A 71284-nucleotide genomic window follows, 5' to 3' on the forward strand; every position below is an offset into this window, starting at 1 on the left:
GTTGAGTTGGCTCTCTGCCTGGCTGTTTGAGTGGGGACTTAGATCTTCCCCCGCCCTCAGGGTCCCTGGCTCCCTGGCCTTCAGACGCAGGCTGGAATCCGGCTCCCCTGGGCAGATCACGAGACTTTTCGGCCTCCGTAATAGCATGAGCCAATTCCTTATTATATTCCTTATTATATAACAATTCCTTATTGTTCTCAGGAGAACCGTAATACAGTCTTCTTGGGAGACACCTGCCCCGGGACACCGTTGTGACCCTAGGTCTCCCGCTTTGGCACCCGAAACATGACAGTCACCCTCAAGCGTTTCATGGGTAAATAAATATTTCCAGAAAGCCACCTTGACCCCCTGAAAGAGACCCCATCATTACATACCCCACCACCCACACTCTGTAAATTAACATGTCCCAAAGCCCCCTTTACTGTCATTGTCCCCTAATTTTTAAGGGTGAATGGGAATCAGAAACAGTTACAGCAAATTTCTGCACTATCAGAAGGGCTGAGTTAATATCCTCTAAAGATTAACTAGGACAGCGTTTTCTTCAAGTCTCTCCAATATTTCCCTCCCCCCCCCCCCAGTCTGTCTCTTTTTCCTTTTGCTTTTGATTCAGAGAGAAACACGGACTCACCAGGAGGCTGAGACACGATTCATACTGGATTCAGGTACTAGTTTCAAAGCATCAGACCCTCCAGGCTCCTTTTTGGTTCCTGACTCTGCAAGACAAGCCCAGAAGGCAGCGGAGGCCCCACTGCTAAGAAAGGTGACAGGTTCTGTTTTGAGCCCCCGGAATCCAGAGCCCCCCACCCCCACCCCTGCCCCAGGCAGGATCCCTGTCCAGGTATCACAACACTGGCAGGGCAGGCTGCGGGCTTGAGTGAGTCCAAATCCCAAGGGGAACTGGTTTCTACCCACTGAGCTGCCTTTTCCCCTGACCTCTGTCTCCCCGTGAAGGTAAAACAGATCCTAAAAACTGAGATGAGGGGGACGGGTGAGGTTTACAACTGCCCCGAAGAGATTTGTGTTTCACGAGAAGAAATCCAGATTTCTTCCGAGATTCACTGGGTCCAAGTCGGAAGCAAACACCACCTATGGCCAGTGGAACTGCCTCAGCAGGAGGCCAGGATGTCAAGGTTGGTAAGCGGGACAGGAGAGAGAGAGAGAGAGAGAGAGAGAGAGGCAGTGGTGAACCACAGGACACCGAGCCCCCCAGTCCCCATCCCAGGGGGTCCTCCACAGGCATACAGCCCAGCCAGCTCCGGCAGAGCTCTTGGATTTTCAGTAGGAGTTCGATCGCTGTATTGAAATTCAGATCTCCCAAGATGAGACCTAGTCACATTTTTTTAAAACTCTGCAGGTGCTGGGCATAGTGAGCCTCGGACTAGATTCTGCCCTCAGGCCAGATGTTAAACAGAGAGTTTGATCAATGAGACTTGGGCAAAAGGCCTTTGCCTGCGGGGTGGCTCCTATGGTGGCACCTTGGCTTCTCTCTGTCTCTCAGTAATTCCAGGGTGGCAAAGCAGAGCTCTCTTAGTTATTGAAAAATGTATTTGAGGGTCACCCAGGTGGCTCAGTCAGTTGAGCCTCTGTCTTCTCGCGGTTTGTGAGTTCAAGCCCCGCGTCCAGCTCTGTGCTGACAGCTCAGAGCCCAGAGTCTGCTTCGGATTCTGTGTCTCCCTCTCTCTCTGCCCCTCCCCTGCTTGTGCTCTGACTCTCTCTCTCTCTCTCAAAAATAAATAAACATTTAAAAAATTTAGAAAAATGTATTTGAACAAACATTAGAGGGACCCACTCATCCTGCTTTTTCTGGGACTGTCCATTTTAAAACTCAAAGTCCTGCATCCAAGGGGTCCCCCCCAATCCCAGGCCGGGGCCCAGGAAAACAGTTAATCACCCTAATAAAGAGATGCTTGGTGAGCCAGTTGGGTGCCCCGTTGGGAGCTCATTAAGTTGAAGAGGAAAAAACCCTTTGGGGGAATCACTGAGGTTAGCGATGGGGACCGTGCCATGAACGAGGTCAAATTTTGATTATGTGAAGCCACCACTGAGACGTAGGAGCTGTTTGCTGAGCATCTGGCCTTCTTGGACCGACAGTCTAGGAGACCCTTACTTTTTTTGGCCAGTAGCAGCTGGTATGTGAGTGACTGCCCTGCCCAAGTTAGACCCACTGAACTTCCTCCCCAAGGACTTTGGCTTCAGTACTCAGGAGCCCAAGTGGTCTCTACTGGCCGGTAAGTACAAGCAAGAGCCCTGGGGTAGCCAGATGTTCAGAGGACAGGAGGAAGCTGGTGCCAGGGGCTGAGTTCATATGTCACAAACTCATATGTCGACATTCTAACCCCTGGTACCTAAGAATGTAACTGTATTGGGAGACAGGGTGTTCACAGAGGTGATTAAGTGAAATTGAGGTCACCAGGGTGGACCCTAATCCAATATGGCTGCTGTCCTTATAAGAGGAGGAGATTAGGACACACAGAGGGAAGACCATGTGAAGACACAGGGAGAGGATGGCCGCGTGCAAGCCAAGGAGAGAAGCCTCGGAAGAAGTCAACCTTGCCGACACCTTGACCTTGAACTTCTGGCCTCCAGAGCTGGGAGACAATTAATTTCTCTTGTTCGTTCCCCCAGCCTGTGGTCCTTCGTTATGATAGCCTGAGCTGACTCTTAAAACTGGCCAGTGGGGGAGAGGGGCTTGAAGGTGAGGCAAAGTTGGGAGACATGTGTTCCAGAGAGGGAAGAAGTTTTCCAGCTCCTGGTTCTGAGACTTCATGGGGTCTGACTCTACTCCCTCGTCTCCAGACTTCACGAATAACAAACCCCCTCTTTTTCTTAAGCTACCCAACTGGGTTTCTGTTACTTGCAACCAGAAAAGCCTTAGCCACATAAGTTGGTCCCGTGATTCTGTTACCAGGGGACCTTATTCCTAAGAGAGTCCTTAGCCCAACAAAAAAAAGGAAATTGGATGCCGAGCACTTTTGTGTAGACAGAATAATCCCCTCCCAAAGAAGTCCACATCCTAGTCCACAAAACCTGTGGATATGCTATCTTCTATGGCAAAAGGGACTTTGAGATGTAAGTTAAGTGTTTTGAGACGGGCAGATTATTCGGAATTATTTTGATTATGTAGGTAAACCCACGGTGATCACAAAGGTCTCATGAAGGAAAGAGAGAAGCGGAAGAGGCAGAGATAGAAAGGTTAGAAGATGCTATGTTGGGGGCGCCTGGATGGCTTAGTCCGTTAAGCGTCCGACTTTGGCTCAGGTCATGATCTCTCGGTCTGTGAGTTCAAGCCCCGCATTGGGCTCCATGCTGACAGCTCAGAGCCTGGAGCCTGCTTCGGATTCCGTGTCTCCCTCTCTCTCCGCCCCTCCCCTGCTTGTGCTCGCTCGCTCTCTCTCTCAAAAACAAATAAAACATTTTTAAAATTTTTGAAAAAATAAATAAAATAAAAAGCACTTAATGGATCTCACAACCCTGTGAATCTTCAAAAGCAAATGCCCCCTCTTTTCTCCCACTGGCCCCTGCCCTCAAATGGTTTATTTTAGGAGCAAAACAGTAGGAGAAGAGCAGCGGTTCTGCCTTGATGCCCCACCTCGGCCACGGGCCATCCGGGACACACTCCCTCGGGAGCAGGACGCTTCAAAGGGGCTTCGATCCAAATGTGGGTAAGAGTATGAAAGACTAGACGGCTTCCCCAGTTACAGAAGCTCTGGCCTGGCTCTCACCCCCGTCCCCCAACAGGTGCCCCAGCCCCACCTTAAGTGACATCGTGGGCTCACAGAGTGGGCTGCAGCCAGGGACGCTGTTTCGCCCACGTGTGTGCTACGGGTGCAGCCACAAAGCCCTCAGACTGGAAAAAGCAGACAGCTGTGCCCGGCAGGCTCACATGTGCCAGCTCCATCTGCTAAATCATTACAACGGAGTCTTGGCAGCATCTGCAGAAAAACACATTTGTTTTCTCCATAAAGAGGAAGAGTCAACTTTCCTGTCGTCCTCGTAAGTTTTTGCAATCACTTTAATGTGCAGAGTGCCTTGTACAAAGGCAGGAATGGGCTACGGGCTACGGGGCCAAGATGCGGGCTTTCACTAAGTTATATTATATGTTAAATTATCCGCCAGCTAGTGTTGGTGGCTCAGCCATCATTTCACGGCAATGAGACACATTATGGCAAAGCTCATGACAACGTTCAGAGGCTCAGCACTTTGCCTCCCGTCCTAACACAGGCCTAGGGGGACATCCAGCAGGGTGGGCTCTGGGACAGCCGCTCGGAGAAAGCAGTCTTGGGGATGGTGAGTCACACACAGTGCTGGCGTCACCAGGGAAAAAAGAGAATGAGTCCCTGAAAACTGAAAAATGGGGGTGTCCGTGCCTCTGAATCCAGAGAAAAGCCCTTGTTCCCATCCTTGGAATGTGTGATAGAGAATCTGTCCCCGATTGCAGATTTCAGTCTCCTCCCAGCCCATCCCCACCGCTCCTGCAAAGCGAGCTCACTGGACCCAATTTACACTCTGTCACTTAGCGTGTGACTCAGTTTCAAGGTTCTCGTCTATTAAATGGGCGTATCAATTACAGCTCATCCTCAGGGCTGTGGAGAGAAGTGCGGAAGAGAATATGCACAAAGGACTTAGCACAACACCTCTCTCATAGTTGGCTGTTATCATCACCATGACCTCTGTGACGATTACATTCGATACCTTCGAAGCTTGCGTTACCCGTTCAAAAGCGGCCTCGGCCTTCGTTCTAAATGTGGGACCCTTGTCCATGGGACTAGAGCAAACCACAGCTTGTGGGCCAAACCCTGCTCCCCACCTGTTTTAGTGCACCCGTTGGGCTAAATAACATTTGTTAACGGACAAAGATCAAAAGAAGAATGTTATTTTGTGATATGTGGCAATTAAATGAAATTCAAATTTCAGTGTCTCCACAAATAGTTACAGAAACACTATGCCCATTTATTTATGTAGAGCCCACACTTTGTGGAATAATGGCAGAGCTGAGCAAAGGGCAACAGAGACATGTGACCTGTAGGTCAGAAAATATTTACTACATATCCCTTATAGGAAGCCTGCTGACATTCGTCCGAGGGAATAAAACCATTATCTTGGGGAGTCTTGCTCAGTTTCATAGCTGATGTTGGAAAACCCCAAGACCTGACCGACTAGCATGGATGCGGGAAGGAACTAGAAAGAGAGACATGCTCAGCAGTTCATTTGCGTCTCAACCAATGACAACATGAAAGGGGCTGGTGGTTTGGACTCCTGGGAAGGACCCTGGCATCAAAGTTGGGTTTGAAACCCAGCTTTGTCACCAGCAGGCCATGTGACTTTGAACTGGCGACCCAACCTCGCTACGTTCTCTGCTGGAAATTGAGGCATCAGTCCCTTTGGCACAGGATTGTCAGGACAAGGGAAGTAAGGTGCATCCCCTCTGCAAAGACCGGATGCTCTGCTGGCGGGTGAAATTTGTTGGCGCCCACCTCCCAAAGTTCCATCTTTGGGGTCTGTCAAAAAAGAAACCATACCAAAAGGGAAGGATGTGTTCTAGGACATGGAAAATGCCACAGGCTTCCCGTTCCAGCTCCAACATGTAAAGAGTCTGGAAGTCATTCCCTCCCCTGACTTAAAACAACAACAACAAATAGATAAAAAGAAGTTGACTGAACTGGAAAATCAATGACTTTTCCCAGACCCATCAGAGAACTGACCCTGAACTCTGGAAAGATGGATGAATCCAAAGTCACAAGTGAAGTGTGCTTACCTGAAGCAGAGACCCCGGAGCCTAACTAGTAGAACAGCCGAATGCTAATTCTCATAGGGATTGTGAAAGGCTAAGTATAAACTAGCAAGAGTGAGGAACTCCTGGGGGTTGCAGGCTTGGGGAGGGGCCCATGATTTTATGCACTTTAGCACCAGAAACTCCACCAGGTTCTTACTGTGAAGATCCCAGAAAGGTCCCTTCTTGGCTCTGGCAGGGGAAGGAATGACCAATTCCCATTAAATACACTCCAGAGCTTTCTCCACGAGGAAAGCCTACTCTACAGGGAAAGGGCTTTGCCAGAGCCTTATCCCAGTGGGGGAAGGGCATCCCTCACCCTTCGACCCCTTCCAGTCTTCCTGTCTCGCCCAAGGATGGGCATATGAGTGAGAAACACTTGGGAAGGTCACAGGTCAAACACACTGGCCCATGAAAAGCCAGATGTACCTGAGAATTATAGAACACCCCACCCCCCACCCCTTAGCACCACACCAACAGGGCTCCAGTAAGTAGAACAGCAGTGATCACAACCGAAAGCTCTAAGACCCAGGCTCTCTCTGGGGGAGGAGCAGTTAGGGAAGCTCAGAGTCAAGAGGGAAGGAGAAGACAAGGACACCAGAGGAATGTGACACCTCTGGCACCCACATCCATAGCAAACATGAAACACAGCGAACTCATAGCCACATTAAAATAAATCCTCACACTACAGGCCTATTTGCCTCAATATCCATTACTCGGTACAACATGTCTGGCTTGCAACACAAAATTACAAGACACACCAAAAGAGAAAAGAACAACCGCTTGAAGAGGTAAATCAAGCATCAGAACGAGACTCAGGTGTGATACAGATGTTGAAATCATCAGACAGGGCATTCTAAAAACTATGATTAGTATATTAAGAACCCTAACAGAAAAAACAGGCAATATGCAATACAAATGGATAATATAGCTAGAGAAACAAAAATTCTAGGAAATAATCAAAAGGAAGGGCTCAAGATCAAAACCACTCTAACCCAGGGGCACCTGAGCGGCTCAGTCGGTTAAGCATTCGCCTCTCGTTTTGGGCTCGGGTCATGATATCATGGTTCACGGGTTTGAGCCTCTTGTCGGGTTCTGTGCTGACAGTGTGCAGCCTGCTTGGGATTCTCCTCTGCCCCTCTCTCTGCCTCTTCCCTGCTCATGCACGCATGCACACACACATTCTCTCTCTCAAAATAAATAAACATTAAACACACATATATGCACTAATTGAAATGAAGAAAACCTCTTGATGGGTTCAGCAGGCTGGACATAGCTGAGGAAGGAGTTAGCGATTTTGAAGCTACGCCAATAGAAACTCCCAAAACTGAAACACAAAGAGAAAGAAGGATAAACATGGAACAGAATACACCTGAAGAGTGTGGGAAATTTTCAAAAGATATATATACATATATAATTAGAATGCCAGAAAAAGAAGAAAGAATGATATGTGAAGAAGTTAAGGACAAATCCCAAAGTCCAGGTCCAAGAAGCTCAGAGAATGCCAAAAAGCTACAGACCTGAGTATATCATATTCAAACTGCAGAAAACCAAAGATAAAAAGACAATTTTGAATGAAGCCAGGAAAGGGCAGAAAAACCTCACCTCTGAAGGAACAAAGATAAGAATTACATCAGAAACTGTGCAAGCACAGAGTAGAGTAGAATATTTAAAATGTTGAATTTTTAAAAATCAACTTAGAATTTTATGTTCTTTTTTTTTTAATGCTTATTTATCTTTGAAGGAGAGAGAGACAGAGGGGCAGAGAGAGAGGGACACACAGAATCAGAAGCAGGCTCCAGGCTCTGAGCTGTCAGCACAGAGCCCGACGCGGGGCTCGAACTCACGAGCTGTGAGATCACGACCTGAGCCGAAGTCAGACACTTAACTGATGGAGCCACCCAGGCGCCCCAACTTAGAATTTTATATTCTGATAAATTATCCTTCAAAACTGAAAGAGAAATAATATCTCAAACAAACACGCACTAAAGGAATGTGTTACCGGTGGACATGCTCACCGAGAAAGGTTAAAGGATTTTCTTTAGGCAAAAAGAAAATGATAGAGATCAGAAACCTGGATCTATATTTAAAAAAAAAAAAAAAAAGAAAGAAAATAAAAAGAAAAGGCATCAGAGGAGGCAGAAATGAAAATAAAATCCTTTATTTTTCTTATTTGTGTTTCATCTGAAAGAGAACCGTGGAAAGTAGTAATAGTTTCCTAGTCAGCTCCAACAGCCATGACAAAATACCACAGACTATGGGTGGTGGGGGAGCTTCACTAATAAACATTTGCTTTCTCACAGTTCTGGAAGCTGGAAAGTTCAAGATCAAGGCTTCAACTGATTTGTTCTCAGGTAAGGGTCCTCTTCCTTGCTCTCAGATGGTCATTTTGTTTTCACGTGGCCTGGCCTTTCCTTGGTGCATTCCCCGGGAGACAGAGTATGAGCAAGTTCTTCGAAGTCTCTTCTTACCACAACACTAATCCTGTGGGATCAGGGCCCCACCCTTATGACCTCATGTAACTCAAACACCTCCTTCTGAGCCCTGTCTTCAAATACAATCCTATAGGCTGTTAGGCCTTCAACATGTGGATTGCAGGGGAGAGGGAGCCATAATTCCATACAGAGAAAATAGTAACACTGTATTGGGTGATTAGAGCATATGGGTAAGTGAAATAAATGACAATGGTGCCATACAGACTAAGAGAGGGGAATTGAGACTACGGTGTTATGAAATATCTGTGCTACACAGGAAGCTTTGCAGAAGTATTTGAAGATGGACTTGTATTAGTTAAAAGTGTATCCTGTAAGGGGTGCCTGCATGGCTCAGTCAGTTGAGCATCTGACTCTTGATTTCAGCTCAGGTCATGGTCCTAGGGTCATGGGATGGACCCTGGCATCAGGCTCTCTGCACTGAGTGTGGAGCCTGCTTAAGATTCTCTCTCTCTCTCTCTCTCTCTCTCTCTCTCTCTCCCCCCCATCTCTGCCCCTCCCCTGCTCTCACTCTCTCATTCTCTCTCAAAATAAATAAATAAACATTTAAAAAAAGATTCCAGTGAACTAAAAGTGAAGGGGTAGTAGAAGGCATCCTGGGAAGCTGGTGGAACAGGAAGCACCAGGAATCTTCTCCCCACCTAGACAACAATTGCTCTGCCTGAATGTGTCTAATATAACTATTTTGAAACTCTGGGATGTCTTGAAAGCTTGCAACTTCCAAAGGAAGACTTGGACAGTAAATTTTGGTTAATTTCAGTCAATTTCAGCTCTTATCATAACAGCAGGTATTCATCTGCACCCAACAAATGGTGCTGGGAAACTGGATATCCACATGCAGGAGGATGAATTCGAACCCTTAACTAGCCCCCTATACAAAAATTAACTCAAAATGGATCGAAGACCTAAATGTAAGACCCAATACAATTTTGTCTCTTAGAGGAAAACAACAAAAGCATCATGACGTTAGATTTGGCCATGATTTCTTGGATATGATGCCCAGGACAAAAATAATAAAAGAAAAATAGACAAGTTAGACTTCACGAAAAAACAACATGGCCTCTCAGGATGTTTGTCTCCTGCAGCTTTCCCACACTGGATGTGCAAGTGCGCATTGTGTGTTCACACAGAGAGACACAGACCTGCCCAAAGACATGCAGAGTGGACTCAATGCACACGTGCTGATCGGGCACACATTCAGACACAAAGCACACAAACGCAGAGAGATTGCAGACACCCATTCTGCACGCCTATACGAATACGCTGCTCTTGTAATGATAGCCAAGATCTACACACTTACTCTATATCTTAGTTTCTTTCCCCCAAAAAACAGAGCCTAAGAGAAGGATCTGTGTACAAATAATTCATTTGGGAGGCAATCCCAGCGAGGAGGAGTGCAGGAACAGGAAACAAGAGAAGGAGGAAATGCCACCATGGGGACACATTGTCAAGGTCTCCCAGAGGGTAATTGGGTTCAGTCCTGCCCCAAGCCTTCCAAGGAACATATAAAATGCCTCTTAAGCTTCTGTTTCTGACCATGACAGATGAACCAGTATTGTGCTGGCCTTCCCACCATAAACAATATATACTTGGACAAGATATGTGAAGCAACATTTTCCAGGCAATGGACAACAGGCAGTACAAGATTACAGCTCCTAATAAAAGAAACCCATGAAGTGAGCCCAACCAATATCAGTGTATAACTTGTGACAATTCTTAGCCATGGTGCTAGAGGAACCCGTGTAGGATTTGATAGGCCTACTGAATCGAGGAGGCACAAAGCAGAGTTCAAGGCAACTAAAACAGCTGCAATCTATGGGTTGGGGCATCAGAAATATAGATGCTTGTGCAAAGGGCCCCAGGGTTCCATGTGGGGACCCCCTCCTCAACTAAGGAGAGACTCAAGACCATCTGAGCGCTACCAGGTAGTGGGTGTTATTGATTGAGAGTATAGGCATATTAGAGGTTGAACAGTACTAGAGATGTTGTGGCTCTGGCCCTCACCAGAGTGGAGAGAGCTTGTTAATAGCCCGCTAACATGCCTGACATCCAGCTGAGACACCACATTATTTTTAGGAGTAAGAACTACATCAGAGAGTAGAGCCTACTTGAGAACTTCTCTAACAAAGTCTAATCAAGTTCTCATATGATCTACAGAGGACCGCAGTGCTTAGGGGTTAAGTCTCACTAGGTAAGAGAGCTTGGGAAGTGCCCTATGCTTTGCACAGACTCACAAGAGGAAAGCATAAAACCAAAATTACAAAAAAATTTCAAGAAAAACAGCCAGCAATTGAATAGCCTGATAAAACAAAGAGGAACAGTCTTCAGAGGAAGATAACAGAATCCAAAGGCTCTACAACATAGTTTCCATATTTCTGAGATTCAATTTAAAAAAAAAGAACATAGGGGCACCCGGGTGGCTCAGTTGGTTGAGCATCTGACCGGCTCAATTCATGATCTCATGGCTTGTGAGTTCGAGCCCAACGTCAGGCTCTGTGCTGACAGCTCAGAGCCTGGAGCCTGCTTGGAATTCTGGGTCTCCCTCTCTCTTTGCGCCTCCCCTACTAATGCTGTCTCTCTCTGTCTCTCAAAAATAAATAAATATTTTTAAAAATTTTAAAAAAGAGCATAGACCTACAAAGAAAGAGGAAAATGTAATTCAAAACAAAAACAAAAACAAAACACTGCGCTTAGCAAAGCGGATTTTGTAAATATGTTAAAATAATTCAAGGAAAGTATGGTCTTAATGATTGCTCAAGTAAGGAATTTCAACAGTAAAATGCAAATTATAAAAAAGAATTAAGGCCATATACAAAAGACCCACAGCTAATATAATCCTAATGGGGAACAACTGAGAGCTTTTCCTCTACAGTCAGGAACAAAACAGGGATGTCCACTCTCACTCCTGTTATTTAACATAGTACTGGAAATCCTAGTCTCTGCAATCAGACAACAAAAAGAAATAAAAGGCATCCAAACCAAGAAAGAAGTCAAACTTTCACTATTCACAGAAGACATGATACTCTATGTAGAAAACCCAAAAGACTACACCAAAAAAATTGCTAGCACTGATACATGAATTCAGTAAAGTCACAGGATACAAAATCAATGTACAGAAATCTGTTGCATTTCTATACACCAATAATGAAGCAGCAGAAAGCGAAATTAAGGAATCGATCCCATTTATAATTATACCAAAACTCGTAAGATACCTAGGAATAAACCTAACCAAAGAGGTAAAAGATCTGTACTCTGAAAACTAAATAACATGTACGAAAGAAATTGAAGAGGGGCACCTGGGTGGCTCAGTCAGTTAAGCATCCAATTTCGGCTCAAGTCATGATCTCACAGTTTATGAGTTCAAACCCCACATCAGGCTCTGTGCTGATACCTCAGAGCCTGGAGTCTGCTTTGGATTCTGTGTCTCCCTCTCTGCCCCCCACTCTCAAAAATAAATAAATATTTTTTAAAAAAATAGCATACTATTTTAAAGAAAGAAAGAAGGAAGGAAGGAAGGAAGGAAGGAAGGAAGGAAGGAAGGAAGGAATTGAAGAGAACACAAGGAGATAAAAAACATTCCATGCTCATGAATTAGAAGAACAAATATTGTTAAAATGTCTATACTACCCAAAGCAATCTACACATTCAATGCAATCCTTATCAAAATACCACCAGAATTTTTCACAGAGCTAGAAGAAGCAATCCTAAAATTTGTATGGAACCACAAAAGACCCCCAAATAACCAAAGCAATCTTGAAAAAGAAAAGCAAAGCTGGAGGCATCACAATTCCAGACTTCAACCTATATTACAAAAGTGTAGTCATCAAGACAGTATGGTACTGGCACAAAAACAGATACATAGATCAATGGAACAGAATAGAAATCCCAGAAATGGAGCCATAACTATGCAGTCAACTAATCCTCAACAAAGTAGGAAAGAATTTCCAATGGAAAAAAGACAGTCTCTTCAATAAATGGTGTTGGGAAAACTGGACAGCAACATGCAGAAGAATGAAACTGGGTCACTCTCTGACAGCATCCACAAAAGCAAATTCAAAATGGATGAAAGACCTAAATATGAGACAGGAAACTATCAAAATCCTAGAGGAGAACACAGGCAGCTACCTTTTTGACATCAGTTGTAGCAACTTGTTACTAGACACGTCTCTGAAGGCAAGAGAAACAAAAGCAAAAATGAACTATTGGGACTTCATTAAGATAAAAATCTTCTGGGCAGCAAAGGAAACAATCAACAAAACTAAAAGGCAACCAACAGAATGAGAAAAGATATTTGCAAATGACATATCTGATAAAGGGTTAGTATTCAAAATCTATAAAGAACTTACCAAACTCAACACCCAAAAATCAAATAATCCAGTTGAGATATGGGGAGAAGACCTGAATAGACATTTTTCTAAAGAGGACCTACAGATGGCTAACAGGCACATGAAAAGATGCTCGACATCACTCATCATCAGGGAAATGCAAATCAAAACCATGATGAGATACCACCTTACACCTGTCAGAATGGCTAACGGTAACTCAGGCAACAACAGATGTTTGTGAGGATGTGGAGAAAGAGGATCTCTTTTGCATTGTTGGTGGGAATGCAAACTGGTGCAGCCACTCTGGAAAACAGTATGGAGGTTCCTCAAAAAGTTAAAACTAGAACTGCCCTACAACCCAGCAACTTCACTAACAGGTATTTATCCAAAGGATACAAAAATACTGGTTTGAATGTGATGTTTATAGCAGCATTATCTATAATAGCTAAATTATGGAAAGTGCCCAAATGTCTATCGACTGATGAATGGATAAAGAAGATGTGATATATATATATGTATATACACATATATACATATATATAATGGAATATTACTCAGCCATAAAAAAGAATGAAATCTTGCCATTTGCAACATCATGGAGGAGCTAGAGGGCATTATGCTAAGCACTATGGTAAGTGAAATAAGTCTGTCAGAGGAAGACAAATCCCATAGATTTCACTCCTATGCAGAATTTAAGAAACAAAACAGATGAATATAGGTGAAGGGGAAGAGAGAGAGAGAGAGAAATTAACAAACCATAAGAGACTCTTAACTATAGAGAATAAGCTGAGGGTTGCTGGAGGGAAGGTGCGAGGGGGGATGGGCTAAATGGGGGATGGGCATTAAGGAGGGCACGCATTGTGATGAGCACTGGGTATTGTAGGTAAATCACTAAATTCTACTCCTGAAAATGATATTACACTACAGGTTAACTAACTAGAATTTAAATAAAAACTGGAAACGTAAAAAAAGAACCAAATAAAAATTCTAAAACTGAAAATTGCAACAACTGAAATTTAAATTTTTCTAGGGTACTTAACACTACAACATGGCAAAAGAATTGGTGAACTTGAAGACAGATGAATAGAAATTATCTAACCTGAAGAACAGAGACAAATGGGATTGAAGAATATGATTGGCAGCTTGGGAATCTGTGGCACAATGTCACATGTCTAATGTATGCAAATTGAGTGTCCCTAAAGAAGAAGGAAATGAGAATGGAGCAGAAAATGTATTTGAATAAATAATAGCTAAAAATTCCCCAAATTTGATGGAACACATAGACTTACGTATCCAAGAAGCTCTGAAAAGCCCAAACAAGATAAATTCAAAGAAAAATCCACTTCGGCGCGTCATAGTTAAACTGCTGAAAACCAAGGACAAAGAAAAAAATTCTGAAAGCAACTAAAGGGGAAAAAAATGCTTTATACGTAGGGGCATGAGGATAAGAATTATGATGACGTTTCATCTTAAAACAATGGCAGCTGGAAGACGATGGAATCACATCTTGAAAGTGCTGACATCCTTTCTCAGGATTGTCTACACAGGGATTTACCTAAAGAATTATTTAATCAGAAGCTCCCCTTCCCCATTGCTTGACGGTTTCCCCTGGGGTGTTAACTTCTCTGCACTTTCAGGCTGAATGAGTGTGATGGATGGGCAGGTACCCAGCACTGGGTGTATCATCAAGGAATCTTCAGGGCAAGGGCATGAATTACAGGGGCACACCTGGAGGCTGGCTGCCCCAGTGGTCCAAAGCTCTCATGGAACCCACAGCAGACACAGCTGAAATTACAGGGGAAACAAGAGGTTGTAAGTCAGCTGACTAAGCACCTGACATAACCTGACAGCAACTCAGGGGAGCTGGTGCTAGCCATTCTTTAAAGAGGTGGAAACAAAGGCAAACAGGAGTTTGGTCATATGCCAAGATCCCAGAGCTGGTAAGTGTTAGAGTCGAGCCTGAACCCAGGTCTGCAAGCTTTCAGCCACTACCCCACATTACTTCTCGAGATGCACTGCACACAGTCACTGAGGCACAGCTACGTATCCCATGCTCAGACCTCCGCACACATATCCAAAGACGTAGTGTTCCTACACACAGACACGTAACTCTACGTGTGCTGCCGCACCGCCCCACACATGCATGTGCACACACACATACACACAGACACGGAATCAAGGACATGTGCATGCACACACTCAAGCCATAGGTGCATGCAGCAGAAATATACTCATTAGGGAACCGTTCCAGCTATTTCCTGGCCCTGAAGACAAGAAGGGCTACTCTGCACCCAGGCAGAAGACCTCCCCGCTCCTCTTCCTCCCCACTCATTGTGGTTAGCTGGTCACTTCCAAGGATGCTATTCATTTCCCCCAAAAGACACCTGCTCGCACAGACCTCTCCTTTGTCTCACCCACGCCTGGCAATCTGCCCACTTCCGCCCTCAGCCCTCACATGTGCTTTCCTGAAATTTCTACGTCTGTGCTGTCACCAGCAGTCAGAATGGAGCTCGTTATTCTAAGCCCTAGAGTCTCAGCCTCGCACTGACAGCTGGGTGGGCAGGTAAGGAAATGCTTCACCGCTGGCTCTGTTGTTTCACAGAAGTTGATCGCAGCCTCAAAGGTGTGTCCTCCCACTTCCTGTTGCAGCCAACAGGGGGAGGCCTCTCCTGTCCAGGGAGCTGGCCACCTAACTATCCCCAGGATTCTAAAGCCCGCCTTGACCAATTCTTCGTAAGCCATAGCACGTGGGTGTGCAGATGCTTTCCGAGCATGACATCATTTGTTTTATCGTGCGTGTATTCAACAAACATTACATGAGCAACTACTGTAAACCAAGCCCTGGGGTTCCAGTAGGAACCCTTTCTTTTGTTTTACTCCCAGTGCCAAGGCCAGGGTCCGGAATATGGCAGGTGTTCCATTCATGTCTGCTGGATGAATGGGTGAATGGACAGATGGACAGATTGACAGATGAGGACGGATAGGTGGGTGGATGGGTAGGTGTGCCCAGGGATGGATGAATGAGTAGGTGAATAGACGAGTGGAGCAGGCCCTACACAGAGGGGTGCAGGCTGATAAATAAGACACAGCTGCCACCTCAAAGGGATTCACTCCAATAAGACTTTGCTTAGGTCGCTCTGTTACACGTGTGCAGGGGGGCGGGGGGAAGAAGGCATGTAGGAAGCGAGGGAGTGAGGCACAGAGGGGTTACACACAGCTGGGGTATTTTAGGCAGAGCATTTGGCCAAAGCCCTCTCAGCTACCTCAAGCCCAGGAAGAGGAGCTGTGCCCATGCCCTGCACCCACAGAAATGGTCAACCAGAAGCATCCTTTGCGGGGGGGGGGGGGCGAGTTGACCACGGAGCCACTGGAGTGGAAACTGGCATCAGTGGATTTACCCGAGGTGCAGCCAGACCTGGGTCCTTCACAGGGTCCCCTGCTTCAGGGTGTTTGCAGGAAGTGGACCCACTCTGGACATCTAGCTCATCCTGGTCACTCCTCTTGGCTGTGCACGCACGCCTTCTGCCTCCGCACACCGCATCGCAGCACCTTCACCCTCTCACGTGTGCATCCTCTCTTTCAGCGAGCCCCCCCCCCCACACACACACACCTACCCACCTCCTGGGCCAACACATGTCCCTCCAGGTGTGGTCAGGGGTTAGAAATGCCCAAACCAGACTCCATTCCAGGCCACCCGGAAGGGTAACAGTAACCTCTAGAAAAGCCAGGCCAGACCAGCTGAAGTGACATCCATTCTTGTTTTTAAAAACTGAGACACCAAAGCAAGCGCACAAACCCACCCCGCCCCCAATGCCACTCTGTCACCGCAGAATGATGTGGGGCACGCACGGGAAGCTGAGGATCCGAACCTGCTCAGCATTTAATTGGCAAAAAGTCCTGGATCCCAAACAAACGTGCTGCTCTCCCGACCTCCACCTTCACTGTTGTCCATGCCCTTGAGGGACAGGCGGGCTTGTAGCCCCACATATCAGGTCAGAATTACCCCCAACTGCCTCCATATTCCAAGCGTCCAGGGAAATTCAGGGCGGGCTAGGAGTGTATTTTAAAATCCAGCTCTGGGGTGCCTGGGTGGCTGGGTTGGTTGAGTGCCCGACTTCAGCTCAGGTCATGATCTCGGGGTTCACAAGTTCAAGCCCCGCATCGGGCTCTGTGCTGATGGCTCGGAGCCTGGAGCCTGCTTCGGATTCTGTGTCTCCCCCTCTCTGCCCCTCCCCTGTTCGTTTTCTCTCTCTCTCTCTCTCAAAAATAAATAAAACAATTTAAAAATAAAAATTTTTAAAAATGCAGCTTTTCCCTACAGCCCCTCTCAAACTCCAGTTTTGACTTTGAGCTGTTAATAAAGATCTCATGGAGCCAACGGTTCCTTAAGCTTGTCTGCCACGCTCGCAGGGCTTGGTGCGCCCACTGAGATGGTTGCCATGGAACTTCTCAGCCAATCAAGCGCAGCGGAGAGACCGCAACCCACGCAGAGACGCCCCACCCCTCCCCTCGCCCTCCCCCAGCCCTGCCCCTCTCTCCCTTCCCCCCACTGCTGCCGCCAGCTGGGGGTTGGGGGTGGTGCCTCTTGTGGGTTTACGCCAGCATGTACCACCTGGCCGCATCCTCAGAATGGCTCGTGTGTGTGGGTCCCTCACCTGGCTCCCCTGTGGCCTCCGTGACCTCACCCTTCCTGTCCCTGAGTCCACAGAGGGCTGCGGGAAAACACGGCCCAGCCTCAGAGCTGAGGCTCTCCTCGTGCCCATTTTACAGCCGAGCACACCGAGGCCCAGAATAATGGGACGGCGCACCCAGGATCGTGCCGCTGCTAAGTTACAGGCGAAACGGAGTTGGAGCTGGGGTCTGTGGGAAGCCCACCGGAAGCAGGAAGGATGTGGGACACAGGTAGAGACCACAAAGTACCACAGTTTATGAGAATAAAAAATGATTTTAAAAATTCAGGCTTAGGGAAGTCTCTGAGCGTCTTGGAAGGCTTTCCAAACGTTCTCCCTCTGCGGCTTCGTTGGGCTTGTCAAATAGAGAGTGAGGAGGGGACCCTAGAGTCTGCCGGTTCCCTCCCTTTCTTTCTTCCCCCCTCACCCCCAGGGCCCCACCAGCCTGTCTAGCGGATGCTGAGCGATCATTTTGCTGATGACTTTGAACTTGGCCTCTGGGAGGGGCCTGGCTCAGATGGATTTGCGGTATTGTTTCTCTGCTGAATTCTTTTCATCCTCTCCGGTTCCTTGGCCGCAAACTGCAAGCGTCTTATTTCTCCCCCCCTTCTTTGCCTCGGTTGAATTAACTCAATGAGGGCACTCGCTTTCGACAATGCTGGGAGATTTTTAGATCCCGAACACTCCTCAGGAGACCAGCACAAAGTCTGACGCTCTCTGCCTGCGATTACAGAGCTAATCACTCAGAACACGCTCACTCGCTTGTATCTGTTTATACCTTGGGACACAAACCACATTTCCATGTGTATCAGGCAGCGAGCTAGTTACCAGGGGCACGAGATGAGCCCGTTTATTATGGAGCCGCTGGGAACACAGACATTAACAAATAGTAACACGTCATCACCGGGTGGCAGAAGCCGCCAAGAAACAACGCTGTGCTCTCTGGAGTTCTTGAGAACACGGGGAACTGGGACACACACCTTCGAAACCAAAAGCGACGCGTTTTGAAATAGTCCGTTGGCAATCAGACCCGTTTCCCACCCCACAGTTGATGGCGGGCTCGACGTGTCCTTTCGTTCGCAGCCGGACCCTGTGTTTCCCGACGTCCAGCCCTGAGCTGGTCAGGGGACACTCTCGGAGGCGGCTTATGTCAGCGGGATGGCTGCTAAAATTCACACTGGAACGACAGGACCTGAGCTCCGTGTGATTAGACCTATTTTCGTGTTTCTGCCTGAGTCGCGGATGTGCTGTGCTCGACCTCAACTTGTCAAAAAAGACAAACCTTTCAGTGTCAGGGGAACAAAAAAAGTACCGAGAGGGGAAAAAGAAGACAAAAAGTAATCACAAGATCAGAGTCCTCATTGTTTCGCAACTTGCGAGAAACAGTATCTCTCCCAGCAGTGACTGGCAAGTGCCCTGAAAACTTCACCAAATTATCACTTTTTCCTTTATTTAAAAAAAAAAAAAAGCAAGAGTATTTAGTTGTCATTAGTTACAACCAAAGTTCTCTAAATATCCCAGTGCTTCTCAAAAAACTATGTTGGCAAGTTCAAGTAAGTTTATTTTAAAAAAGGAGTTTTGAAAAATGTCGGGTTAAAGGGGGCACCTGGGGGGCTCAGTCGGTTAAGCATCTGACTTCAGCTCAGGTCACGATCCCCCAGTTCACGGGTTCGAGCCCCGCGTCGGGCTCTGTGCTGACAGCTCGGAGCCTGGAGCCTGCTTGGGATTCTGTGTCTCCTTCTCCCTCTGCCCCTCCCTTATTCGCGATCTGTCTCTCAAAAATAAATAAATAAATAAATAAATAAATAAATAAAACAAAACTTTAAAAAAAAGAAATGAATGCAGATCAACTGTGGGATTCGGAAAACTGAAGTCCTAATCGTACGCTGTGCTGGGTTTGAGGAACGCCGTCCTCTCCGTCCATCCAGGGCCATCACACCAGAGGCTCTTGGAGGGGGACGTGTCCCAACAGGGAGGTCCCCGCTGCCTCTGGAGGTGCCGGTGGCATCACAAGGCATGGAAACATGGCGACAAAGTCATTCCTCTACAATCCATGCCCCTGCCTCAGCCAAAGAGTGTCTCCACTGGAGGCTGGCCCGCTTTTCACAAACCCCTGAGGCTGCCAGCCCCGTGTTTAATAAAGACAGCAAGCGGCTACGACATCGAACTGGAATTTCACCACCTCTGCGCCCTCGACTTTTACGACCACCTTCTGCATACGGCAAATGGCGCTGGTTTTCCATTTATGGTAATGATTTAAAGTTTCCTTTTTAAAATCGGTGTATGCTTTTAAAAGTGTGTTAAGTGTAAAAGAAAAGATTAAGTAAATAATAGCAGAGATGTGGGGGGGGTGGGGAATGACAGGTTTGGGAAAGCGAACAACCAACAAAAATAAAACCCAAGTGGGTTCTCCCGCTTTCCCACTGCTGCAGCTCAAAAGAAAACTAAAATTAATTCCTTTTGCTGGATGAGGAAGAAGAAAGAGCCCCCGCCCCCAGGCCCCCAAAGGAAATTCACTAAACCGTTAAAAGCGATTCCCCCAGAGAAGGGGCTTGAGGGCAGGGAGAAAACATCCACGTTTTACTTTAAACCCATCTGGATTATTTGAATTTTTCTGTTGCAATAGAAATGAACCCTCTGACCGACGTATAAAAAGGAAAAGTTAGAAATACTTTTTCCAGCTTAGTCGTGTGTGTACTGCCTTTGTGATGCCTCTGGCATGGAAAACTTTTTTAATTTCACAGAGTCAAAAACAATCACTTTTTTCTTTACGGCTTTTGGGTTTGCAATCTCGATTAGGAAGTTCTCAGCCCCTAGATTGTACATGCAACACGGGCTGTCCGTATAGACACCTCCTGAGTGATACCGGCCCTTACTGCTTCACGCATCAAGGTGCCTGCTGGAACACCAATACACACGTGTTTACTGGGTCTTTGGAGCATATACTAATATCTGGAACAGTAAATCACCCCCACTGTCCCATTTCTCACATTTTCCCACCTATTCTGAGGTCCATTTATTCCGTGTGAACTCCAAGGTCATATTTTTATGCATCACTTTAATGTCTTCAAAATAAAATTTCTTTCATTATTAAAAAGGGGAAGGGGGTCTTTTCATGAATCTTTCTCATACACTGAGAATTAAGATATACCAGCATTTTAGGGGCGCCTGGGTGGCTCAGTCGGTTGAGCATCCGACTCTTGATTTCAGCTTAGGCCATGATCCCAGGGATGTGGGATAGAGCCCCGCATCAGCACTTCAGCACTCAGCACAAAGCTTGCTTAAGACTCTCTCTCTCTCTCTCTCTTTCTGTCCCTCCCGACCCTCTCAAATTAAAATAGCATTTTCTGTTTAAGAAAGCAGCTGCGAGTTTATCTCCCTGAACTTGCTGCACCGGGAAGGCAGGGGACAGGAGACTAGAGCCCCAGACTCTAGAAGCCCCACATCTGGTGCCCAGGCCCCTCCTGCAAAGGCCCCTTCAGATAAGCCAGCACGTTGAGGGGAGTGGGGGGTGTGAAACCAGAGCATCACACACACTGCCCTGGCTGGGAACTGGTGCCTTTGCTGGAAGGCTGTGAACATAGCACTGGCTTAAATAAAAATCTGCTCTGACTACAGAAAGCCCTGGATGGGGCCTGGAGAGCTCAGGAAGGCCCACGGTCAACAGCCTTGGGAGACAGCAAGGAAAACATGACTACGCAGATAAAATAGGGGCTCTCATTGTGGGCCACACACTTGACCCTACCACCACTCCCAGTTTCACAGAGAAGGCTCCAGAAAGCTCACCTCTCCTCGACATCCACAGGAATCAGGTGTGCTTGGGCAGAGGGCCACTCCACACCCAGCACTACTCTGGTACTCTGGGCAGGATCAAGGCCATGACAGCTGGCACTGACCTGGAAGAAAGCATTCACCTGTACCTATGCAGCTGCTTCACGATTTGGACATTTAGGAACAGATGTGATTAATGCCAGCCTGTATATACTCAATACCGGCTAAGCCTGGATCACCTCTGATAAGCCAAGGAGACAGAGACCCATTGATGCCAATATCAGGCACCTTAATGGGAAAAACAAGAAAAAGAGAGTCATACCTTCTAAAGATTTCCACATCAAACCCACTATCATTCCAACTGGACCTTAAAAGAGGCTCAACCCAAACCCTAACCATAACCCTAATCCCTAGCCCTGACCTTGACCGTAACCCTAAACCTAACCCCTAGCCCTGACCTTGCCCCTACCCAAACCTCTAACCCCGACCCTTACCCTGACCCTAACCTAAACCCTAACCCTAAGTCCTAACCCTGACCCTAACCCTTACCTTAAACCTCACCCTAACCCATAACCTTAACCTAAACCATAACCCTGGCCCTGACCCTAACTCCTAACCCTGACCCTAACCCTAACCTGTAACCATGACCTGGCCCTGGCCCTAACTGTACCACTGACCCTGACCCTGACCCTGACCCATCTGACGCACAGGGCGGTGAAGTTTCCATTATTTCCACTTCCACTTGTCGAAGCTCAGAGTCCCCGCGAGAGAAAGTGAACTGAGTGAAGGGTTCTGACAGCTCCTCTTTTCGGGACTTTTTAAAAGTTTGGTGTCCACGGGACTGACTCTACAAACCCAGACCCTAATGATCATATTTTTGCACAGAATTCTGGGATCAAAATACAATTTCAAAAATAATATATTTTCTGACATCCCCCAAGAAAAAAATGACTGGTTTCTTCCCTCTAAAAGGGTTTAGATGGAATAACATCTGTGTTGAGAATATTGTGAATATGTTAAACTGACAGGCAGTCTCTAAGGCACTCTGCTCATTAATGTGCTGTGCATAAAATTAAAACTTGAAATATATTTTTAAATCCATTTTGAATCATTTAAGCAATTCTCCCGCAAAGGAACTATTGTGCTAAAATAATATATTTGGAGCAAGGAATATGAAAGCTATTAAAATGTCTTAGACCCCCTGCCTTTCATGGGAAGAAGGGGGGGAAATGTTCCCTCGCTTTGATTTGAAACATGCTCTATATAAAATAGACCCAGCAAAAGAAAAAAAAAATAAAAAAAGAAAGTAGTTTGAAATTACACTAAGAGTTTGATTTAAACCCAGAGGAGCCAAAGAACTCAAAGTTGCATCTTTTTATTTCTGCCTTGATGTGCACGGCCCAGCCAGCAACGCTCAGCGGGTCTGGGAGGGCCCAGCGGGGGTGCGTGCATGGTCCCTAGGTCTGCAGCAGCCACCGCTGGGAGCGGGAAACCCCAAAGGAAGGAGGAAGACAGGGGTGGAAAGACAGTCTCGTCCTGCCCTTGCCTCGTCCGGAGTTCTGCAAACACCTGCACGGACGTCCAGCACACCAATCGGTCCGTTGGTCTCTGCAGCCCGTGGGCGTGAATGTGTGGTGAGAACAGCAGGCTGCCTCATCCACACCTTCACCAAGGGAATCCTGAGTGCCAACCAAGAGCCATCGTTGTTCTGGACTCTGAGAGGTCCCTGTTGGGCAAAACTCACTGGTGAAAATTCATTATGAAAACGTGCTGTGAGGCGGGGAGGGGGGCTGGGTGGCTCAGCGGGTTAAGCGCCTGACTCTTGATTTCGGCTCAGGTCATGATCTCACAGGTTGTGGGGATCCGGCCCTGCATCAGGGCCCAGGCTGACAGTACAGAGCCTGCTCGGGATTCTCTCTCTCCCTGTCTCTCTGCCCCTCCCCCACTTGCCTGTACTCTTTCTCTCAAAATAAATAAACTTTAAAAAAAAAAAAAACTTTCACTCTCTCTCTCAAAAATAAATAAGCATAAAAAATTTTTTTAGGGGCGCCTGGGTGGCGCAGTCGGTTAAGCGTCCGACTTCAACCAGGTCACGATCTCACGGTCCGTGAGTTCGAGCCCCGCGTCGGGCTCTGGGCTGATGGCTCAGAGCCTGGAGCCTGTTTCTGATTCTGTGTCTCCCTCTCTCTCTGCCCCTCGCCCGTTCATGCTCTGTCTCTCTCTGTCCCAAAAATAAATAAACGCTGGAAAAAAAAAATTTTTTTTAAAAACTTTAAAACCCTGCCTACAAATGCTACCAAAGTGTGGGGAGGGCATCTGGCCTGGTCTGGGAAGCGTTCAGGAGGAAGAAAAGCGACATGCATTCCAGGCATAGAGAAAGCCAGTGCAAAGGCCCAGAGGCAGGAATTGGCCTGAAGTGTCTCCTAGATGGAAACCAGGTGGGTGAGGCAGGAGCACAGCCTGTGAGAGGTTGGAGGTGAGGTCAAGGTGAATGCATCAGCCTAGGCAGGGCCTATGTCCACCAGGAGCAGTCTCCACCTGACCCTAAGAGCAAACACTTTCATTGTCTATAACTTGTGCTAGGCCGTGTGCAAATGCCTTTCATACATGGTGCTAATTCATTTCTTCCTCATGACAACTGTCGAGAGGGTTATTATTGTGATTTCCATTTTACAGATGAGGAAGGAATCTTCTCAAGTGAGCACAGCTGGTAAATAGGGAAGGATTCGAACCCGGGGAGGCCAGTTCCACAGCCCAGCTCGCACCGCACGACGTCATTCCTGAGAACACGGGAGGGCCGCTGGGGGGGCCTAACACAGGGAGGGTCCACGCTCCAGTTTGGGACCGCCGAGCCCCCCTGGCTGCCCACGGGAGCGATGAGGGGGCCTGGTGGGGGCTCATCGGGCGAGATGGGAGGGGGAGGAGGTCAGGGGCCACGGACACGCCCCCAAGAGTGTCCCCACTTCCCCCTGAATGCTCCCTTTCAAGGCTGTCCGACGATGGGGCAGACAGTGGCGGGCTGGGAGCCACTGCTCTCCTCGTTCACTAGCTTTAAAAGACGTGGCCCACACGCGGTCCCCCAGTAACCGCAGCCAGGTCTCTGAAACAACCCGCATTCCCACCTTAGCCTTTTGCATCTCGTAGAGGCCCCGAGCTTTCCTTTAAAATCCACTCGACTGAGGGTTGATGGGGGGTGGGTGAGGGGCATTGAGAAGGGCACCTTTTGGGATGAGCACTGGGTGTTGTATGGAAAGCGATCGGACAATAGATTTCATATATTGAAAAAAAAAATAAAAAATAAAATAGAATATCGTAAAAAAATAAAAATAAAAAAATAATAAAATCCACTAGAGACGAAGTTGTCTGAAAGCAAACAAGAGGCCTCATAGACGCGTCTCCCCCGACTCCGAGGTGAGGCCCCCGAGAGAGGTGACTCCACAGAAGCCCTTCGCCTCTCAGATCAAACATGCGGAGTCCCCGTGGGTCCTGTCCCCACGTCCATGACAGGCAGAGGGGACCACGTTTCTCAGCTACTCGAGATGCCGTTTCATGTCCCAGGTGAGGCCTCCCGCTCCGGAAGGGCCGGAACAGCCTTCGTTCCACCAGACAAGTGTCCCCAGAGGGCCCGCTGCGTGCCGGGCACTGACCCGTGGCTGGGCCTAGAGCGTGGGAGGACGCTTAGACCCCCGACCGCCCACGCCAGGAGCCCGGCCCGCAGCAGGTCCTTAAGAAATGCCCAACAGACGCCCACGGAGCCTGGAGGAGAAACGCTGTTCTCTCCTTCCTTTGCAGTCGTTTACGGTCACGTGGGACGGCCCAGATTGTCGCGGGAAAGGTACTGCGGACCACTGTCCATCCAGGAGGCCCCAGGACACCCCGGGTGAGCCCTCGCCTTGCCGTTTGCCACACTGATGCCTAAGCTCACCTGGATCTCGGCTTTCCGGCGATAACGCTGTGCGACCGTGGACCAGCGCCTGAACTTCTCTGATGCTGTGTCTGCCTCTGCAAAAGAAGAACGTTCATCACTCCCGCGTCACGGGGCTACCGTGAGGTCGCAAGGCAGAGGGGCTTCGCAGGTACTCAGCCCGGTTAAGTGCTAAGTAAGTTCCAGCTTATACGTGGTCGTCATCACTGTGGGGTAACAGCCAGGCGGTACACACGTCAGGACGCCCTACTGCCCGCGCAGCAGAGAAGGCGAACCTCTAAAAAGGAGCGGCCGCAAAGCGGCTCCGGGTCCTAACTGGAGCGGTGGGGAGACGTGAGGGTGGCCCCTGAGCCACCGCTCCCTCCCCGCGCAGCCCCCTGTGTGGCTTCCTCCTCTCTCTGGAAGGGGCTTCCTTTCCCAGCCACGAGGTGGGGGGGAGGGGGAGGGCTGGGGAATGTGCCTGACCCGCAGGGCGTCCCTAGGACCTAACACAGGCAGGGCCTGTGCACTAGGCAAACGGCAAACCCTTGCCACACCTGACCCAGCCCGGGAGCAGTGGGGCCACTGGGTGGGGGAGGGGGGGATTAAGCAAATTAAGACCAAGGACGTTTGACTAGATGGGGATCTTAGAACCTACTCAGTTAGCCGCACGATTTTCCCCGCGGGAGGGTTAGACGACTTTCCAGAGAGAAATGGTCTGAAATCCGTTTTGTTGCGACGCGTAAACCCCCATCACGACCAAAACTGGAGTGGGCTTTAACTGGTTCGAGTAACTGGGAAACCCAGGGGCAGAGCTGGCCTCAGGAACCTGCAGACATCCAAACCGCCACTAGATTTTTCTCTTGCGCCCTCACTTCGACCCTCCCCTCCCCCTCTCTGCACACTGGCCTCCTTGTTTCCTGGAGCATTCAGGCTTCTCCCCTACCGGCAGGGAAGCAGCACAGCACGCACAGGGGGCAGGAAGAGAGGGGTTTGGCCACAGACAGCTCTAAGCTTTCCATATCCCAGCCTAGGGACAAAAAGGGTCATCCCAGCTTGGTGTCTGTTCATAAAAACCCAGGGAAAGACTCTGATTGGCCCTGCTTCGGTCACATGGCCTCCTATCTGGCCAATCACTGCAGCCCGGTGAAATGTCACCTGGTGATCAACCAGGCCCCAGCCAGGCTGGAGGGAAGTATAGTTAGCTGCTATCCCAGAACCACTTGAAGCACGGAAGGGGATAGTCTGCAAAAGATCTCAGGAGCGCGATCTTCCTACTCTCTTTCATGAGGTCCCAGCCCTGAACCCATTGATGCCCTTGAACTCCAAAAAGCAGCAATGAGAACATGAGAGAACATCGTCTGGGGGCCGGGGGGGGGGGCCGGCGCCGGGGGGACACAGGGGGTCCTACGCTGTGCCCGAGGCCGCAAAGCCTGTGTGTTGGACTGGACAGCCCTACCCAGGTGCGCTAAGCACCTCCCACTGAACTTGGAATAAAAAGTCCAAATTCCCCAGGCCCACCTGGTGCCGAGGCCTGGTGGACCGCCCAGCCCCCATGGGTGTCCTCCTCTGTCTCCAGAGATGGCTTGCTTGCACTGCTCGTGTCCCTGCTCAAATGCCACCTCCCCTGGCATCCTACTGCCACAACTCCCTCACCCCACAACACCCCTTACCTGTTCTGTTTTGTTCTTTTTAACCCTTGTCCCCATCTGCAAGTCTCCTGGTTTATTGGTCTACTAAACTGGGAGCTTCCTGAGGTTGGAACCAGTCCTGCCTTGCCCCTGATGGGTCCCCAGTGCCTGGCACAAAGCCCAGCACGTAGAGGAGGTTCGGTACATCTGTCAGTTGAGTGAATGAGCGAATGAATGACCACTGAAAACCGTAGCCTGCCTTAAGCCTCAGCGGAAGGGGAAGGGGAGAGGTCTGCCTGGTAAGTAAATCCGTAATCTTACGGAACAGAACATGGAAACCGCCTCCCGTCTCCCCTTCCTGCGCAGCGGTCTAGTTTTCCTTCCAAACCTTCTGTCGGACCCTCTGCTGGCAGAACCCAGGGTAGCTGGTCCACCCTGGACAGCAAAGCCCGGCGCCTGGCCAGGCCAGCTCGATGAGGTCTCTCTGGAATCACAGGTAATACGCCACTCGAGTTCCATTCAAGGACAGTACCTGCGACTTCAGGCTACTCCAAGCCCTTCTTGGGTGACACCTGCATTCTCAGAGCACATGCACTTCTAAGCGGACTCCTCCTCGAGCACAGAGACTGCATTGCAGACGCGCCTTGGGACAGCCCATGGACACCCTCTGCCTTCCATTCTGACAGCCACCCGAGGACCGCTCCCGGGCACTTACCACCTTCCCCTGCAAAGATCGCTGAGTGTTAGTCTCGCTTGGAAATCAAAGCTGGCTCTTCTCCCCTAGCATTCAGGCTTACTTTTCACACAGGGGCTGGGCTTTTCTCACATCCTAAGAGCTGGCACAAGAGAGGCTGGAAAGGAAGGGGCAGGTGAGAGCGAAAGAGAGGAACAAAATGCACCCTGACCCGGAGGGGCCGCGACGTGGAGTCATTGATAATTGCGCCCAGCGGAGAACAAAGCTGAGAGGGAGGCTTCTGGGGCGCGGTGGGAGGGATTCGGCTTTGTTCTTCTTCAATAAGCCCCAGAGAGTGATGTTAATTGTTACTTTAGGTGTGTGGAGTGTGGACAATTTGTAAGGTAAGACAAGAGTCCCTTTGCTGTGACCCGAGCTAACATAATGGGGGCGTAAGGCCTAGAGACCCTTGGAGTTCCTTAAGCTCAGTGAAGCCATCAAAAACCTGCCCTGCAAATTGGCACCTTTATCTCAAGCCTTCATGTCTTTGTTATGCAGTCGAGGTAATAATCACCCGCGCTGCGGGAAAAAGGCACGCTGGCTGGCTGGCTGGCTGGCGGGGACGTTGGCTGCACAAAACATTCTTTGGTTTAAAAAAAAAAAAATCACAAAATAAAAAAGAAAACTGTTTAAGCTTAAAAACTAAAAAGAAACAGTTGGCTCCAGTTGTTGAAAGGTTTTATAGAGCAACAGCAAGATGGGGGAAAAAATAAAAAATAAAAACTAAAAACTGTCCCAGAATGCTGAGAGATGGCCAAAAATGTTAATATGCAGGAATATGGCAAACCTTCCCAAGCTGTAAATATTTCCTCCCTTTCCCACGTATGATGGGAATCAGCAAGTGTGGCCATCCCTTCCCCTCCCAGCTCTTCCTGAATAACACTCTTTCCAAAAGAACGGAATTAAAGTGAAGAAATGGTGAACAGTGTCCGTCAGAGGTCCGCGAATGTCGTTTCAAATATCGTAGGGAGGAGGTTTCCAGTCCTAGAACGAGGACAGGAGGAGAAGGCACACACACCAATGCAGAAGTTCACCGAGACTAGGATGTTCAGAGATGACACAGGACCCAGCGCAACCGCACGAGATTTCTTGTTTCTTTTTAATTTAAATCCAAGTTGGTTAACATATAGTGTAATATTGGTTTCAGGAATAGAATTCAGTGATTTCTCACTTGTATATAACACCCAGTGCTCATCCCAACGAACACCCTTTTTTATGACCATCCCCCATGTAACCCATTCCCCCCCCTCCGCGACTGCCCTCCAGCAACCCTCAATTTGTTCTCTGTATTTGAGAATCTCTTATGGTTGGCCTCTCTTTCTGTTTTTATCTAATTTTTCCTTCCCTTCCCCTATGTTCATCTGTTTTGTTTCTTTAATCCACATATGAGTGAAATCATATGATATTCGTCTTTCTCTGACTAATTTCACTTAGCATAATACACTTTAGCTCTATCCACCTTGTTGCCAATGGCGAGATTTCAATCTTTTTGATTGCCGAGTAATACTCTATCGTATACATATACCATAACTTTATCCACTCATCAGTCGATGGACATTTGGGCTCTTTCCATACTTTGGCTATTGTTGCTAGTGCTGCTATAAACATTGGGGTGCATGTACCCCTTCGAATCAGCACTCCTGTATCCTTTGGATAAACACCTACTAGCGCAATTGCTAGGTTGTAGGGCAGCTCTGTTTGAACCGCCATACTGTTTTCCACAATGGCTGCACTCGTTGGCATTTCTACCAGCAACGCAAAAGGGTTCGTCTTTCTCTGCATCCTCGCCGACATCTGCTGTTGCCTGAGTTGTTCATTTTAGCCATTCTGACAGGTGTCAGGTGGGATCTCATCATGGTTTCGATTTGCATTTCCCTGATGATGAGTGATGTTGAGCATCTTTTCATGTGTCTGTTGGCCATCTGGGTATCTTCTTTGGAAAAGTGTCTATTCATGTCTTCTGCCCATTTCTTCACTGGATTATTTGTGTTTTGGGTGAACAACACACAATTTCTTAGTATAAACATAGTGTGGCATAAGTATGCTCCGTGAAATTCAAATTTAACTGGACATCCTGTATTTACTGAATCTGGCAACCCTAGAGCCCTCGGTGGTCAAGCTGATTGAAGATGGGTCGTTCATGCTGACAGGACGGTGAGTGGGGGCTCTGTTCATAGTTGGCTGAAGCAAATCCGTGCCCGTCAGTCAGGAAGGTGTCTTCAGGGAGCGCCTGCAGGTGGCAGCTCAGGGCCTCCGCCTCATCTGGGTCCTCCACCAACTTCGGCCGCCTGACAGCAGTTTCAGGGAGAGGCACAGAACCTCGCAAGACCCACCGAAAGTTCAGGCAACACCTCAGAAAAACCAGAGCTGGGCTTCTTTCCCACTGTCCTTTGCTGCTTGGGTTGGACACCCACGGCCAAGCTCAGCTGCTTAAAAATCATCCAGAGAGGGGCGCCTGGGTGGCGCAGTCGGTTAAAGCGTCCGACTTCAGCCAGGTCACGATCTCGCGGTCTGTGAGTTCGAGCCCCGCGTCGGGCTCTGGGCTGATGGCTCAGAGCCTGGAGCCTGTTTCCGATTCTGTGTCTCCCTCTCTCTCTGCCCCTCCCCCGTTCATGCTCTGTCTCTCTCTGTTGCAAAAATAAATAAACGTTGAAAAAAAAAATTAAAAAAAAAAAAATCATCCAGAGAGAGAAGGGCCTCCTGATTAGTCAAGAGAGAGGAGGAGGATAGGATATGTGGACGCCCCATCTTCCTGCAGGCCCTGCTCCTAGGGAGGAAGAGTCACCCCCAAACCCAGAGTTCACGGTCAGACGAGGGCCTTTGAAGTTTGCTTCAAGTCCTTTCTCTCCCACCAATTGTTCGAGCCGGTTTTCCATTCTACAAAATGTCACCAAAGGAATCCCTCCTTCATGAAAGTGGAGAATGTAAAGAAGGATCCAGCTGGGGCCCAGGGAATGCTGGTGCCATGACCAGCGCCAGGTTACTATGGCGCCCCAGAAAGGCCCATGGGGCTGCCCCAGGTGAGTGTAGCTCTCTCCCCTCTCAGGAAAGAAGGAATCCCGCCCTCCGGGCCAGTCCACCAGCCGCCCACAGCCTCTTCTTCAAAACTGACAACCTCAAGAAGCAAAGCCCAGCTCCAGTCAAGGCCTCATTTCCATCTCCCCACACTGTCTCCCAAACCTTCGTGCCTTTGGCCAAAGACGCCTCCTATGCCGAGGCGACCCGCAGGCTGGTCGTTGGGCGACGTTCTCCATTATTCATGAGCACCAACCCCTCTGGCAGCATGCAGAGCCATTCACACTTGCTGCCCCCACGCCACCTCCTCAGACCCCTACAAGTCCATTTGGCAGATGAGGACATGGGCTCAGAGAGGTCAACCAACTTTCCTGAGGCCACCGAGATGGAACACAGCAGAGGCAGGGCGTGAGGCCACATCCAGTCCCAAAGCTTGGGCTTTGAACCTCAACCACTTCTCATCCTAGACCCATCCCCCAGGGTGGCCCATGCAGCTATTTCTGAGGAGAATGGGCAGAACTGGCAAACTCCTACTCATCCTTCAAAACCCAACTCACTCCTCGCCGCCTCTGTACTTCCCTGCCTCATCAGGGGCACGCTCTAAATCACATCATCCTACTGTTACCCCATCCAGAATGACGAAACGGTGCATTATCATCTGGGGGCATTCACATCTGTGCCCCCACTCGACTGACCTCCTGGAAGGCACTGTCCTTGCTTGTCCGTATCTGTACCTGCCACACCTTCCAGGAACGCCTCCAGCTGCACTGACCTCCTTAGTGTTCTCCAGACACTCGGGGCCGGCTCAGCTCAAGACCCGAGCTTCCCTACCCACTCACAATAGTTCTTCCCATACCTCTCCCCTGACTCCCCGTCACCTTGAACCTCCTTCCTGATTTAGCCTCCTCTGGGCCAGACGTGTCTCCCTGGCATGAGCCGGTGTGTGCATTTGTTTATTGCCTCATTGTCTTTCCTCCAGACGTGTCCACCCCTCCCCCTGGGGCAACGACTTAGTCCTTCTGGTCCCTTCCTGGATCACCGCGCACATCAGAGGTGCTCGGCAGACATTTGTGGAATGAATGAGCCCGGCATACAGAGACATTCAGTAAGTGAACTTACTCTTAATTAATCATTTTAACAGAATCATCTTGGAAGCTTCCCGAAGGGAAAGCTGACTTTGCCCTCCTACATGATGGATCCCCCTCTACCCGCCGTCCACTATTCACACCGCTTTCCAGATTACTTACCCCCTGTTGCAAGAATGGTGGCCTCACAAAAAAAGGCCCCAAAGAAAACCCTGAGCCCACCCGGACACTTGTCCAGCCCGCGGCAATCCGACCAGGCCCACCAGCTTGCTCAACCAAGGGCATAATGTGTACCTCATTCATGAATTAACCTATCCTCTCTAATTCCAGCCCCCGCCCGGCCCCGTCACTGTTTGGCTGAGTGGGCAAATGGGACCACCCATTTGGGTGGTCTACCCCAATTTGGGGCCTCTACCCAGCACCTCCCAACAGCCAAGAAAAATATACACGCCTTGGGTGCGGAGAACATTGTTATATGTAAATACATCCCCCAACAGCCCCATAAAAGCACAAATCTGTTGATAAGGGAGCAAGGAGGTCAGGGAAAGGGAGGGAGGCAGACATTCCAGGGAGAATCACAGGTACCCAACTGGAAGGTAAAACACCCACGCCCCCTCAGGTGACCTCGGTAGTTGTCCCGGAGATGGCCTGTAGTTCGGCAGAAGCACGCTGACCCCCTTCGCTCAGTCCCGTGAGTCTCTGGGCACCTGTGTACCTCTTGGCTGCTTGGGCAAAAAAACATGGCGCCCTGCCCTCCAAGTCTGTCCATTAACTGTTGTCTCTTAGACCCAGTGTCCAATTCCAGGCCTCTGACAATGTGCGCTGGTGGAAACCTTGGGAGATCACCAAGTCAGTCAGTGAACCGATTGAGAACCCCGGTCGCGAAGGGTTGGTGTTGATGGGCATGAAGGAGGGTGTGGGTGTGGGGTGTGCAGGCCATATTATCTGTGCATTTCATGCAGGGGATTGTTATAAATGGTGAATACCAGCAGAAATGCGTACATAGGCGAGGCTCTCCCCAAGCCATGTGCAGGAATACTCGGGGCAGCGCTGGGGTGGCCAAAACCCCAATCCCCACCCCGGCGGCAGCAGGATAGACTTCGGGAGTGGAAACGAACAAAGAACACGCCCAGGCACGCACAGCAAGGTGGATGAACTTCTCAAACACAACCTTGGGCCCTGGACGAGTCACTTCTGCCAAGTTCAAATGCCAGGGAAACTAATCACCCCCCAGAGAAGTGGACAAGGCGGGCGGGCTGGAAGGTCCTAGTTGATAATCCAGACCGTGGCGGGGGGGGGGGGGGGGGGGGGTGCGTTCCTCTGTGACAGAATTCATCAAGCTTGGTACATTTAGGATGGGTACACTCGTGGGTGTGCGTACTTGCCTCGCAGGCCTAAATTTTAAAGGGGGAGGGTGGTGAGGTGGTGAGGCTTCCCTAGGGCTTCCCGCACAGGAGAAGGGCTGCCGCCGCCGCCAGGGCCAGGCAGGTGGGCAGGGAGGTGGGCGGAGGGCTCGGAGGCGGGCGGAGGAGGGCAGCGGGCGCACGGACTCGGCAGGAGCCTCGCGCCCGCACCCCGCGCCAGGTGCAGCACAGACGCCGCCTCCGCGTCCCGCGTTGCTGGGCAACCGGTCTCCCTGGCGACGCGAGACGCCGCCGAGCCCAGGGCTGGTGCGCGCCCGCCGGGAGCCCAGAGACCAAGAGCCCACATGACGCAGAAACCTCTCAGCACCGCTGCGGCCGAGCGCATGAACCTCGTGGCCCAAGACGAGATCTGGTAACGCCCGGGATCTCGTACCCGGTGGGCGGGGCCGTTCCCACCTCGAGCGTGCACACCTGGCGGCCTCAGTTTCCCCTCCAGCTCCCGGAGGCGGTCGACCTCCGGGCGCCAGGACCTTGCGCTGGAGGTGGTCTGGGCGACGTCAGGGACATGAGGGCCACCAGAAAGCCTTTCTCCTCGTAGGCCCACCACGAAAGATAAAAGATACTACATCTGGTTTTGCAATCATCTGCAAATCTTTGCTTGTTGAGCCGACCAACATGTTATTTTTAAGATTTACCAAATTACAAAAAATAAAATAAATAAAATAAAACAAATATCTTAATACTTAATTTGAATGAGGTATGCATAGGCTCTTTACATTCTTGATTTTCCTGCCTTTTTAAATAGTAAGAGATTTCAATTTAAAAAACCGATCCATTTTCTAAAAGGTTTATGTTCAGCAGACATTTGTAATGGGTGTTTTTATTCGGCATTCTATTGAATCGCTAAATATACCATCTCTCTGAAGTTTCCACCAATATGGGAGGTTACTAATTTAGATGCAAGTAAGTGAAGTTGAGTAACAATAAAGCATAATTGCTTACCTCGTAAACTTCAGTTATCCTGCTGGCCATCTCTCTGATTTTTATCATTTCCTTGGAAAACCTGCGTTAATCACTTCATATTTTTCTTTAAACTGGCTTTCTTTTTGGCTCAAATTTATTTTTATAGGAAACTTTACCTCTCTCTTGTCCATGGGAAGCCAGAATCCTTTGCCATAAAATACACAGCTATTCATTGGTTTTTATCTTTGTCTCAGACACCTGTAAGACTGCTGTGGCAGGTATGTTCCGTCCGTTTAAAATGCCCCTCCGTCCCTTCTCCACCAGACAAACTCATACTCATCCTTCAGGACCCAAATCAGATGCCCCCTCCTGTGTGAAGAGAGCCGGTTCAACCCTGAGACGGTTCTGTGCAACATCCAAAGCGGCTACTGAGCCAGTGGCTGGCCCAAATTGGAACGAACTGTAAATGTAATATAAACAACAGATTTCGAAGATTTCATACCCCCCAAAGAAACTACTATTAAAATTAACTTCAGCTGTTTATTTTCACTTTTTCGTTAGTGTGGCTTCTAGAAAATTGTTGTTATGTACGCGGCTCATACCTGAGGCTCACATTATATCTCCATTAGACTAGACTCTGCTTTAGATGCTCAGTGCCCAGGGCAGAAAACTTGTTCGGGACCTCCAGAACGGTCGAGACACTGGGCGCTGGAGGGGTGGGGGGTGGGGGTGGGGTGGGGGTGCAGATACTGATTCCAAAAGAGGAAAAGAAGCTTGAAAGTCAAAATGAGTAAATGTTTAATTAGATGTGCGCAAAATGTGACACACCAGCCCTCAACTAGTAGGTCACTGTACATAAATCATATTTACTGTGGAACACAAGCAGGGCCGGGATTAGGGCGGGGCCAGTGGGGGACCTGGGGGGCAGTATTTAAGGAGGGCTTATTCTCAGGGTCAGGCCATGCTGGCTCTGCACTTGCTAGAACCTGGAAGTGAGCACCCCTTAAATTCTGCACTCCAGACGCCTCACCCCACCTCACTCACTTCACCAAAATAAGGATTCTAATACCTAGATGGCTCCTCGGGCAGAGCCAGCCCCAAGTCTTGTCCCCAGCGTGCCATCCAACCCATAGCTCTGGTAGACGCCTGTCACCCCTCGTGGTCCCCAGAGACCGGGACTCCTGCTCCCTGTGGCACCCAGCTCCCTTTCTGGCACAGAGGCATAGTTCGGTGAATAACACGCATGGAAAAAAGTAAAATTTTCCCCAGTGGACCTTTTAGAGTTTGCTACTTTAACCTTTTTCCAATGCCGCCCAGCACTTAGGACCTTTTGTTTTGTTTCGTTTTGTTTTTCAGGAAATACCGCCTGAAAGCTGAAACCGAAGCGCGGCAAAACTGGTCCCAGAACTGGGGATTTTTAGCAACCCCTCTCGAGGAGGTAAATAGAGATTTTATGAGCCCAGAGGTTACAGAATTGATTATTTCAAAGAATAAATGGTGAGGAAGTGCATAATTTGTAAGAATAAAGTTAAACAGAGTGTTGTATACGAAAACCGGTAACTCTGAAACCTATAGGTTCCTTCCTTTCGCGAATTTATTGAGCACTTACTACGAGCCAGCCATGTTCTGGGTGCTTCATCCGAACCAGCTCGTTTAATCCACACAACAACTCTTGCACAGAAGGGAGTGCTGTTTTATGCCCATTTTATGAATTAAGAAATTGAGCTCCAAGACTTGCAAAGTCATACAGTTAATACAGGGAAGCACCAAGGGGAGAAACTGGTCTGCCCGGTTGCAGGGCCACTTGGCCTCAGACTACCCATCTGTAAAATGGGTTGCTAGTCCTCAAGCGGCCTCATTGGGTGAGTGTGTAGTTCAGATGGGACGAGAAGTAGAAGCCAGGTGAATATATAGGGATTACCGGGGAAACATTCTAGGTATTTCCTAAACCAGCCGGGTAACAGAAACAGGCAGAAGGGCCAGGCGTAATTACCAGGGAGTGGTAGACGTGACGTAGAAACCCCTGGGCCCATGCAGAGCTCATCAGCTCAGCTGAGTGCTACTTGGTAGACAGAAGTGCAGATCCCCCGTGGCTCAAGAGAGTCCGGAAACCCACACGTTTAAATGAAATCTGGCCAGGGGCGCCTGGGCGGCTCGGTCGGTTGACCGTCCGACTTCAGCTCAGGTCACGATCTCCCAGTTCACGGGTTCGAGCCCCGTGTCGGGCTCCGTGCTGACAGCTCAGAGCCTGGAGCCTGCTTCGGATTCTGTGTCTCCCTCTCTCTCTCTGCCCCTCCCCACTCACTTTCTCTCTGGCTCGCTCGCTCTCTCAAAAATTAAAAAAAAATATATTTCTTTAAAAAAAGATTTTAAGTAAAGAAATGAAATCTGACTCTTGAGTAGTGGCTCGGGTCTGTAAATCACCTTACAGATGTAAAATGCTTGCATGGGCTTCAGTGGGACGGTGGCCACCAGACTACAACCTTTCTTTCTTTATGTTTATTTATTTATTTTGAGAGAGAGAGAGAGAGAGAGAGTGGGGGAGGGGAAGAGAGAGAGGGAGGGAGAGAATCCCAAGCAGGCTCTGCACTGTCGGCCCAGAGTCTGATGCCAGGCTTGATCTCACAGACTGCAAGATCATGACCTGAGCCAAAACCATGAGTCGGACACCCAACCGACGGAGCCCCGCAGGCGCCCCATGACCACAGTCTTTCAAACTACCCCCAGGACACAACAACCTGGAGACCACATTTCTTGGGAGGGACTGTGGAACGGCACAAGAATTGCATAATTCCAAACCTTCGTGATTCAGGGCCGCGTAACCCCATTCGTAATTCACCCCACCTGCTAGCTTTCAAATTATGCCACTCTTAATGAGTTTTTTTAATACTTACAGAATTCTACAACTTGAGATTTTATGCATAAAATGAGTCCTTATTAGTACAAAATGCATAAAAAGAGTCTGTATTAATATTCCTCACATGTAATTAAATTGGGATTTCGGAGTTCGAAATCGCTTTAAAAATTAAAAGGGGAGGGGCGCCTGGGTGGCGCAGTCGGTTAAGCGTCCGACTTCAGCCAGGTCACGATCTCGCGGTCCGTGAGTTCGAGCCCCGCGTCAGGCTCTGGGCTGATGGCTCAGAGCCTGGAGCCTGTTTCCAATTCTGTGTCTCCCTCTCTCTCTGCCCCTCCCCCGTTCATGCTCTCTCTCTGTCCCAAAAATAAATAAAAAAAAACGTTGAAAAAAAAAAATTAAAAGGGGGGATGGGGACTCTCCTCTAATATTTTAAAGATTGGTCCTGGAAGCTTGTTGGCAAGTTTTTGAGTCCATAACCTGTGAGGTTTTCCCAAATTACGACGTGGGAGTATAAATTAGCAGGTGCAAAAGCTGATACACGGCACAGCAGTCAAGCGCCGAGTCCCGAGGCTGAGCTGTCGGTCCTGTCTGCCCCTTTCTCATGGTGTGATTCCTCCAAGCTCCCCAACGTTTCTGAGCCCTGCTTCGGTCACCTGCAAACGGCGGCCTTCCCGGGGGGACGGGGACGAGACGGCTCCCACCAACCTCAGTCTGAGGCTTCCTGTCTCTGGGGATTGTGTTTCAGTTGCTCAAGGGTGATGAAGAACCCCTCACCCCAAAGCCCAAAATCGAGCTTCCCGAGCGATTCCGCATCCGGCCCGTGACCCCAGTGGAGAAATACATCAAGGTTCGCCAAGTCGTTTTGAATACTTATTTTCCTAAGTAAGAAATGAGCCCTGCAGGGAACTGAGTTCGCCCCACTCCGCGGTAGGTAAGGAGGCGGTGGCGCCCAGCAGGGGGGAAGGCCAGTTTCCAGGCCCCGTTGGGGCCCCCGTGCCCCGACACATCAGGCTGCTTGTCCCCACACGACACTCGCGAGGACCTCTGCGTCCAGCGCTGCAGAAGCAGAGGGCGGCTGAGAAAAGGATGGGGTTGGTCCCGTCATTCAGCAAACACTTCTAGGGGCTGGGCCCGAAACCGGGGCGGGGGAAGGACCGGGCCCAGACCACCGGGATCCAAATCCTGCTCGGCTGCTCACCCTCTGCGTGTCCGATTGCCTGTGTCTCCTTTCCCCCCTGTACGATGGGGGTTAACGAAAGCACCTATTTCAGGGAATAGTGTCGGGGTTCCGTGGGCGAACACCTGCGAAGGATTTGAAACATTACCCGGTGGGTTTTAGAGAGTTCCAATGACGGTTCGCTATTGGTGGGTGCCAGGGGCTTGCTTGGGTAAACAGTGGCAAACAGGAAGAAAAGACACGGGGGTGGGGAGGGGGGGCCCACATGAAACAAGAAAATCAACACAATTGTTAGATGCTGGGCTGAATGCCATGGAGGAAAGAGACAGGTGAGGTTTTAGAGGATAACGGAGGACAGGGTGATGCCCTTTGAGCTGAGGACTGAAGGATGACAAAGAGCCAGCCCTGGAAAAGCTTTCCAGGCAAAGGGAACAGCGTGTACAAAAGCCCTGAGGCAGAACAGGGCCTCATTTCAAATGGAAGGGGAGAAACTAATGTAAACACTTGCCCTGGTTTTCCAAATATTTCAAGTCTGTCCAGGGAATTGACGAACAACACGGTGGTTTTTCGTTTCAGACAGAGCCTCATTTTCCTTCGGTCTTTAATTATATTCTATCACTTTTCATTCTTGTAGCCTCTACAGTTTGGGGGCGGGGGAGTGTGGGTGCATGCACACACGTTTCATAAAGCCTCCTGGGGAAAACGGGACTATTTGTAACCGCCGGGATACCATCCGACAATATTGTTACATATTTTATAAAGGGGGATGTGACCTTAATATGTCTTTTTTTAAAATGTTCACTTACTTTTGAGAGAGAGACAGAGCAGGGGAGGAGCAGAGAAAGAGAGAGGGGGGAGACAAAGAATCCCAAGCAGGAGCTCTGTGCTGTCGGCGCAGAGCCCGGTGTGGGGCTCGAACTCACAAACCGGGAGATCGTGACCTGAGCTGAGATCAAGAGTTGGACACTTAACCGACTGAGCCACCCAGGTGCCCTGATATTTCTGAACCTTACTTTTTTTTTTTTTCTTTTTGCTCTTTTATCAAATAAAAATTTTTTTCCCAGGGGTGCCTGGGTGGCCCAGTGGGTTGAGCATCCGACTTCAGCTCAGGTCATGCTCTCGCGGTTCCTAAGTCCAAGCCCCACATCGGGCTCGCTGCTGTGAACCTGTCAGCCTGTCAGCACAGAGCCCATCTCAGATCCTCTGTCTCCCTGTCCCCCGCTTGTTCTCGCTCTCTCAAAAAATAAATAAAAACATTTATTAAAAAAAAAATTACTTTCCTGGAGGTCATGGGTCAGTGTGTGAGGCATGACCAGATAAAGAATCACCCCTGGCTTCATGGTTTTGTGGCGAGAAGCGAGTCTCGGGGTCCAGCTGACCGGAGCGTGCGTACCTTGGGCGCACCTCACTTAGGGAGACCTTCCTGTCCTTTCCCCATCGGGCCTCACGTGCCGATCCTGGTGCCTCGGTGGACACGCCCCGTGTCACTGTGGCCCAAGGTGGCTAAACCCCCTACGTCTCCATTCCAGATCCTTCCGTCCCCGCCAGTCCCGAAGACGACCCAGGGCTTCATCGGCTGGAGAGCCGGGGTGCCAGGCCTGAACAAGGGTCTGGCGCACGCTTTTGAGATCAGGAGCTGCAAAGGGGCGTATGCCAAAGAGCTAAGCTGGCCGGAGCAAGGCATCCACTGAGTCCAGAGGCCAGCCGCTGGGCACCTGCCGGCCAAGCACCAGGCCGCTGATGTCGAAGCCAGCGCAGGGAGGAGCTCCCCAGCCCCCCCTCTGCAGATACAGCTCCCCTCCACGTTTGCTCAGGGGATGTTGCAAAGAACACAAAACAGCCCCTTGACATTTTCAGTTCGTCAACACCTCCCCTCCAGAACATTCTCCTGACACACTCATTCCTGGCTAATATAATGAATAAGGCAAAACAGAGTCTCTGAATTCTGTTTTGATACCTTGGGAATCTCTACGTATGGCTTTTAAAAAACAACGTGATTGAATTTTAAGAATCAAATTTTGTCTGGGCCCTTTATTGTCACTTTTGATCCTACCTGTCACCGTCCGTTCAATGTGGCGTATGGATATGTATTTGTATATATACATACGTACAACAGAATATTACTCGGTGATCAAAAAGAATGAAATCTTGCCATTTGCAACAACGTGCACGGAACTAGAGGGTATTATGCTACGCGAAATAAGTCAGTCAGGAAAAGACAAATATATGATTTCACTCATGTGGAATTTAAGAAACAAACATGAACATAGGGGAAGGGAAAGGAAAATAAGATAAAAACAGAAGGGAAGGCAAACCATAAGAGAGTCTCAAATACAGAGAACAAAGTGAGGGTTTTGGGAGGGGAGGTAGGTGGGGGATGGGCTAGATGGGGGATGGGCATTAAGGAGGGCACTTGTTGGGATGAGCACTGGGTGTTACACGTAAGTGATGAATCACTAAATTCTATTCCTGAAACCAGTATTCCACTAACTGTTAACACGGATTTAAATAAAATTTTAATAAAATAAAATAATAAAGTAAAACCTCCCCCACTTACCCGCCCCAGCCACCCTGTCACAGCACCCACAGCAGCCGAGCTGGCCAAACCAGGCCGTTTTCCTTCCGCCGTGGACATGTGATATTGACCCTTTGGTTAACATTTTGCTTCTGGTCCCTGACGGGCCCTGAGGCTTTGTTCCAGGGCCTGCAAATGAGGGACAGAGGTAGGTGTAGAAAGTGGGGGCATCCAGGTGGTCAGAGAGTGCCAGAAGGAAAAGCCAGCATGCCCACAGGCCCCTCCATCCGGGCCCCAAGGAGAGTTTGTAAGAGGCTTGTGGAAGCTGGTGGGTGTTTCTGAGGAGCAGACCTGGAGGGGGCAGGACGGGAGGGGCCATGCTCAGTCATCTGTCCTCCACGGAGACACGGTCCTTCCCCCTTCAGCTCGCACGCGTCACTGGTCACAGTCCTCCCTGTGTTTGCTTGACTGGGGCCGGGGTGCGGGGACTTCTATATGGCTCGATCCGCTTACAAAGCCCATCCACCCACTCCTTTCCTGCTCACCTTCCCGTCCAGGCATTGGGCGTGCTTTACCAATCCAAGAATCCCTCATCTAGAGCCTTCCCCCAAGCCTCAACACTGGCCTCTCCAGCAGGCTCCTAAGCAGACTCTGGCTTTGAGGGCACCAAATACGAGGGGGACAGAAATCCTACTGAATCTGGGCTATGCCCTGCAAGGGGGGGGGCTCGGAGCCTCTAAATCCTAGAAGCCTCCGGAAGAAGAGCTTCTCGTGTTGTTCGGAGACGTCGTTCTCTGGAAGGTCTGCGGAACGTGACCTGATTGACCAGCCTGCCTACTCCAGGGCACTGACTGCAGACACCTTTAAAGCCAGCTGCTCGGGTACTGAGAACAGAGCCGCATGGCCAAGTTCACCCGCAGCCACCGGTTGGTACTCCCCCCACCCCACAGCCCTCCTCCAGCCCAGACTGGGAGACTCAGGTGCTCATGGCTTCACCGGGAAGAGCCAGATAAGAAGCAGCCTCCGGGAAGCCTTTCCAGCCTCCCTGAGCAGGGGCACCCCCACTAATCACCTGCCATCCCGGCCGCAGCCACCAGGAAAGCCCACAGGCATCTTGGCTCACGTCCCCCCTGCCACCCACAGATCACACAGAGAAAGGAGAAATGTCACAGCTCCTTAGGTTCTGAGGAAAAGAGAAGCCAGGTATTACGTGGGTTGAACTGTGTCCCCTCCTAGAAGGTATGTTGGAGTCTCCAGGGGCTGTGAACGTGACCTGAAATGTCGCCGATGCGATGAGCTAAAGTGAGAGGAGGTCGTATTGGGAGAGGGCAGGCCTTTCATTCAGTATGACGGGTGCCCTTATAAGAAAAGGAGAGAGACACCCGCAGGGAGGAGACGGACCGCCGTGTGAGGAACAGACGTGCAGGGGAGGAGGCCGCGTGGTGACGGGGGCAGAAAGCGGGGTGATACGTCTACAAACCAACGAAGGCTGAGCATTGCCGACAAGCTAACAGAAGCCAGGAAGAGATAAGGAAGGATTCTACCCTGTAGAAGGAACCTTGCCTGCGGACTTCCAGGCTCCAGACCCATGAGAGAATCAGCTTCTGTCTCTCTCTCTCTCTCTCTCTCTCTCTCTCTCTCTTTTATTTCTTAAATAATTTTTTTAAATGTTCATTGATTTTTGAGAGAGAGAGACAGAGACACAGAGCACAAGTAGGGGAGGGGCAGAGAGAGAGGGAGACACAGAATCTAAAGCATGTTCCAGGCTCCGAGCTGTCAGCACAGAGCCCAACGCGGGGCTTGAACTCACAAGCCATGATGGTGACCTGAGCCAAAGTCAGACGTTTAACAGACAAAACCACCCAGGAGCCCCTCTCTCCTTTTTTTTAAGTTTATTTTTTTATTTTGAGAGAGAGAGAGAGAGCAGGGGAGGGACAGAGAAGGAGAGAGAATCTCAAGCAGGATCTTCACTGTCAGCACGGAGCCCAACAAGGGACTTGAACTCACAAACCGTGACACCGTGACCAGAGCCGAAACCAAGATTCGAATGCTTAACCAAATGAGCCACCCAGGCGCCCCAAACTTCTGTTTCTCTAAGCCCCTGGGGTTGGTCCTTCCCTCAGGCCAGGACTGAGCACACCGGGTCTCCTCTCTCCTCCCCTGCCCAGAAAACACCCTCCTGAGAGCACGTGTCTCTCACTGGTCTTGACCCAGCTGCGTCTCCAGGAGAACCGGTCACGTGGCCCATTCAACTCCCAAGATGTCTCCAATCATCCAGATGTTTCGCCTGATGTAGACTGAACAACACGATGCTTGGCCAAGGCCGTCCCTTTCCAAACCTAACGTTTTGGCATCTTGGTCGTCACTGCAGGCAAGGCGTCTGCCCTTGAAGAAACCCACGTCACTTCTTGTGATCAGAGGCCACCACCACGGTTGGGCGGAGCAGCCAGGAAGGACGGCCAATCATCCGAACCCAGCAGGATCGTAATTCTGTCTGACCGTCAGGTGTGAGGCAGCGAACACCTGTGGTCTGGGACGAGCCACCAAGGGCAGGTGTTGCTTTCTGTTCTAACCTTTTTTTTTTTTTTTTTCAGTAGGCTTCACATCTAGCACGGAGCCCAACATGGAGCTTGAATTCACGACCCTGAGATCAAGACCTGGGCTGGGATCAAGAGTCAGATGCTCAACCGACTGAGCTACCCAGGCGCCCCACTTTTTGTTCTAATTCCTGATCATAAAATGAATCTGAAAGCCATCTTGCACCGTGTGCACACTTGTAATGCTTTGGCCGCAAAAAAAGATGGGGTCCCTTGACCTGTCTTGACTCCTACCGGCATCCTGACCAAGCCTGGACAGGGATTCAACAAGCCCAGTTCAACTCCTCTGAAACTTGATGGTGTGACTTTTATTCCGTGTTTTTTTTTTTTGAATGTTTATTTATTTTTGAGAGAGAGAGAGAGCACGAGTGGGGAAGGGGCAGAGAGAGGGGGAGACACAGAATCTAAAGCAGACTTCAGGCTCTGAACTGTCAGCAGAGCCCGACGCGGGGCTCGAACCCATGAACGGTGAGATCATGACCTGAGCCGAAGTCGGACGCTCAACCGATTGAGCCCCCCAGGTGCCCGACTTTTATTCTGGTTTTAACGGACTGGTCTGTGTTGCCTGGCGGCCTCACTTTAGGGAGACAGGTCAGCAGATACTGTTGACAGAAACGACCACGGTGGAGCTGAGAAAGCACTCCACTGAGCCTCTAGGAAGACCACAAGTCAGGGCTGTAAAGGTTTGTGAGGCTGTGCTGCCCCTCGTGGTCACTGGGTACCAGTGGAGGAAGTGGGCCCACACCCTTGTTAGATCTTCCCAACTGTAGTTGCTCCCAAGCAAGAAACATTTCAAAGACCCAGATCAACCTTGTGCCCTATTGGTGGGAATGCAAACTGGTGCGGCCACTTTGGGAAAGAGTATGGGGGTTCCTGAAAAAATTAAAAATTGAACCACCATACGATCCAGCAATCCCACTCCTGGGTATATATCCAAAGGAAACAAAATCTCTGTCCCAAAGAGATGTCTGCACCCCTATGTTAATTGTAGCATTCGTTACAATGTCAAAGATATGGAAACATCCTAAGTGTCCCATCAGCTGATGACTGGATAAAGAAAATGTGGGGTGTACTTATATACACCATTTGCAACAACGTGGATGGGCCTTGAGGGATCATGCTAAGTGAAATAAGTCAGAGAGAGAAAGACAAATACCATATGATCTCACCTATATGTGGGATCCAGAGGAACCAAACTCATACAAACAGAGAACAGATTGGTGGTTGTCAGAGGCAAGAAGAGAATGTGTGCAGGGAGTCAAAATGTACAAACTTCCTGGCACAAAAATGACACTCAGATCAACGGAGCAGAATAGAGAACCCAGAAATGGACCCACAAACGTATGGCCAACTCATCTCTGACAAAGCAGGAAAGAATATCCAATGGAATAAAGACAGTCTCTTTGGCAAGTGGTGCTGGGAAAACTGGACAGAGACATGCAGAAAAATGAACCTGGACCACCTTCTTACACCAGACACAAAAATAAACTCACAATGGATGAAAGACCTAAACATAAGACAGGAAGCCATCAAAATGCTCAAGGAGAAAGCAGGCAAAGACCTCTTTGATCTTGGCCACAGCAACTTCTTACTCAACACGTCTCTGGAGGCAAGAGAAACAAAAGCAAAAATGAACCACTGGGACCTCATCAAGATAAAAAGCTTCTGCACAGAGAAGGAGACAATCAGCAAAACTAAAAGGCAACCGACAGAATGAGAGAAGATATTTGCAAATGACATATCAGATAAAGGGTTAGTATCCAAAATCTATAAAGAACTTATCAAACTCAACAGCCAAAAAACAAATAACCCAGTGAAGAAATGGGCAAAAAACACGAATAGACACTTCTCCAAAGAAGACATCCAGATGGCCAACCGACACATGAAAAGATGCTCCACGTTGCTCCTCATCAGGAAAATACAAATCAAAACCACAATGAGATACCACCTTACCCGTCAGAATGGCTAACATTAACAACTCAGACAGCAACAGATGTTGGTGAGGATGCAGAGAGAGAGCATCTCTCTTGCATCGCTGGTGGGAATGCAAACTGGTGCAGCCACTCTGGAGGGTCCTCAAAAAACTAAAAATAGAACTACCCTACAACCCAGCAATTGCACTACTAGGCATTTATCCATGGGATACGAGTGTGCTGTTTCGAAGGAACACATGCACCCCCATGTTTAAAGCAGCACCATTGACAATAGCCAAAGTATGGAAAGAGCCCAAATGTCCATTGATGGATGAATGGATAAAGAAGATGTGGTCTATATATATACAATGGAGTATTACTCGACAATCAAAAAGAATGAAATCTTGCCATTGGCAACTACGTGGACGGAACTGGAGGGTATCGTGCTGAGCAAAATTAGTCAGAGAAAGACAAATGTCATATGACTTCACTCATATGAGGACTTTAAGACACAGAACAGGTGAACTCAAGGGAAGGGAAGCAAAAAGAATATAAAAACAGGGCGGGGGACAAAACAGAAGAGACTCTTAAATATGGAGAACAGAGGGTTGCTGGAGGGGTTGTGGGAGGGGGGATGGGCTAAATGCGGAAGGGGCACTAAGGAATCTACTGAAATCATTGTTGCACTAGAGGCTAACTTACTTGGCTGTCAATTTAAAAATTTAAATTTAAATTTAAAAGTACAAACTTCCAGTTATAAAATAAATAAATTATGGGGATGCCGCGTACAGCACGGTGACCAGAAGTTCTAAAATTTGTTTTCAAAAAGAGAGAGACTCAGATTAAAGTCTGAAGATGCATACACCCTTTGGACAGTGAGAAGACAAACACATTTAAATGTCTAGGTAACTATTTGATGCTTTTTGCTACCCCTTAATTTAAATGAGGTTTACTGCAAGTTTATGGACATGTGCTTCATGCCCCTTAAAACTATTACTTAACACATTGAAGGACGAATTCCTTTTCACCCTTCGGTACTTGTTCATACACAGGTGGTTAGGTTTTATCAACTAACCGACACCTTGAAAACCTCAGTTGGTAGGGTCTTTCTGCCTCCGATAATTTACTTACCAACTAACCACATGTGTATTTCATTTTAAAAAGTGTAAATGAGGCAATATTTCTTCGGGTATCAAATTCCACTGCCCTGAGCCCCCCACTCCCACTGTGTCCCCTGGCCTCGGTCAGACCTAAGTAATTGGGGCTGCTCTTGTGGGCTCATAACAGCACAAATGTCCAGTCAACAGTCTCGGTTGAGAATCTAAGTGGACAGCGCTCCAGGATTCAATTACCCTGGACGGTTTCAAACTTGACATTTAATCTATGGAAATCAACCTCTTTGTGGGTGTCCAAATGGGCTCATAAATGTCACCACACACTGTAAAATACCACAACGTTTCCAAGGTCGAGACGAGGCTGGTGAACCTGTGTACATGATGCCGAAATACATCACAGCAATGAACCTCCAGATGGGCCTTGGTCTGAGTGAGCGGCCTCTGAAATGATGCAAGGCATAATTGGGTTGGGGACTCAGAATGGATTCTGTCATGAGCACATCTCAGTCCGAGATAAATTAGAAACTCCTACGTCTGAGTTACAGGAGAATTGCAAGGTGGAAGAAAATGAAACTACTAGAAAACACAGCTCTCGCTGCTACATGTTCAAGTACACCTGTGTGGAAAGGCCCCAGCGGGCACTGATGTCCAGTGGCCAAAGCCTGAGACCACGTGTGTTTGAGAATTTAGGACTTCGTAGATTTCTGTGTATCACGTTACCCCTCTGACAAGGTCTGGGGCAGCCCCACACAATTAAACCCATTAATCTTTCTGTAGCAAAACTTAAGACTATTCACGTGGACTCAAGACTCCAAGGCACCAGGAATCAGTTAAGGTCAGGTTTTTGCCACCATATGAGCATTGCTGTCAAACTAATAGTAACATTTCTTAATTTGGGAGTATTTTGGCATGGGGGATTGATAAAGAGATTTTGGACTTAAAAGGTTAGCAGCACTGGGACGCCCGGGTGGCTCAGTCGGCTCAGTGTCAGTCTTCAGCTCAGGTCATGATCTCACAGTTCATGGGTTCGAGCCCCGCGTGGGGCTCTGTGCTGACAGCTCAGAGCCCGGAGCCTGCTTCCGATTCTGTGTCTCCCTCTCTCTCTGTCCCTCCCGCACTCGCACTCTGTCTCTCTCTCAAAATAAATAAAGGTGAAAATTTCTTTTAAAAAACTGTTCTTAGCAGGGAAAAGATAAAGCGAAATAAAATAAAATAAAATAAAATAAAACAAAATAAAAAATGAAATGAAATGAAATGAAATGAAATGAAATGAAATGTGTCCTTAGCCATCTACGCGGGCTGGCTATATCTTCTCTTGAGTCAGTGGAAAGGTGAGGACACAGGCAGTGCGCTGCGTGGAGAGTGGGGCTCAAACCCAGGCCCTCCCCTTTCAGGCCGTGTGGCTCTGGGCAGGTGGCCAGACCTCCCACCCCTGCTTCCTCAGCTGAGAAACAAGGACACAAAACTATCCCCTGGGGGTGGTGTAGGGATCAACAGGGATGAGGTTAGAAAGGGCTCGGCCGAGCATACACTACAGAAGATGTTGGTTTGCATCCCTTGAAGCAAAGGAATAGATTCTTTAGAAACAGCGTAAGGATAAAATGAGAAGCTGGTGATAAAGTATCTGTTCAGACGTCTAGCCTGGCCAAGGGATTCAGCCAAGGGTGACTGTTGCTACTGTTTCTGCTGTCCTTGTTGCTGGTTAGAACGATGCTCTCTCTTCAAGAGGTAGAAAAGGGCTGTCCCCGGGCACTTCAGTTCCATACACATGTACTCACCACCTACTGCATTTAAGACCTGGCTGTTGCTAAGGCTCAAGAGAAAGCTGGGCGCTCCTTCCGAAATCCACAAATAAATGCAACTCCGCCCATATCCCCGTGAAAGAGATAAATCTTCACATCCTTCTGGGCCATTCACTCAAACTTTCAAGAGGGAGGCCGGAATAATTGTGGATTTTACACTCGCCATGTGTAATCGCATCGCCGGGAGGCAACCTGACTGGGCTTCAGTTTGGAGAGATGGTTGTGTGGCTAATAAGCCTCGTTCCGCATGGGCGGGTGACGATTCTGATTCCACGAGATGCAAACGATAACTCCTGGATAAGCTGCAGCCTTGGAATCCCGGCACCCGGAGGGAGCCGTCTGTTCCCCCGGAGACATTCAGACAGGAGTTGAGCCACTGTTGTCTGTGTGTGCTGGTGTGTGGGTATGATTGATCGATCTGCGGTGCAGGATGCTCTCATTTAATTAGGAAATAAATCTTGCCTCTCGATGTCTGACTATAACATTCCCACGAGGACACACATGGAGTTTTGAGCCGGGGGACACCGGGCAAAGAGAAAGCCACCTGTGCCGTATGGTGGGCACAGAGCAATAGAGCAGAGCCAGCCCCGGAACCAGAGGCTGGGACCCTGGGTGCCCCGCAGAAGGGATGCGTTGCCAGGGCCGAGCCTGCTGGTGGTGCTCCTTATAGGGACAGCCACTGGGGGTGGGGGGAAGCATTCCTGGGTCTCTACGAAGCGTCAGTGTGATAGTCTGACCCCATGTTTTTATATCAAACTGCTCACCCATCGGTCTCCCACTCCGCCCGCATCTGGGCACACGGGGAAGAAGGCAGGGCGCCCGATGCTTTGGCACCCGTGGCAAGTTCAGCCCCGCCCCGCCCCCAGCCACCACCGTAACCCCAGCCGTTCACCCCCTTGCTCTTTCCAAGAATCCTCACCACGTGAGTAATAAATTGGTTCCTGCCTTCCGGGTGTGTGCAAGGCCACCAGCCTCGACGGCCGGCCAAAGTTGGGGTGGGGCCCGTTGTGTCTCTGTAGGCTGGGGAGGGGGGGGGCTGGCCAAGGCACCAGACGCTGTGCTATGTAGTGCCACACCAATGTGACGTCATCGTGGCTTTCGAGACTAAACAGAAAACCATCCAAGTTACCTCCTGTGAGCACCCACGTGGGCCACGGCACACCATGTTGCCTCACGTCACCTGCCGCGGTGGGCCTCCTGTGTCAATTGAGCAGGCCGCGGGGGTGCCCGGATCAAGCATTAATTCTGGGTGTGTCAGTGAGGGGGTTTCCCGGTGAGATTGGCATGACCATAGACGGCCCTCCCCGATGGGGGCTGGGCTCACCCAATCCACTGAGGGCCAGAATAGAGCAGAAGGTGGAGGAAGGAGAAATTCCCCCACATTTTCGTCCCGTCTGCCTGCTTGAGCTGGAATGTCTCATCCCCGGTTTCCTGGCCCTCCCTGGGCCTCCAGGCTCGGACCTCCCTGGGTGTCCAACTTGCCCATGGCAGATCAAGGGACTTCTTAGCCTCCATAATTGCGTGAGCAATTCCTTATGGAAAACAAATATATGCTTACTGGATATATATAATATATATAACATAAATATATATTACATTATCATTATACTGTACATCATATAATGAATATATTATATACTATACATATATTTTCTATATTATATCTAATGAATGTATATTATATTTTATTATATTATGCATATTATATATAAGGGATCTATAGTATATATTATACATATATCATATATATTATACATAAGTTATACGTATAACAAATATGTATATGCATACCTGTTTTATATATGTGCATACAGATAGTTCTGGAGAACCCTAAAAAATACCACGCCCATCTCTGTTGCAATGACATTCACGTGGGAGACCTTTGCCTCTCATCCCTGGTCTCGGCAATTCCTGTTTTCCCACTCGTCTTCGTGAAACGATGACACTGAAATATAGGAGCGTAGTCACAGGCTTGCACTGACAAAAGCCAAGGGTGCCTGGGGCCGTCCTGATCTTGGGTGTGCAGGTTGCGCACGAGGCAGCCGCTGAAATTCCTCCGCTGGCTGAGCCAGCAAGGGTGACCCTCTCACACACAAGAAAACGCACCAAGTGTAAGAAAAAGCACATGCCGTCCGAATTCCTCTGGAACGTGACTCTCTCGCACTGTCTTTTGTTGAGCTAGTTTCAGTGGAGACGTGGGTGCGGAGAAATAGCTAAGGGCCCTCTCCACCGCAGCATCCTGAGCGAAGCAATGAATGGCAACTGACGTGCAGAGTCAGGGCCCCGGGTCCTCTGGGAATGGCAGTCGCGGTGGCAGATTGTATACCGACCCTGCTCCTCGGCTCTGGCAGGTCGCCGCCGCGGGAAATTGGGGCCCAGCGTGGCCAGATCTGCCCATTATTCAAAGGAGGCGGGACCCTTTGGATTTTATAAATGTAAAATCTCCCAAATGTTTACAGGTTTTAAAATCTTTTTCTTTCTTTGGATTTTTTTTAATTTTTTTAACGTTTATTTATTTTTGAGAGACAGAGAGAGAGAGAGGAGCAGGGGAGGGGCACAGAGAGAGGGAGGCACAGAATCCGACACAGGCTCCAGGCTCCGAGCTGTCAGCACAGAGCCCGACGCGGGGCTCGAACTCACGAACCGTGAGATCAGGACCTGAGCCGAAGTGGGACGCTTAACCGACTGAACCACTAGGCGCCCCAACATCTTTTGTTTTTAATCTCTTGTGTTTAAATCACGGTTGAGTACAATGCCAGTTAAACCAAATACGCCAGCAGCCCAGTTTACAATTTCTAAAATAAATTCGTGTTTCCAAGTGCTTTTCTGACACCTGCTTTTGGACGCCGCAGAGGCATCTCCAAGTTGACGTGTCAAAAGAGAAAGTCTCGATTGCAGCAGTTCTGCGGCCTCTGCTGCAGCCACACGTCTCGGCCTCCCCTGGCCCCAGACAACGATCCTTCTGCCACCACTGTCCCCGCAACAGAACGGTCATGGGGCGCGTGATCACACCGTTTGGGGGGGTGATGGTGGTGATAGACGGCACGGTCCACGACAGATGTCACTGCACGCTGGCCTGGAGGTGACACGTGTCACTTCTGTTTACGGCTCATTACCCAACGTAAGTCTCCCAACCACCCCTCAATGTAAGGGGGGAAGAAATCTTCATCAGCATCAATAGCGTCCACTGCAGGGACTAGCTACTTGTATCAGTAGTAAGTTTTTGTTTCGGTAAGTAAAGATATTTTTTTAATTTTTTTTAATGTTTATTTTTCAGACAGAGAGAGATAGAGTGCGAGCAGGGCAGAGGCAGAGAGAGAGGGAGACACAGAATCCGAAGCAGGCTCCGAGCTGTCAGCACAGAGCCCGACGTGGGGCTCGAACTCACCGACCGTGAGATCGTGACCTGAGCCGAAGTCGGACGCCCAACCGACGGAGCCACCTGGGCGCCCCAGTAAAGAATATTTAAAGAACATAACCATCAGCACCGTTTCTTAGAGGAGGGCTGGCCAACTCTGGCCTGCCACCTCTTTTTGTCAGTTAAGTCTTATGGGGACACAGCCACACTCATTTGTTTGCCTGCTGATGTGACCGCTTTCCTGCTACGTGGCCGTGGGGGGTGGTTTGCAACGGAGATGCCACAAAGCTGAAAATATACCTGCTTTCTGGCCCTTTACAGAAAAGGTCTGCTACCCCCGGACAAGCACCATTTACAACGCAAGTATCTCATCAAAGAACAATTTAACACCAACGAAGTAAAGCACACGGTCTCTTGGAAAAGAGGCCAGTTCTTAAATCAGACCTTGATGGAAGAGACGTGATGTCTTCATTTTCTTCATTGATCTGCAAAGCCAGTGGCTCAGCAGAGACCTGCCACAGGGCACAGACAGGTGTCCTTCAGGGGCTACGTAGTCGGAGGCTGGCGGGGGCGGGGAGCGGCCGGAAAGTGAGGTGGGTCCAATGGACCTAGAGCCACCTGCAGAGCTCGTGCTCTCCTGGTGGGGGCGCCATGTAGCTGAAGTCCCTGATGGTCACCGTGCTCAGCGCAGGGGCTTCTGATCCGCTCGAAGAGGCCAAAAGCTACAGACCTCAGGTTGCCCGTCAATTCCCAGTTTAAATTTTTAATGTTTATTTATTTTTGACGGGGGGTGGGGAGGGGCGTGGGGGAGGAGCAGACACAGAGGGAGACAGAGGACCTGAAGCGGGCTCCGTGCTGACACCTCAGAGCCCCACGCGGGGCTTGAACTCAGGAACCGGGAGACCAGGACCTGAGCCAAAGTCGGATGCTCAATGGACCGAGCCACCCAGGCGCCCCCATCAATTCCCAGCTTAAAGAGAAAACTGCCCGGGACTGATTGCATGCCTGGAATTGAGGAACAGGGAACAGAAGTTCTGTGGCAAAAGGGGACTCTTCCACCTTCTCAGTAATGTTTCATGGTTCTAAAAAAATGACCAAAAATGAGCAGAAGTCATAAAAAAGAAATGCAGTACAGGAAGCATTGACATGCGCTACTCGCTACAACACGGATGAGCCTCAGAGACGGAACGCGAAGTGAGAGAAATCAGACGCAAAAGGCTACCTGTTGGACAGAAAACAGTCTGTAGGTCTCTGGGGGAAAAATCATAGAAATATCATACGATCCAGTATTTCTACTGCTAGGTATTTATCCGAAGAAAACGAAAACACTAATCTGGGAAGATATATGCACCCCTATGTTTACAGCAGCATTGTTTACAACAGCCAAGATAGGGAAGCAACCTAAACGTCCATCAGTAGATGAATGGATAAAGCTGTGGTATACATACACGATGGAATATTACTCAGCTGTGAAAAAGCATGAGGTCTTGCCATTTGCAACAACGTAGATGGTGCTAGAGGGCGTTGTGTCCGGTCCCATGTATGTGAACTCTCCCAGAGAGATAAACCCAGGGAGCCAGAAAGCGGGTTGGTGGTTACCAGAGGCTGGAGGGGGTGGGGGACGACAGAGACTGCCGATGGGGACCGCATTTCCCTTTGGAGAATGAAAATGGTTTAGAAGCAGAGGTGATGGCCGCACCACATCATGAATGTAATAAGCAAGACTGAATTGTGCATTTTATTTTATTTATTTATTTTTTTAATGTTTACTTTTATTTTTGAGAGACACAGAGACAGAATGCGAGTGGGTTAAGGGCAGAGAGAGAGGGAGACACAGAATCCGAAGCAGGCTCCAGGCTCCGAGCCGTCAGCACAGAGCCCGGCCCCGGGCTCGAACTCATGAGCCGTGAGATCATGACCCTGGCCGAAGTTGGACGCTCAACCGACTGAGCCACCCAGGCGCCCCTGCATTTTATTTTATTTTTTTTAACGTTTTATTTATTTTTGAGAGAGAGAGACAGAGAGCACACGTGAGCAGGGGAGGGGCAGAGAGAGAGGGAGATAGAGAATCCCAAACAGGCTCTGCAGCTGTCAGCACAGAGCCTGATGAGGGCCTCAAACTCACAAACCGTGAGCTCATGACCTGAGCCGAAATTGAGAATCAGATGCTTAACCAACTGAGCCACCCAGGCGCCCCTGAACTGTGCATTTTCAATTTTTTTTATTACATTTATTTATTTTTGAGAAACAGAGTGAGACAAAGCGTGAGCAGGGGAGGGGCAGAGAGAGAAGGAGACACAGAATCCGAAGCAGCCTCCAGGCTCTGAGCAAGCAGTCAGCACAGAGCCTGACGCGGGGCTCGAACCTACAAACTCTGAGATCGTGACCCGAGCCGAAGACGGATGCTCAACTGACTGAGCCACCCAGACGCCCCTGAACTGTGCATTTTTAAATGGTTCTTTTTATGTGATGTGAATCTCACCTCAATAACAACAACAACAAATGACCAGAAGTGTTTTAAGTTGTCAATTCTGGACAATGTGTGTGAAAATATTCTTTTATATTTCCTCCACTTTGGTATATATATCAAAGTATCCAATAAGCACTGCGTAGGTCAGATTAAACCTGATGGAGGACAAGACAGGCCCCTGAGCCACCGGCCTGCCACCCTGGATCTCGAGCATCTGTGATGGCCATCTGGGCATCACTCCTATAAGCCACAACCACCCAGTGGACCTGCTTCACGGAATCTTTCCCCGCCTTTGGAAAACTGCTCTGGTGGGATCAGAGATAAAAATAAATCCCCAGCATGCTGGTCCAAGGAAGCCAGACACAAAAGAGAACGTGCCTTGTGATTCCATTTACATCGAATGCAAGAGTTGGCAAGACTGAGGGAGCCAGAGAGAAGTCAGGGTGGCGGGGTCTTTGTGGGAACAGGGGGCTCCGGGGCGGCGGGGGGTGGCACAGGAGCAGGGGCCGGGGGGAGGGGTGGTCATCACAACGTGTGGCTTAATCTAGAGGACGGTGACACGGGCGTGTTCAGTTGTGAAACTGCACTAAGCCAGACAGGACGACGTATGCACTCCCTGTGTCACGAGCACTTCCGTGTTAGAGAAGTTCCAAAATAAGTCGTAATTGCGTAAATCCATCAGATACATCTAACTTCCTGCCAAATCTTTGAAATGCAGACCCAGGCCTTGGCTTCAGGTTGCAAGCCGCCAGATGGGTGAGTCTGTGGATCCAAACCTCCATCCCCTAGGATGCTAAGACGTCCCGGAAGGAAGTCGAACACAGGGGAGGTGGATTGCAATGGCTCATCACAGCTCTGTCCTCTGCACACAGAGCCTTTCCCCGCTCGGGATCCCCTCTGGACGGGGCATACCCAGCTCGGGGAGCAGAGGGTCTATGCGTGCTCCTGTGGACATCCAGAGCTCAGGAAAGAACCCGGAGTGCCGGGATGCTACCAACCCAGACCAAACTGTTCTCAGGCTTGAAAGCGGGGGAAAGAGACACGGGCTTGCAGAGGGCAGACGCTTCTCTGATCTTTTTAGAAAGAATCCGAGTGCTCTGGCCTGTTACTGAGTCCTTGGAGAAGCTTCTGGCCCCCACCTCCCCTCCAGGGGCTCACAGACACCTAGGAAGGCTGTGAAGCCCAGGATCATGCCCAGAACGGCCTTCGGAGCCCCCAGCCCCCAATCCTGGCCCAGCGTCCCTGGCCCTTTGGGTCCGATAGCATCAGCTCAGGAGTTTCCAGTTTGTCACCATCGCGGCAAACGGCAGGCCGGGGATTCTATGAGAGACAGAGGAGGGAGGGAAGAAAGTGAGGGAAAGAATGGAGAGGCATTGATTTCTTTTCTTTCTTTCTTTTCTTGTCTTCCTCTGAACATCCCCTGTGCTTTCCCAGGAAAGGGACAGCTCCCTAGAGGTGGCCAGTGATGTGCACTGAGCAACCAGCCTGAAACCAGATTGCATGAGTTCAAATCCTGGCTCCGTCCCGCTGGGCTGCATGACCCCAGGGATGAGCTGCCTTCTGGGTGACCAGGTGCTCATGCCCTCCCCCCGGGAGAGCGAGGGGGAGGCAAAGGGTGTTTGTACACACAGCACCAGGTGGTGGGCGAGTTCCTCCGACACCAGCGGCCCCCTCGCTAAGGAGGATCCCGGTGACACTATTGCTCGGTTTAGCACCTGTCCCAGGCAGAGCTGTCCGGCTTCTGCCACTTGCACTGTCCCCCTTGGTCACCGGCGGGGGCTGGCCTGGCTTCAAGCCCCACCTGCACCACCAACCTGGGTAACGTGGACCCCCACGGGGCACGTGGCCTGCGGCCGTCGTGTGGGTCAATGACACAGTGCACCTGCCGGCTCGAGATCCTTCCTTCAAGTTGGCAGTGAGGTTGGCAGAGCTCAGAACTGTCCCAACACTGGGACCAAGGATGCCCTTACAGGCCAAGCGTCACGGGCCTTGTTCCTGACTGGGCACTTCAGGAACCCATCTTTTTTTTTTTTTTTTTTTTTTTAATGTTTATTTATTTTTTAGAGAGAGAGCACGAGCAGGGGAGGGACAGAGAGAGAGAAGGACAGAGGATCCGAAGCGGGCTCCGTGCTGACAACAGCACGCCCAACGCAGGGCTCACCCTCACAAGCTGTGAGATCACGACCTGAGTCAAAGTCGGACGCCTGACCGACCGAGCCACGCAGGTGCCCCAAGAACCCATCTTAGGCAGGGTCCCCCAAAAGCGGAGCCCTTGATGAGCACTTGGGAGCTGGTGATCAGGGAAGAGAAAGTGAGGGAGAGAGACGGGCCAGGACGGTCCCTGTCCCAGTCTGAAGATGAGTATATTGAGGCACGAAGGTGGGGAAGGGGCTGCCCACAGGCCCCAGCAAAGGGGGTGAGCCTACTTCAAACCCTGATGATTTGGCTCTGGATTCTGGCCGTTGATTCCCACAGACCTTAGCAGTCCCTTGAGAGCAGCGGCCAAGAATGGGGTCCAGGGGTCTGCAGACCCGAGGGCTCAGCACCAGAGTCCAGCTCAAGCCAAGAGAGATTTTTGCCACCTTCCCCGGGGGCCACAAGGGCTGGGCCTCGGGTCCCCCGGCCCTGAAAAGCCCTCCCCGGCTCGCATTACCCCAGCCATGGCCCAGCCCGAGGCACCCCCCTTTCAAAAATAAAACACCAGAGTGGGGTTGTGGTTCAGCAAATTCTGTTCTCTGCCATTCATGGCAGGATCCTGAAGGCAGACAGGAACACAGAGTCCTGCTATCTTCTGGGATGGATAGAAAGAAAGGCAAACAGCAAGAACACATCGCAAATTAATATCCTAATAAACCAGGAGGCCCCACGCTTGCTTTGTGAGGCGCTCACGGGCCTGTCGGGTCTCAGCCAGCCTGAACCCTGCCGGGATGCACTTCCCGCTTCCTGGGTGACAGTGGGGGCCTGACATTTAACGCAGAGGACGTCTCTGAACCGGGGCCTAGACAAATAGCACTCACTTCTGAATCCATTCCTCCCAAAGGTCACCAGCCAGACACCCACGGAAAACGCGGCAGGCGCCGGCCATCCGTCATCTTTCTCACCCCTCCCCTCCCTCTCCCCGTCCTGTGGAGCCCGCACAGGCCCAAGGGCACCTGCCAGACTGTCACCCTCCCGGCTCCTGGCACCCCCTGCTTCCCGCCCGGGGAGGGCCCAGCTGGAATGCTCACGCACCTGTCTCACCGTGGGAGGAGCAGGAGGCTCCCGGGCCCAGAACCTTCTCCTGCCGCCTGAGGTCCTTCCCTGCACCTGGAGGAGACAAAGCCCCGTGGCCAGGTGACAGCCCCACGCCCTGGGAAGGGAGATCCTTCGTGAACCTACAGCAAGTGCAGACCCCTCCCCGCCAGGCACTACCGCTCCCGCCAACAGAGCAGCTCATGCCCACAGGTTGCAAGCCTCGGCCCCCCGTGTGCCCCCCGACCCCTGCCAGCCTCCACACATCCTTCGCTGCACCTGGAGCATCTCAAAGGTAGGCGGTCCACTCACCTGTGGGACCAGTAGCGGGCACAGCCCACAGCCCCACAGTCCGGAGGGGCTGGGCAGCTCTGTGCCTCAGTTTCCCCCTCTGAGCTCACAGACGCAGTGAGTGGGGCCGCAGGGCCTCGCACATCCAGGTCTGTTGGCCCTGAACACGCCCTTTGCAGGACGCCACGCTCCCTGTGGACCCCAAAGGTTCTGACTTGTCTAAAGGGAATCTTCACCAGCTCTAGAAACGTCTGCGTTTTGCACAGACCATGCTGGAGTCCCATCCGAGGGGGGCAGGGGGCAGGGAGTCAGGAGGGACGGCACCCTTTAGGGGTCTAGAGTCCCGGTCCACCTCTTCTGTGCTGTGTGACCTTTAGCAATTTGCTTAACCTCTCTGGACCCCAGTTTTCCTGGGAAACGGGAACAGTGATAAAAAGTGGTACCCACCTCACGAGGTTACTGTGGAGATAGCATTTGGTCACCACGACATAAAGGTCAGTGATTATCACAGCTTGGGGGTGGACGCAGCGGCACACCCCGTCCTTCTGGAGGGGACAGTGGACAGACACTCATCGGCAACCCAGCCACCTGCTTCCCCTCATGCGGGAGACCACTTTTGACTAAGCATCCCGCTAAGAGCTCACTTTAGCTACATTTTCTCAGTTAATTTATGTCTAAATGTGCTTTTATCTAAGAGTCTTAATTTTTTGTGGTTTTCTTTTCACATTATGAAAGGCAAGGCACACTTGCCTTTGTAGAAAATGAGTAAAATATAAAATGCACAGAGATGAACAGAAGACCCCTCCCACCAGTGCTGGCCCCGGGGGTGGGGGTCGGGGAGGGGGTCCCCCCCTCCCCAGGTGCCACTCAGAGCTGTGATGTGCCCCCAGCCTCCTGGCACAGGCCCCTCATCCGTGACATCACAGTGCCTAGAGCCACCCTCAGCTACTGTACAGGGAGGAACCCAGGCCCCCACCATTATTCACTCCCTCGGGCCGTGTCATTTCTTCACTCGGTCACTCATTTGATGAGCTAAGGCCAGCAGCCCTGGGTCTGAATCCTAGCAGGCCTGTGACCTGGGCCCCCCCTTCCTCATCTGTAAAATGGGGCCACCCTAAGGATTCCATAGGGTAAATACCACAAGGCCCTTTCCGAAGTGCCTGGCATACAATAAGCGTTCAATAAATGCTATTGCTGGTGGGGGCAATGGGGGGGGGGGGCAAGGGGAGGTGTTCTCAAGGCCGACCACCACCTGGGCCCCTGAGGCTCAAGCCCACGTGGGAAGTGGGGTGAGGCACCATACTTCCTCTGGTCGTCTCACCTGCGGGGCATTGACTGCCACTCCCGCTGGGCACTCCCTGGGGAGGGGGGGGGCTGCCCCAAGGGGACGATAACTCACTGGCACTTGGGCCCGGACCCGAAGTTGGGGCTCGGGGAACAGCTTCCCGGGACATCTGCAGGGGCCGTAAGGGCTGATCCGTGCAGGCGGTGGGGGGGGGGGCCGCGCCCCGGCGGGGGCCGCCAGTTCCAGGCCCCCCGCGGAACCCCATCATTGCAAAAGGCAGAATTTTGCGCAGCGAACCCGGCAGGTGTTGGGGGTAACAGCTCTCGGCTCTGCGAACCCCTCAGAGTTCGGTGGAGACCGCACAGAAGCGGGTCCCCGTGGGCCACTGTTCTGAAGACAGGGCAACGGGGAAGACACATCCAGCCCAGATACCCGCCTCCCCTGCCCTGGGAGTCCCGCTCCCCTCAGCCACGGGGCGCACATCTACCAAGCGGGGCTCAGAGTAGTGAGCACCTCTGAGCGCCGCTGAGCGGGGTCGCGGGGGGGGGGGGGGGGGGGACCGCTGCAAAGAGCCTGGCACGTAGCGAATATTCGTGCATATTTTGCACGTGTGAACGCGTGAACTTTTTTCTGTTCCGAGGCAAGAAAAAAAAGTGCGTTTCACCAAAACAGAACTCCGAGGCTCCTCCCTCTCGTCCTCCCTCCCCCGGGAGTAGGAACTGTCAGCAAGGGGTTAAAGAGCAGGCTCGTCAGCTGTCACTTGATCTGGCCCTCTGCAAGACGTGGGAAGACGGGCACGCGCGGGAAGAAAAGGGCCCGGCCCGGGGTTGCAGTCTGGGAATGCGCGTGCCCACGCCGCCCCCTGCTGGACAGACGCGGAGTTGCAGGAACAGAGGGGGCGGCGCGCGGGGACTTGGGCACCGGGGTGGGGTCCCCCGTGGAGGAGTGGAGGGAGGCGTGGGGCCTGGGGTCTCCCCTGCAGCCGCAGCCGCGGGGGTGAAACGCCTCCCTTGCCGTCTCGAGCCTTAGAGAAGAGGGAGCGGAGCTGACACAGACTGGGGAGCGCCTCCGGAGGGGATGGGGCAAACGACCGTCCCAAACCTGCAAGGACAGGCCCGGAGACACGGTGGCGGTGGCGCCCGCTGCCAGGTGGTCCCTGGAAATGCCCATATCCACTCCCCCAGTGCGCGCCCCCCAAGACACGGAGTGGGGTGAAATGGAGAGTAAGATTGAAAGAGGCACCAAAAAGCCAACAAACAAAAAACAGGGTTCAAGATAAACCACATTTTCAAATTCAAAATCAGGGGCCTCTGGGTGGCTCAGTCGGTTAAGCCTTGGACTCTCGGTTTCTGCTCGGGTCCTGATGTCGTGGTTCCTGAGTTCAAGCGCCACTTGACAGTGTGGAGCCTGCTTGGGATTCTCTCTGTCCCCCCTCCTCTGTCCCCCACCCTGTTCGTTCGATCTCTGTCTCTCTCTCCCTTAAAATAAATAAACTTTAAAAAAAGTTTTTTAGGTAAATAAAATAAAATTCAAAATCACTGCAGGCATAGCCATGACGAACAAAACATGAAAATTTTAAATGAAGACGGGATCGGTAGTCCTGATTTTTCCCTTTGCCCGGGGCTCCCATGTGGCTTCGAGCAGCCCTGTTAGTTATCCATCTTTATTTAAAGCTTTGCTGTTTTGTTCTTCATGGATTTTTTTGCTAATTTTGATCTTTTAAAAATTGCATTAGAATATCATTTATCTTGATCACTGTTTCTGCCATCCCCTTACGTTTCTGCCCCAGGCGAGTGCCTTGCTGGCCTCACCGCTTGTCCCCTCCAGCTGTGCCTCCCCTTGGGCTCTGCAGGCAGCCAGACCTGCTGTCGCCCGGGGGTGGCTTCTTAACCATCTCTGCCGCCTGGGGTAAATTACTCAGCCTCTCTGACCCTCTATTTCTTCCTTCTTCTGACACAGTTGTTTCTACCACACAGGTTGTTGAACGGATTAAGTGAGCTAATGATGCGTGGGAAGCAATTAGCCTTAAGCCAACTTCTTTTGAAAAGCCTAGTGACAGCATTTGTTTCCCTAGTACACAATTCAGAGCCTAGTGATGGCTCGGAAGGATGTGTACATGCAGCCCTTTAGCAGGAGAGGAAAAAAAAAAAAAATTCCAATTGCAGAGAACGCTCGTGGGGAACCCAAAGCCCGGAGCGAAACATCCAGTCCCTTCTCGATCTTCATCTGCGTGGCACAGGAGAGTGGGGTCCCTGCGGACCTGAGTGCCACTCCTTGCTCCATCGTCCCTCTCTAGGACCCTTGGGACAAGTGACTTTGGCTCTCTGCCCGGCAGCTTCCTCCTCTCAACAGTGGGAATGCTGGCTGTGTCTCATAAGGTCCTACGAGCAAAACACCGGGACGGCACGCAGTAAATGGCAGCTAACGTGACCTTTATTAGGAGCATCATCGACACCACTGGCTGAAGCACAGGCCACGTCTTTGTGCTAGGCCTTGCCAGCTCTGTGCACATGACCTCGGGCACATGACCGCACGTCTTCAAGCCTCGGTCTCCTGATCCACATCAAGGGATTGAGAACATTCTACATTCAACGTTGAACATTTAGCTCCCTGCCCCACCACCCCGGAGGGGGAGACACCCCCAGGGGAAGGGCTGGGAGAACTGGTGTGCAGGCCTCTCTCCTCCTCGGACGCCTGACCCCCCGAGCCCCCTGCACCCCAGGGGGTACATCATTCAGATACGAGACGTGTCCCGTTTTCATACGGTCAGCTGTCATTTCACGCGGTCTCTGGTGACAGGAGCCCACGCACACTCCGTGGTTTATGATCCCTACAGATGGAATTATAGCCTTACTGTGTGTAATTGGCCACGTATAAGCCCACGTTTTATTTTTATGTATCATTATTGCTGGCTATACGGGCAACCCCTGGTCATGTAGGGAAGCATGTAAATTATATCTCACTCATTTGTGCAGAACTGCTTTCCAAAGGAAGGAGAGTCAACAGGCCCATCTGTCTCAAGAAAGATTTTATACACATGTATCATACATACATGCCTCCCCACACATACACATATATTCCATATATTTTTATATACATATACATACATATAGATGGATACATGTATTTCTATTTCTTTCCCATCTCCTCCAACCTCCCAGGATCTGGGAGTTTAGTTTCAAAGGAAGCCCCGTAAAAAACAGACCGTTTGATGGGTCAACTTAGCCAGACCGCAGTCTCCAGGTAGGCCAGCAGATACTGATGATTTGCAGACGTGATTGCCGTCCATAATCAGGTGTCCCCGATGCTCTGGGTGGGCCTGATCCAATCAGTTGAAAGGCCTTAAGAGCTGGGCTCAGGCTGTCTGGTGAAGAAGAAATTCCACCTGTGGGCTGCAGCTTTGGCTGGTGCCAGAAAGTTCGAGTCCTTCCGGATGGCCTGGCCCACGGATTCTGGACCTGCCCGGCTAGCTTCCACAATGGCCTACGGCAACTCCTTCCCCTACTGTATACCTCCAGCTGGTTGAGACAAGGACCCACAAAACAGGCTGGGGGGCTCATGAGCTGAGATCTGGTACAAACAATTTAAGTGAAATCATTGAAGTCCTGTGAGTCACTTAGGCCCTCTGACTTTGGGAGAATCATTTTAAAACTCTAATTCTAAAAGGCCAGCAGCATATTCCAATATCTTCAAGACCCATCAGCCCATCCTTTCAGTGGGGAAACTGAGCCTCAGGGAGGGTGTGGACCACATTGAGACCACCCAGGGAGGCCCAGCCTCCCCCATTTTCTCGGAATCATCAGGGTGCCTTCCCGTCTCCCCAAACACCAGCTGAGCACAGCTCTTCAGCGAGGGCTTCCCTGACTCTCCTGCCAGGTGCCCTGTTTCTCGCTCTCCATACAGTCTCCCTGCAGCTGGCGATTATACAGTTATCTGCAGGGTCCCCTCCCCAAGTGTGCTCACCATAGTGCCCCTGGCGCCCAGTCAGGGAATGTTCAAGGCACGTTTACTGACTGAGCTGATGGAAAAGCCGTCAACTGGCTGGGTGAGCAGGGGTGGGTCTGTCCCTCCATCACTGGACAGAGATCTCAGGGCTGAGGGCCTGGGCTTTGGGGGTCCGGCCGGTCTAGCTCACCTCCGCACCTGGTCTAGCTCGCCTGTGAGTCTAGACAAGCCTCCTGGAGGCATCGACGCCTCCTTCTCTCCCCGTGTGCCCTGGGAGGCCCTGTGCACCTCTTGGTAAAACAAACCTTTCTCTCCAGGTGTCCGACCCGCCCCACGTGCGGGCCGATGGCACCTCTCCTGTGGTCCTGGCCCTCTCATCTGCTGCCCTCTCTAAGCCCATCCTGTCCCCACCACCAGATTGTCCCAGGCCGCCCCCCGGGTAGGAATCCCAGCCCCGCCCCTCAGGTGCTGTGTGAGCTGGGGCGGGTCCCTTGGCTGTCTGAGTTCCCCCAGCCTTAAAGAAGGGTAACATTAACCCCTTCTTCACAGATTGTCCTGAGGATTCGGTGGGTCAGGGACGGTTTGTGGTAAGGTCACTGTGCATGTTAGCCTCCGCTGGCAGCATGAAAGTCCCCTCCTCCAGGAAGCCCCCGGCCCAGCCGTAGCTAAGCAGCTTCCACTGCGGCCCCCACACCCGCCGCTCTGTCACACCGCCGTTTCTGTCATTGCCCTGACCACAGTCTGGACTTTTCTGAGTTACTTGGTTTGGAGCACAATCTCTCCTTCCCCCACCAAGTCCCTGTACTCCCTGAAGGGAGAGATTTCCAGATTTTCAGGGCTAGATAACAAGTCACTTTAAGATCTAGGGACATGATGACCCAAGCTTCTTGTGCCAGGGCTCTGGGCAGGGCTGGGCCGGATGGCTCACCTCTCTGCAGGGAGGGGGCGCCACGGCCGGGGAATTGGGACCTGGGGCTGGCCGGGCCTCTGTTCTGTTTCTCTGTCTCTGTGGTCCCTCAACTATTTCCTTTTTTTCGTTTAAAAAAAAATGTTTTTAATGTTTATATTTGAGAGAGAGAGAGAGAGAGAGAGAGAGAGAGAGAACGAGCGGGGGAGGGGCAGAGAGAGGGAGACACAGAATCCAAAGCGGGCTCCAGGCGCTAAGCGATCAGCACAGAGCCCGACGTGGGGTTCAAGCTCAAGGACCATGAGATCATGACCTGAGCTGAACTCAGACACTCAACCCATGGAGCCACCCCAGTGCCCCGTCTCAACTATTTTCTCTTTCCATCACAAGGTCAGTCAATGCACTTGAGAGCCGTGACCCCCACATTCCCCTGGGCCCCCCTGGGCCTGCAGATGTTCCCCCCCCCCCCCCCGCTTATGGGAAGATTCTACCTCACTCTTGCTTAAAGGACAGGCAGAGGCCCCAAAGGAGGCGGGTGCCCCATAAGCCAATGCCCGCCCTCCTTACATCTGCCCCCAACACCACCGCCTTAACCGGGACCAAATCCCAACACGGTGACACCGGCTGCTGAGAAAAGAGGGGGCCCTGGCCCCCTGCTCTGGGGAGGGTGGAGCCTACAGCAGGGGGAGGGGGCGTCAGAGAAGCAGAGCCAGGGTCAGTGGCCTCCGTACAGGTGAAGGTTCAGAGGCCTCACGACGTGGGTGTGGACACTGTCATCACACCCCACCTTCTCCCTCTAAGGGAAAGGTGTCTCTGGTCCTGGGGACCCCACATGCCGCACCTGCTGCTGTGACCCACTCATCGGGCAGCACGGAAGGGGCCCAGAGCCGGAGAGGACTCCGTGGGGGTCCAGGCTGCAGCTCAGGCAGCTCGCCTGCTTGGGCCACGGGACCCAGAAGATTCTGCGGTCACTAGAGACCAAGAAAGATGCCGTGGGACATCTCTGGGAAGCACCAACGGGAAAGTCACCATGAAGGCCTCGGGCTGCCAGATCCCGGTTGTGGCAGAAAAAGCACCAGGAAGCTCCTGGCCTGCTGCCAGCTGCTGGTGGGACCTGGGCATCTGGCCACGGGACGTGAAGGGAGCACGTGGCCAGACCACAAGGCCAGAGGGGTACAGCAGCACACAGGAAGAGGGCACGCGGAGCCTGCGTGAGCGCGTGTCCTGACCACATCACCCACCACCACTGTGCCTTCTTAAAGGAGGTGGGGGGGCTGGTCCGTAAGGCGGGAAGAATACGTCTGGTGCTCCGGGGGCCGCCGTCGGAGCTCTGACGCCAGGGACAGCAGCCCTGGCCCCCTAAGGACGTGATACCAGGAGCTCAGATCCCTCCAGGATGAAGGTCTGGGTCGCCCCCCTGGGCAAAAAAGTGCCGGCCAAAGGGAGGCGGTGTCCAGAGTACCTGATGGGGGAGGGAGAGGATGGGCAGCCGGCACGGCCGCAGGACACGTTCCTCGTCTCCCCCTCCCTCCCCTGAGGGAGGTCCTTCTGTCTGAGCCCAGGGCTGATCCCAGGAGGCAGGTGAGGGGAGCCGGTTCAGAAAGCCCTAGAAGGTCTTCAGGAAGAAACAATCTATCGCACAATGGATAGATACATCTGGATAGAAAGGAACTTCAGGCGACGGGCGAAAAGCTGGGGGTGAGTCAGTACGTGTAAAAGAAACACGCGCACGCACACACACACACACACACACAGGAAAAGAAAACCAACATGGAAAACAGCGGCTCGTAACCCCGGGAAAAACAAAGTCAGACAGAAAAGTAAAACCTGTGGCCGAGCCACGTTTATGTTGCACACGCTGACTGTTGACCTCTAACTCGAAGACGGGTAGGGTGGGTGCGAGCACGGGGGTGGGAACAGCAAAACCCCGCTTCCAAGGTAACCCCTAAAACGGCAGGATCGGGAAGGGAGCAAACCGAGCACCTGACAGGTCCCTCCCGAGTGGTCGGCTCCTCATCCGTGCCTGCTTCCAGCTGCTGGCATCTTGCCGCGTCCCCAACACACACCTCCGTGCCCCACACTTCAGGGATCCTTCTAGGGGAAATCTCCAACGTGGACCAGGACCACACAGACCAGGACCGCACAGACCAGGACCGAGCGGACACCCAGCCGGGGAGAGAAGCCCGCCTCCCACGTCGCGGACGCCCCCACCCCCGTTGCCGTGCTTCCCCTGAGCCTCCCTCTTTGCCAACCTGCCGCGATCGAGTCCTTCAGAAACGAGGGACCAGGCGCCGTCCGAAGTCTTGGCTACATTTCTCATAGGATCAGGTGCCCTCACTAATATTTTGTTTGTAACAGTATAGCTGTGTTTGAGAAAGACCTTGCCTTAAAAAGGAGAAAGTGGGGTTTCGATCAATGCTATTTTACTTAGGGAAAGGGAAACTCACCTGGAGGCCCTCAACAGGAGAGGAGAAAAAAAAAAGACGCCACTGAGTTGGTCATTATCAGGAAACTGTCCTCCCAAGGGTCATTATTGGTTCCCGTCATAAATGAGTGCAGGAAAGGCAGAATTCTAAGATGACCGTGATCCAGCCCCCACTGCCCACACCCTTGTGTTGTCCCTTCTTTGGAAAGTGGGCAGGACCTGTGACTCGCTTCTACCTAACAGAATAAGGCAAAGGTGAGGGAAAACCACCCCCGTGATTACGTTATATGGCAAAGGTGAAGGGACTTTGCAGGCATAATTAACATCCCTAATCAGTTGCTTTGAATTACTCAAAAGGCAGGTTATCCTCTGTGGGTGGGCCTGACACAGTCCAGGGAGCTCTTTAACAGAAGGTTTGGGGGCGTCTGGGTGGATCAGTCGGTTGAGCGTCCAACTCTTGATCTCAGCTCAGGTCATGATCTCACAGTTCACGGGTTCGAGCCCCATGTCAGGCTCTGTGCTGACAGCTCGGAGCCTGGGGCCTGCTTCAGCTTCTGTGTCTCCCCCTCTGTCTGCCTCCCTGCTCATACTCTCTCTCTCTCTCTCTCTCTCTCTCTCTCTCTCTTTCTCTCAAATAAATAAACATTAAAAAAATAATTTTTAAAAATAAAGGAAGGTTTAGAGGTGAGAATCTCTCTCTGTGTCTCCCTCTCTCTCCTCTCCTGACCTCATGGAAACTTAAGAAAATTCTACAACCACAAGGAACTGCATTCTGCCAACAGCCTGATGGAGCTGGGAGACTCCTACCCTAGTCAGGTCTCCAGATGAGATCGCGGGCTGACCAGCACTTTATCTCAGGCCCATAAGATCCAAAAGGAGAAGCCGGCCAAGCTGTGCCAGACTTCTGACCTAAGGGCTGTGGGATGATACGTGGGTGTTGTTCTGAGCCACTAATTTTGTGCTAGTTTATTACACGGGAACAGAAAACTAACATGACGGGCCAGTTAAGATTCGCTTGAAGCTGCAATAAAGTCAGCGATCGTGCTGAGAAGATCACCACCACCCGTCGGGGATAAATGGGGCACGTGGCCCAACGTCAGGCACACGTGCCTTACAATCCCACGTTGAGTGACAGCCTCGTAGAGGGGATGTGGGAAGTGCTGTGTTTCTCGCCACCCGGCTGGGAAGGCAAATGCTGAGCTCTGGAAAACGGGGGCCCCTCAAAAGGCCGGGCGATGACCAGGACACTGGAGGAGACCCACGTGAAGAGTTGGCATAAAACTGATGGATGGAACGTGAAAAAAGGGATTCTCCTTGTCGCCACAGTAACACCTCGCGTGTTGTGTGGCTTTAAACACGCACGCGGTACTAGACGAAGAAACGTCGTGAGTAGGCATTTGACCATCTCATCCACGTCTCGGCCAATATGCTCTCTGTGCTCAGATCTTAGTGGGAAGATGGGGAGAGAAGCCTTCTGGTTCAGGTCCCCATGTAGTCAGGCATATATGGTGACTGTTGTCAGTGAATTCACGGGTGTCCGTTTCCCGAATAGGTTGGAAGGAGGGGTGCCAGGACGCAAAGCAACCACAGCAACCCTGTTCAGACTACTCTAGACACACCTGGAGGAAGCTTCCAGGACCGCAGGAATCCGCAAACGGCGGGGACGTGGAGGTGGCCCTGGGCCTTTCTGCTGGAGTCACAAGCGTCCACAGGCAGCAAGGCCAAGGCCCCTCCAGACTCCCCTAAACCTCTTGGTTCAGGTGCAAAAACCCACACATCTTCCCTGGCTCATCCCTGAAACTCCCAGAGATAACAACTTGGCTTTCAACACAATTTCAGTTGTGTTAATGGAAAAAAATATATCCCTGAACTAAGGGTTTTAATGACCAGCCATACATTTCTCATTCCCCAGCCCATAGGGATATGGATCTTGTCCATTTACTGTCCCCACTGATATTTGGGGTAATGTGTCCCAGGAACCTAATTCTCGACCATAATGGCAGAGAGAGCCCATTTGGGGGCCACATTTTGAGTTAATGATATATACTCATTTAGCGTATGGACAGCTAAAAGCTAAAATGCGTGGACAGCAAATTACTGTCAAGTTCTACTTTTTTACTTTAATTTTGTTTTGTTGGTTTTTTTGTTTTAAGTACCATATATCACAAGAGTTGTGAAAAGGTCTCAAACTTTGATAAAAAGCCACACATCAAGTTTGGTTTCCAAACTAGGCCAACTTAGGAAAAGAGATGTTGCCCCCCCCCCTTTTTTTTAACCATAAAAGAATTTAATGAATAGAAAAATTTATTCTTCCTACCCCACACCCTCTCCTTCAGGAGAGGTCCCAGGTGTGACTGGTACCGCATTCCGAACACGTGTACGGGACGGACCGTGAACCAGGCTGGCCAACCATAATGGAGTCATCCTGCTGGGCATGTGACTCGAGTGGGCCAATCAGAGACTTCCCTGGGACTTTATGCTAAGAGAATTTCTCTTTCTTGAGCTGTGAAGGGCAGGTAAGCTGGAGCTTCCTGCCACCCTTGTCCCCAATACAGGGAGGGACCCAACCTCAGGAAAAGAGGGACGCAAACGTGAAAGCAGAGATTAACGGAGCTGTGAGAGGAACAGAGAGAACAATCTGGTGATGCCACTGGATTCCCTGGAGCCTCTAGACCCGGTGGTACCCCTGAACTTCTCTGTTTCGTGAGCCAACAGTGTCCAATGGGGGCCAAAGCCTGTTTGAGTGGATTTTCTGTCAGTTACACCCAAGATGTCGGATTGAGGCAGAGAACTTCTGTCATTCATTCACGCACTCAGACGAGAGAGACGCAATCCTGTTCCGTGGGGAGGACAGGGGAGCAGAGGCGGCCACTGTTGGACACAGGCGGCCCAGGGAGTTGGTCGCCAGGCGGGGCCCTCTGGGGCATGTGCCAAGGGAAGCCACCTCCAAACGGGGGACTCGGGGCCTCTTCCCCAGAACTGACCCAGATGATTGACAACAGCTCCCAAACTCCCCGTTTTGGTCCTGTGGGATTTTCTTCTTTAAGTAAAACAAACACTGTCGTCCCGCTCTCGAGAGAGACACCTCCGCCTCCTCCCGTATAGAGATAAACACTCCTCGCTGTCACAGACAGCCCTTGGGGACAAATGAGCCGCCTGAAACAAAGTCCGGGGGGACATGTGCTCTCCTCGCTGCCCCCGGAACGGACCACTGAGCATCTCCCAGGAGGACACGGGGGGCCCGCTGGCCTGCAGGCACGCGGACAGCATCCCACCGTGGCTCCGAGGTCCCCACATGCCATTCAGGGTCACATTCAGGAAACTCCCCAGAGAAGCTCTGCTTCCAAAGGAGCCAGCGGCCGGTAGTCACGTAGGCTTGAAAAAGTGCCTGCGTGTCGGGGCACAGACGCCGTCCTCGGAGGGTGGCAGGCCCCGCCCGGCACCCCAGTTCTCGGCCAAGGGCACGGAACTGCCTGCCCCCCTCCAGAGTGGCTACCTTGCATCTGGGGGGACTGCCTGTCTAGGGGAGCCCCTCCTCCAAGGCCTGTGGGTCGCTGTGCAGAGTTGGCCCCATCATCTGGGTCCCCCACCCTGGCCACACCCTCGCCCCCCCCCCCCGTTCTGGCCACACTGGTGTCTCACCAGGGGTGACAAACACAGACACACACACACACACACCCCTACAGACACGTGTGCAATCACAGACATGCACGTGGGCACACACACACACAGATACACAAATACACAGACACACAGACACACGGTGGGGGTGGGGGTGGGGAGCAGAGGGTGTGGAGCTGAGTGTGAGAGGGAAGCAGAAGGGAGAAGGAAGAAGAAGGGACAGGATGGCCACAGACACTTGGGGTCACCGTGGCTCCCTGCGGTGGGTCGGGGGATCCGGGCCCCAGCTTGGACTAGCCCAGGATTCAGCCGCCTCTGTCGGACAGACTGGATTGGAATCCCAGCTCGTCCCCGAGCTGCCTGAGCCTCAGGGGGGTCTTCCTGTAGAGGGTGGAGGTGACAGCAGCAGCCTCAGGGGGTGTGGACCCCAGGGTCTTAGCACGGCGCCTGGCGCAGAGCAAGTACGCACGGCAGCCGGAACAGCCCTCATGACTTTAACACTGAGAAAGAAAGTTCCGCCGGCCCAGAGTCTGAATCAGAGAGGGAAGGAGAACAGGTGAGCTGCACCGTCAGGTCGGAAGTAGCAGCCTCCCTAGAAACTCTGTAAGACCGCTGGGCCCAGTCAGCACTGCTGGGGACCCCGACAGCATGACAGGAGCGCTCAGGGTCTCGTCCTCCCCTCCCCCGCAGCCCAGTGACGGTGGCCGCCGTGGCAGCGCCCAGGGACACCAGCAGAGGGCAGTGACGGCCAGCAGATAGACCCGTTCCGGAGGCCATGTGTGACAACCTGGAATCCCCCAGAAATGTCTGGGCTTTCCTGGGGACCCAGGTGGCAAGGGCACATCTCGCTGATACTAGGCAATGAAAGTGCCCCCCCCCCGCCCCCCCCCCCCACCGGCCAGTGAGAGACGGAAAGGTCAGGCCCACGAGCAGGACTCGTTCGTCCTGTTTGCAGAGGGAACAGGACTAGAGAGGCACTGGGCTGGGAAGGATCCAAAAACACAGACAGCACAGACCCCGTGGAGATCAGCACTGGGTGCCACCCAGCCGCCAGCCGGAGGAGAGCTCGCCTCCCCCATGGGGGACGAAGACTTGGCCTTGCTCCTTCCCACCTGAGGGTCGTGCAGCCCGTCTGCTTCTCCCAACACCCGACAGAGAATTTCTCTGTCTTTAAGTCCACAAACTTTCAGGCGTTAACTCTCTGCCGGCTGCCTTAAAGAAACACGGTTTCACGGAGATAGAATTCACGTACCGCAAAGAGCACCTATTTCAAGTCTACGATTTCAGTGTGTTTATACAATTCAACGGTTTGGGGTATTTTTACAGACTCGGGCACCCATTGCCATAATTTCATTGTGGAGTGTTTTTGTCACCCCAGAAAGAAAGCTCCATTCCCAGGAGCGGTCACCAGCACCCCCCTCCGCCACGCCCCCTCCAGCCACGCCCCTCCGCCACGCCCTCCTTCAGCCACGCCCCCTCCGCCACGCCTCCTTCCCAAGCAATCACTGATGTGTTTTCTGTCTCCGGGTTTGCCTGCACCGGACATTTTATACCAATGAAATCCTACAATATGTGGCCTTTTGTGACGCGCTCCTTCCACTGCCCGTCCTGTTTCTGAGGTTTGCCTTCTAGATGCCATCATCCCCCCCACAAAGACACCCATGCGGTGTCAAAACAGCTGAGATGCTGGCCTTTCCTTCATGCAGCTCCCCGCACTGAAACGGAAACGGAACAATGATGGCGGCGTAAATAGTTCGTCGTGACAAGTAAGGGGTGCTCTAAGGACCGTGCCAGGCCAACGGCGAGGGGCCTGCTGGGAGAGCAGCCACGCGGCCGCAGAAGGGGAGAGTAGGTGGGGTCAACCTGACGACGACAGCCAGAAAAGAGCGTCCAGGCAGAGGGAACAGCATGTGCAAAGGGCCTGGTGAAGGGAGCGAATAAAAGAAGTCGCGGAGGAGAGGAATGTGGCCCAGAGCAAGACCCACACGAACTTGGTGGGGCAGGAAGAGTCTCGAGGCCTTCGGTCGGTCGGGAGTCTTGACTTCCTTTGAA

General features: G+C 51.0%; 1 protein-coding gene and 1 long non-coding RNA gene across 2 annotated transcripts; one reads left to right on the forward strand and one right to left on the reverse strand.

Moving 5' to 3' along the window:
* Window positions 1-22384: 22384 nt before the first annotated feature.
* Window positions 22385-27753, reverse strand: LOC121020125 (uncharacterized). The gene is made up of 3 exons (XR_005785957.1): window positions 27279-27753; window positions 24954-25030; window positions 22385-22754 (listed from the first exon to the last, which is right to left on the reverse strand). It is a non-coding gene; the product is annotated as an uncharacterized LOC121020125 (long non-coding RNA).
* Window positions 27754-33062: 5309 nt separating this feature from the next.
* On the forward strand, window positions 33063-39767 carry CIMIP1 (ciliary microtubule inner protein 1). Its single transcript, XM_040460023.1, has 4 exons — window positions 33063-33172; window positions 35080-35161; window positions 37326-37427; window positions 39287-39767. Exons 1-4 carry the CDS (start codon window positions 33105-33107, stop codon window positions 39446-39448), a joined length of 414 nt encoding a protein of 137 aa, XP_040315957.1. The 5' UTR covers window positions 33063-33104; the 3' UTR covers window positions 39449-39767.
* The last annotated feature ends 31517 nt before the right edge of the window (window positions 39768-71284 follow it).

This window comes from Herpailurus yagouaroundi, unplaced genomic scaffold (assembly GCF_014898765.1).
Source record: "Herpailurus yagouaroundi ecotype Mexico unplaced genomic scaffold, PumYag 246, whole genome shotgun sequence".
Lineage (NCBI taxonomy): Eukaryota > Metazoa > Chordata > Mammalia > Carnivora > Felidae > Herpailurus > Herpailurus yagouaroundi.

Coding starts and splice junctions, on each gene's coding strand:
- CIMIP1 (XM_040460023.1), top strand. CDS start 33,105: ATGACGCAGAAACCTCTCAGCACCGCTGCGGCCGAGCGCATGAACCTC. Junction 35,162..37,325: donor TAGCAACCCCTCTCGAGGAG/GTAAATAGAGAT, acceptor ATTGTGTTTCAG/TTGCTCAAGGGTGATGAAGA. Junction 37,428..39,286: donor CAGTGGAGAAATACATCAAG/GTTCGCCAAGTC, acceptor TCTCCATTCCAG/ATCCTTCCGTCCCCGCCAGT.